The 70380-nt window shown below is 44.4% G+C and overlaps 8 protein-coding genes across 9 annotated transcripts in view; 1 reads left to right on the top strand and 7 right to left on the bottom strand.

The window, feature by feature from the left end:
• The window catches only part of LOC103985831 (zinc finger CCCH domain-containing protein 24), a 7915-nt gene extending 1010 nt beyond the window's left edge, over positions 1-6905 (bottom strand). Inside the window, exons 1-13 of one of the 2 annotated variants that reach the window (XM_009403681.3) lie at positions 6301-6905; positions 5449-5541; positions 5027-5359; positions 4824-4896; positions 3013-3145; positions 2784-2937; positions 2585-2668; positions 2151-2273; positions 1862-2032; positions 1649-1783; positions 468-563; positions 236-329; positions 1-154 (exon numbers count right to left, since the gene is read on the bottom strand). The exon at positions 1-154 is cut by the window's left edge and continues 217 nt beyond it. In XM_009403681.3, the coding sequence (XP_009401956.2) occupies positions 1-154; positions 236-329; positions 468-563; positions 1649-1783; positions 1862-2032; positions 2151-2273; positions 2585-2668; positions 2784-2937; positions 3013-3145; positions 4824-4896; positions 5027-5359; positions 5449-5541; positions 6301-6840 (2183 nt within the window). In that variant the 5' untranslated portion in view covers positions 6841-6905. The remainder of the gene's footprint in view (positions 155-235; positions 330-467; positions 564-1648; positions 1784-1861; positions 2033-2150; positions 2274-2584; positions 2669-2783; positions 2938-3012; positions 3146-4823; positions 4897-5026; positions 5360-5448; positions 5542-6300) is intronic. The other variant, XM_009403682.3, reaches the window with a different exon arrangement.
• A 993-nt stretch (positions 6906-7898) lies between these two features.
• Positions 7899-10318, top strand: LOC135612717 (patatin-like protein 6). The gene is made up of 2 exons (XM_065109323.1): positions 7899-9750; positions 9845-10318. The coding sequence occupies exons 1-2, from the start codon at positions 8608-8610 to the stop codon at positions 10127-10129; spliced, it is 1428 nt and encodes a 475-aa protein (XP_064965395.1). The 5' UTR covers positions 7899-8607; the 3' UTR covers positions 10130-10318.
• Positions 10319-11290: 972 nt separating this feature from the next.
• On the bottom strand, positions 11291-12595 carry LOC103985834 (pentatricopeptide repeat-containing protein At4g38150). Its single transcript, XM_009403685.3, has one exon. It carries the CDS (start codon positions 12551-12553, stop codon positions 11585-11587), a length of 969 nt encoding a protein of 322 aa, XP_009401960.2. The 5' UTR covers positions 12554-12595; the 3' UTR covers positions 11291-11584.
• An 897-nt stretch (positions 12596-13492) lies between these two features.
• LOC135611569 (arogenate dehydratase/prephenate dehydratase 2, chloroplastic-like) lies at positions 13493-14713 on the bottom strand. The gene has a single exon (XM_065107204.1). The coding sequence runs from the start codon at positions 14711-14713 to the stop codon at positions 13493-13495; it is 1221 nt and encodes a 406-aa protein (XP_064963276.1).
• Positions 14714-20115: 5402 nt separating this feature from the next.
• LOC135611568 (uncharacterized) lies at positions 20116-21779 on the bottom strand. Its single transcript, XM_065107203.1, has 2 exons — positions 21244-21779; positions 20116-20977 (listed from the first exon to the last, which is right to left on the bottom strand). The coding sequence occupies exons 1-2, from the start codon at positions 21777-21779 to the stop codon at positions 20116-20118; spliced, it is 1398 nt and encodes a 465-aa protein (XP_064963275.1).
• A 189-nt stretch (positions 21780-21968) lies between these two features.
• Positions 21969-23048, bottom strand: LOC135611567 (uncharacterized). The gene has a single exon (XM_065107202.1). The coding sequence runs from the start codon at positions 23046-23048 to the stop codon at positions 21969-21971; it is 1080 nt and encodes a 359-aa protein (XP_064963274.1).
• A 2656-nt stretch (positions 23049-25704) lies between these two features.
• Positions 25705-30912, bottom strand: LOC135612715 (uncharacterized). The gene is made up of 5 exons (XM_065109321.1): positions 30704-30912; positions 28369-28639; positions 27013-27249; positions 26682-26899; positions 25705-26272 (listed from the first exon to the last, which is right to left on the bottom strand). Exons 2-5 carry the CDS (start codon positions 28615-28617, stop codon positions 26005-26007), a joined length of 972 nt encoding a protein of 323 aa, XP_064965393.1. The 5' UTR covers positions 28618-28639; positions 30704-30912; the 3' UTR covers positions 25705-26004.
• A 24511-nt stretch (positions 30913-55423) lies between these two features.
• Positions 55424-58456, bottom strand: LOC135611786 (cation/H(+) antiporter 19-like). The gene is made up of 3 exons (XM_065107416.1): positions 58259-58456; positions 56849-57847; positions 55424-56740 (listed from the first exon to the last, which is right to left on the bottom strand). Exons 1-3 carry the CDS (start codon positions 58454-58456, stop codon positions 55505-55507), a joined length of 2433 nt encoding a protein of 810 aa, XP_064963488.1. The 3' UTR covers positions 55424-55504.
• Positions 58457-70380: the final 11924 nt, after the last annotated feature.

The raw sequence follows: 70380 nt of genomic DNA, 5'->3' as shown, positions 1-70380 counted from the left end.
GAATCACTAGTCAAATTTTCTTCACTGGAGCCTTCTAGATTTGCTTCAGACTTGACTCCTCCATCATAATTCTCTACTGATACCCCTACGGGTTCCAAGGTTTTATTAGGACCATTTTCTGGACATGATAGCATCTCCTCCTTGCTTGCTTTAGCTGAAAGAACAATCAGGAGAGTACTCATATCAAACTCAATAATAGCTCAGTTGACCATGTCATTCATCACATCATAATTGCCTGTATGACTCATGCTCGAGACTTCAGAAATGATACCATGCTGCTTTGGAACATCAAGATATTCCTTGAGTAAGGCCCCCACAACGTCTTCTGCCTGGCAACCAACTTTTGGATCAAGAATGAGATAACAGGTTTATAAAAGTCACGTTACAAGTTAAAAGCAATTAGCCCATGACCATAACTCATAGATATCTTAAATAGGTATACAGTCATTAAAAGCTAGTAAACACACCTTCCCACAGACAAACCTGCAATTCTTTATGTCATTAATCATTGCATTTCTTTGTGCATCAGAAACTGCAGATGCATTCATTTCAATGCCAACGACCTGGGAAATTTCAGATCAGGCAACAAACATATATCAATTAGTATGATGACCTTGCAATCATATAAATGTTATATATCAATAATAAGCAGCATCTTTGTATGTAAAATATGTTCGCCCAAACACATTTCATGAATCATCTCTTTCAACTTAGAAACAAAGACAGTTTTCTGCCATCACGCTAGCAGTTTTAAGCATTTGCAAACAAAAAGACACAAGGTACTGTCAACCAAGATATGCAATTTCGAATAATACCGTCCGGTACGGGCGGTACATATCAGTCCGTTAGTTGACCGATACACGGACCGTCCGTTACCGAACAAAACGATATATATATACATATATATATAAACGAGGCGACGTCGCTCCACGTGGGAGAAGGAAAAGGCGACATCGCCAAGGCGATACGACGTTTTCCTTTTATAAAAAATATAATATATATATATATATATATATATATATATCGAGCGGTGTACCGCTCAGTATATAATAATAGTACCGTATCAAACGAACGTCGAAACTCTGGTACGGTACGATATTTCAATCCTTGCTGTAAACAATGTGAATCACCCATCATCAAATGACTAAAAGACAATGTGAATCAACCAATATTGTATAGCCACTTTCACAATTGAATTATATAATTAGGAAACCATGCAACTTGATGCTAATTGTACTTCAATTAAGTCTAATGGAATAAAAGAGTTGTACTTGTCCATGAAAAAACAATGCCAGATTACGAAACCAAGATTGTTCAATAATGTCTAAAAGAATGAAGGAGATACCAGCAAGCAACTAAAATCTGTAAGTTGGAAACATACTCAGGTAACAAACGAGAATCCCATAGGCAGAAATGTTGAGAAGAATATGACAAGAATACCATAGATCAAACAAATGTGAGTATAAATGATAAATCTCCCTAATAATATGACAAGAAACCAGGAAGACAGTATCACATGATAAGAAAAATGCACATACACTATTATTAGGCCTTTGCAACCTTAAAAGTTCAGAAAACATTTTTTTTTTAAGTGCAGAAAACTTATACATAAATATGTGAACATCATATTCAAATGTTGAAGAAATACCATGCCAACACGGTGAGCTAAGGTCAGGCCAATTGTTCCTGTCCCACAACATATATCAAAAAGTAATGTTTCTGGATTAAGATCTGCCCAATTTCCAGCAAGTGAGTACAGCCTCTCTGCGGCAAGAGTGTTAACCTGTATCCTAGTGAGTGATAAACCAACTTGGTTATGTTAAACAAAACGAATGTATAGGTAAATGACACTAGATCTAACTTGGAAAAATGCTGTTGGAGATATAGAGAAGCGGAGATTGCTTATATAATCATGAATTCTTGCTTCGGTTGCACATTTATTTTCTGAGCAAAGCTGCTGTTCCGCTACTGGTACCATTAATGGAATCAAAGGACAATCAGCTGGAGCAGCATTTGATATCCCTTTGTGATCCTGCACACATGATTCAAGAAGTATGAACATTGAACATAAGAAAGCAGCACATGGTGATCGAATACTTTTCAAAGAGAATTAATGAGCACCTAAGCATGTTCAATGCTAGAAAACAAACCTGCACGACAATTACTGTTAGAGGAAGTGGAGGTTGACAAGCAGCTGCTCCATGCGCAAGACACTGGACCATCTTCTGGAATTCATTTTTCATTATTTCTGCATCAACATCAGATGAGCAAACCTGCAGTATCCAATGTAAAGGGAGCATCAACACAGACTTGACAGAGGCACATTGAGTAACAAAAAAAGTATTTAAATGTGTGCATGGTGCAACATTAAGTGACCAAGAAGCACTTCCAAAGAAAGGAACCAATGCATTATACAGCTTAATACTATCCTTAGTTATCCAATATGATGTAAAGTTGACTATCAATTATTTTGTAGGATGAATAAAGAGGTGCATATGCATGCATATGTGTGCATGTAGCCCAAAGCACAATCAATTTTTCCCCTTAATTCTAAACTTATGCCCTTTTATCTTACAGTACAAACCTGAATGATTAGCATAACCTCCACAACAAAATTTTCTGCATTCTCTGTAGAAGATGTTTGGCTGGTTTTCCTTCCTTCTCGAACCTAATTAAGTGTGCTCATTGGTTAAAATCTTCAGTTCTTTTTGGAACTATACACTTCTGGATTCTAGAAAGACAAAGAGAAAAATATATAATATTGACAAGAGAAGGTTATATACTGTAAACTGACGCCAAAACCCTTTGTTCTCAAGCCTGTTCCATATAGGCAACACTGAGGACTGTAGGAACTCCTGAAAAATTAAAGCATATTCAGAGGATATCCTAGACACATTTGGGCAGTTGATAGGTTCCTCAATTGCTGTTATACCCTCCCTGAGACCTCATAAAAAAGCAACAGTCATAAGCTGTACAGTAAAATATTATACACACAAGCAGGTGCTTACTGACCTGAAATTTCCAACCATAAAGCCAACAGTTGGTTTACCCTTCAAAGAAACACCAACTGAGAACTCACATTTGTTCCGATACCCATTGGCTAGTGGTGACTCTAATATACCTTCAAATTTGCAAGGAAGACCACCTACACAATGTAAATTGCAGACGGTATGTTGAAATGTGTGAAAAAGGGTACTCAAAGCTTATTTTGAATCTGATGCAAATGCCACATAATAAGGAGCATTAGCAGAATAACATTTGAATTAAATCATTAATTTTTAATACAGGCTTCCAATGACTTTCCATAGTTCAGTGTGCCCATATAAATGGCAATAAGATCCTGTGATGAAAGACTGACCAGTTGAAATTAAATGTAACCATGCATTCCCTCTCTCAAGAAGTCAAAATTCAAGTTGCAGTTCGTATCTCATATCATACCCAACTTCAAACGGTCCAAAGTTACCATGGTCTCATCGATGGTAATGGTTAAGGTCTAGTCTGAAACAGATTCATTTAGACCAATCTATGCAACCAAACAAATGTTACAGATCATCATGCCCAACAACTAAAATCCTAACAATAATGTAAGCTCAATGGACTGAGCAAATGATAGGAGTAGGTATGACCTTAATCATTTCACCTAAGTGTGTATCATACCACGAGGGTAACAGTACCCAGAACTAGGGCATATCCTGGTCTACAATGTAGACATATGACATTGCTATGTGCATCAAAAAATCACCTCCTGACACAACACATCAGAACTAGGCAATGATAAGCAAAAGCACAGTGGACCTTCATTTTATACCAGGCCCCAAAATATTTTGTGTCTTCATTTATTCTCTTCACACCATTTCTCTCTTCTCCTTTCCCAAGTCTTTCTCCTCAAAATAAGGCCTCTCCTTCCATTAAACCAACGTGGAACTGAGATTGAGGGAGAAAAAAATTCTACAGAGCTTGGTGACTCGCCTAAAGTTGATATTTTCCTTAAACTCCTCATTCAAAAGCCCAACCATTTTGGGACTTTTCATGTTTCACCCAATTTAAAATTCACTAGCATATTAAACATGATCAAATGCAATATTTGGTCATTCAACTCGTTGGCTTTGTTGTTTCACTCAATTTCAAGATTACTAGCATATTGAACAGCTAATTGGCATATTTGGACATACATCATCCCCAAGGTTAGCTCTAGAGACAAACCATGACTGGACACCCTTTCCCAAGAACTTGTCTGGTGGTACTGGACACAGCCACAAACAGAAACACAATTGTCAGTTAACCTCATGGTACCAGACCCAGCTCAGACCAGTATGGGTTGATACTGGTCAGCACAAACATAAAATGATAATACTGCATTAACTAGTGTAACGGTCCCAGCTCAGACCAGTATGTCCCAAATACTGTCCCCGGGTGATAAAAAACTTGGCCTCAACTGCCACCAACATAAATTGGTCATGCCAAAACATGTAAAGATTGTGCATTACAGATACGAAACTTCCACAAGGCTGTACTACCGGTGGTACTATCAATACATAAGTTTCCTGCAAAATTGGCAGCTTCTTCCAAATCAGGGTCAGAAAACTAGGCCAATCATGGAAATAGAACACTTCAAAGTCAAACAGTGTGTTCCATGTCATAAGGATTCTCAATCCAAGTATAATGTCCTAAGACATTAGTTTTACATTCCAAGTAATAGAAAGAAAAAGGAACTAGAATACTTCTTTGGTAAAAAGTCAGTTCCCAACAAATGCAATATTTCAAAATGATTAGAATATTCATTTTGTGAAGAGAATCAATAACAGTGAGACGAGAAACTTTACCAATATCCCTAGATTTAGTTATCCACTCTGGCAATGCAACAGATGCAGGACAAGCCTTTCGTGCATTACGAGTCTACAAAGGAAAGTGCCAACAAGTTAACAAGACATTCAAGCAATAATGGATCAAGAAACAACACATGTTATAAATTGTAGAAAGTTTAATGGCAAAGACGATTCAATTACTTCTGAAATATTCATCTTACAAGTCTTTTTAGTGTCTGCATAAGTGTCTTCTTCTTCTTCTCCAACTGATCGCCATAGGGCAAATCAGCAAGAGGAGCAACAACATCACGAGCAGTTCTTGTTGTCTTTGAAACTAGCCCTTCAAAACCAGAAGTGTCTTTTTCAACTGCATCATCATCCTCAATTAAGCTTGTTGATGTCGAGGTATTGGGATCATCTGTGCATTGTTCACTATCAACAAGCTGCCCTTTAGTTTGATTAGAAGTTGGAATTTCAGATTTCTTTTCGTGAGACCGACGAATGGCATCTACGACTTTTATTTGTTTCCCACTAGTTGAATTCGCATTTAGTACCTATCAGTTTATATAGCATTAACAAAAATACAGAAGAGCTCAGAAACTCTAATAGGAAATAATAATATTTCAAAAATTGGATGAACTACCTCAATTGCGCTTTTGAGCTGTTGGCTATCCTCAAAGCACACAAAACCTACAGTCATTCCTTTCTTCTTTTTTGCTGTTTTGTACAGAATTCCCTGAAATACAAATATAATAAGAAGTTACTAAGACTTGCTAAGCAAGCTAATTCAACTAACATTATGAGAACAGAGGAGCAGCAATGGCCAACAGATATGAAATGAGGATATGGAAGGAGAAGATTGCAACAGGCATATTGAATTTGAATGATTCAATTAAAGAGACTCACCATACTAACATCAGAAAAAAAATTCAAGGAAAATAAACTTCAGATAATTATGATGCCTAAACATTACATCACAGTGTTTCAGACTAAACCTTGCGTCAAAATTGTTGTAACATCAGACCTAACATCAAAAAAACAAAAAGTTGATGGTAAAATTGTCGATCTAGTCCTCTAGGTTCCTGAAGATTGTAAACTAGTAGAAACCACATCTAATGCTTCAACAAGGGCTCAAGTAAACAAATGTCAAAAGAGAGGAAGGGAGACAAGTCACCTTGTCCTCTAAATAGTTTTAGCTTCAATGCGCAATGAGTGTTGCAACCACTAAAATCGAGAAAATATGTTTGTTATAGGCAAGTAGTGTATTTCTTTAACTTGGGATAAAAACTTGGTATTATGTTCTAAAATCATATCCTTTCCTTCTTTTTTGTCACATTATTATTTATACGCAGACTGAAACAAAAGAAATGTTCCCAATCCTGAACAAAGTTTTCCAAGTGTCATGTTTGTTCCTGCACTGTAGAACTTACTGATTGCATCAAGAGAGCAACTTTCTTAACGTAGACGGGATTCCTCGAAGTAGATTCTATTTTACCTGACCATCGAGGAAGCTCTTCAGGTTGTCCGATGCCCACTTTCTCGGGAGGCCAATGAGGCATTTATCGAGCGAAGTAACATCGACTGTTGGGTCTTCGGCCTCCGAAGATTCGGCCTTTGCATCATCTCCATTATTAGAGGCCCTAAGGAGCTTCTTGGCCCTCTCGGAGGTGGGATCCCACGTGTTATCGGGACGAATGCGGAGCTCCACCTCGCCGTGAGCGTAGCGGCAAGCGTCTCCATGGCTACAGCCCGCCTTACCGGGCTGCCGCCGGTAGAACGAGCACAGGCTCGTCTTCCACAACAGGTCCCTTCTCGTTTTCCCGTCTCCTGCATCCGAAACCTTTGTTTCTTCCACTCCTTCAACTTCTTTCTCCTCCTCCTCCTCCTCCCTCTTCCGCTTCGCGGAAGAAGAGTCGACGCCATCTCCGACGTCCAAAGCATCATCTCCGGCGGAGACGACGACCGCGGTCGACTCGCGGTTCGCTACTTCGTTCTCTTCACTGGGCTGCGGCGCCGTCATCTCCATGGCCGCCATCGGGTTGGGGTTTTGAGGGCGCGGCGCGGCGCGCACAGAAAACCCAATAGGAACCACCACAAGAGAAGCCTTCCCCTTCCTTTCCGCCTTTACGTGCGCTAATTTGGGCCCCTAACATCATTCCGGCTATGGGTAATTCGATTATTCTTTGGGCCGGGCTATAGTTGTAACGTGGATATGCTACGATGCATGATATAAACTGTGGCTCCAATTAAATTAAAAATAGATTAAATAATCAGTGCATTAAACCAAAGGAGTTTAGAAAAAATAATAATAATTGGACTTTCCAACTCGATATGTCTTATATCGGCATAATTCTCGACATGCTCATTGAATAGGAACACACACACACACTGTCACCTCGACAAAGTCAAAGCCAATACCAATTTCATATCCCTATGATGGATAACACTGTTAAGATCTTTACCGATTAGATTAATTAAAACCTTCCAACTTGATATGTTTTACTTTACCTCAGCATAATTCCCCAACTCCTTCCATGTATCTATCTGCCGTGGCAGCACTCAGAATGCCCCGACATATGAGGTATGCTTAAGTGAAGGGGTCAATTTCATATTCATCTTTGAACCTTAATTCTATATTGGCCGACCACCTTTCGTTCAATTATTTCAGAAAGGTCCTGAATCGACGTGTAAGACTCTGTCACACATTTCCATTTGATCTCGACCACTTGCCAAGTTCCTAACATCACCCGTCGTCTAAGCAACAGGGACCTGTCATGAACCCTAAATCTCATGGCCATCACCATCACATCTTTCCTTGCACACTATTTGATTGATTGCGGAGGACGTCTGTGGTACGTCCACGAAAGCCAATCATTTATGACTAGGTGCCCAGTTCCTACCAAGACAAAACCTCAAGCAACAATTCGCTGTCATCAACCTAAGATTCACTGCCTACTCGAGCTCAAGAACATTCAAAGCTCCCAGGTACCGTTGGAAAGGGACTCGAATCTTGCAGTCACGGTAATAATTGTGCTTTTATGATCTAAACGGTGATGGTTCGTCTGAGGTGGAACTCATGATGGATTCATAGCACAGATTTTAAGGCAAGGTGGAGGGCTGTAGAATCCATGCAGTAGGGGATTGATGACTGTGATTCATCGGTTCGACGCGTCGTCACGTTGTAACTTCGTGTCGTCGGCGCCTGTGTTTAATCTTTCTCATGTCCTTTCTGCTTTCCCGCTTGGGGACGATGACATGATAATGGAACGAGGAGCACGGACAGGAGATCGCGACCCAGCAACTGTTACTGCGCCATTAAATGCTAGCAGCTACATAAACTCGGGGGAGGAACAGGAGAAGAGAGACATCCTGAGCTGAGATTAGACGCCAAAAGATGTAGAGAGAGAGAGAGAGAGAGAGAGAGAGAGGTTGCCGTATGTTTGTCTCCAATGGCAGGATGTTTTGTCTAGAGAGAGAGAGAGAGAGAGAAGCGGAGGAGACCAAGACATGCTCTGAATCTGTCTGCAGTGTGGTAAAAAGAGCAGCGGCTGTGGTATCATCATGATGGAGTCGTCCCTCACTTTCCATCGGAGCTCCGATCTTTCACGTTCGAGTCGTGTTTGAAGAAAGAGAAAGCAAGAAGTAGTGACAGAGAACGCAACGGAGAGAATTATCAGTCCATTCGATCCGCTAATAAGCTTCCTGTTCGGTTGTCTTTGAGTCTACCATTCCTTTGTACTGAGAAGAAGAAAGAGAGGAGCCTGCCAGAGGCGGAGAGAGGGTGGCGTGCGTGGCGGCGGAGATGCTGGTGCCGTTGCAACTGACTAAGAGGAACGAGGAGGAGATAGCAATGGCGGTGGCGGCGGCGGAGGAGGAGGAGGAGAAGCTCGGCTTCGACACCGACAAGCTAAGCCACGAAATCTTCTCTATTCTGGAAAGCAAGTTCCTTTTTGGCTGCGACGACACCAAACTCTGGGTCCCTGCGGCTCCTCCTTTGGCCCCCTCCTCCGCCGTCTTGCCAGTGGCGGCTGCGGCGGATTCCGTCAAGAGCCAGAGGGGCAAGGTCTGCGTGCTCTGCATTGATGGCGGCGGTGGCTGCGGGATGCGCGGTATCCTCCCCGGGAAGGTCCTCGCGTACCTCGAGCACGCCCTTAAGTCCAAGTCTGGGGACCCCAACGCGCGGATCTCCGACTACTTCGACGTTGCCGCCGGCACCGGCGTCGGGGGCGTCCTGGCCTCCATGATCTTCGCCACCCGCGACGGCTCCCTCCCTCTCTTCCGCGCCGACGACACCTGGCGCTTCTTCGTGGACCGCGGGGAGCGCCTTTTTCGAAAGGCGTCGCCTTCGCCCTCCTCCTCGGGGTTCCTCCGCTGCCTCTTTCCAGGCGGCGGAGGGTCAACGACGGCGGCAATGGAGAGGGCGATGAAGGAAGTGTTCGGCGAGGGCCTCACTCTGCGGGACACGGTGAAGCCCGTGCTAATCCCGTGCTACGACCTGCGGAGCTCTGCCCCGTTCGTGTTCTCGCGCGCCGACGCCTTGGAGAGCGAGAGCTTCGACTTCCGTCTGTGGGAGGTGTGCCGGGCCACGTGGGCCGAGCTTGGGCGGTTCGAGCCGGCGGAGATCAGCTCGGTGGACGGAGCCACCTCCTGCGTCGCCGTCGACGGCGGGCTGGCGATGAGCAACCCGGCGGTGGCGGCCATCACCCACGTCCTCCACAACAAGCGGGAGTTCCCCTTCGTCCGCGGGGTGGAGGACCTCATGGTTCTCTCCCTCGGCTGCGGGGAGGTGGCGGTGACGGAGCATCTGAAGCTGAGCCGGTGGGGGCCCAAGCAAGGGGCCCGTCCCATCGCGCGGATAGCCGCCGACGGCGCGGCCGACCTCGTGGACCACGCCGTCGCGCTCGCCTTCGGCCAGTGTCGGAGCTCCAACTACGTGCGAGTCCAGGTACGTGCCTCTGGGTTGCAGTCCCTTCCATTGCCCGTCTGCTGTTGTGATGGTCGTCCATGGATTGATCTGTTAAGGTTTCGTGTAATGGCAGGCTAATGGTTGGAACACGGGAAGGTGCAGCGTGGATGTGGACCACGACGCGAGCCTAGGGAACGTGAAGGTGCTGTTGGAGGCAGCGGAGGAGATGCTGAGGCAGAAGAATGTTGAGTCGGTGTTATTTGGCGGGAAGAGGATTACCGAGCAGACGAACATGGAGAAGCTTGATTGGCTTGCAGGGGAGCTCGTGGTGGAGCACCAGAGGAGGAATTGCCGAATAGCTCCCACTGTTGCATTCAAGCAAGCAGTCACCAAGTCTTCCATGTCTCAGGCCATTTAGCAAAGCATTGTTCATCTACTCTCCCTCGCCACATTTGCTGGATTTTGCTCTTTATATTGAAGGCATTCATCTTCTACTAATCTTCACAACTCCCATACTAAAGCACTGTTCTGCGAATTGCAAGTTGTGTAATTGTTCATATTATTGGTTCTCAACAACATCTAATATTCTTACAGCATTTAATTTTAATCCTCTACTATGTCAAAATAATATTCCTGGGTCAACTATATGGAGGTCTATTCTTGGTTGATACCTATCAGAATGTGTGTGCTCCTCATTCTTTCATCAGGTGTTCAGATGGCAAGCACTTCCTACTCACATTGCTCAGTTTAAGTTTGTACTAATTTGGTCAATAAAGATGCAAACAGATGAATCACAGAAATGTTTGGTTCAGTGTCCCATTACCTCTCTCCATGAGGGTATACTTCTTCCTTCACTTGGCAAGCAGCTGGTAGTGGGAACAGTTCAAACAAGCATTAGTTGTAAAAGATGATGATGAAGAAGAAGAAGAAGACAACACACATTTGATATCACTGCATGATATCGTATACGACAACTAAACTAATATTTATGAGGGATGACAAACTAAGACATCATATATGAAAATTAAATTAATAATGGATCACCAATAACCATATAAATGCCTGGTTTTTTTGGATGCAACAACTGCAATTAAATAGATTTACCAAAAAAGAACAACCATTTGGAATCAGAAAAATGGAACCTTAATTGTGTTTAGCTAAACAAACAGCAACTGCTGGAAGGCATGTTGAAGGAAGCATCAGTGGATTGACAGAAAACAATCCATTGTTTCCACCATTAAGCAAAAAAGTTAACAAGAAAAAAATATTTCTACAACAGCTGTGAAAATTTTCCCGATATAATATTAGCACAAGAAAGAAATATTTGGATGATTTCTCAACACATCCATCTTTTTCCTTGCTGCATCCAACTTGTAAACCAGCCTTCAAGAAAACCTAATTTTGTACAAACTCATTTCTTGTTGAAATTTCCAACACATCAACCTTCTGTATTAGCCTTTTTCTGGAAGATCAGACTGCAAAGCGTTTAGTCTGTAATATACTGTTTGCAAGGAAACACTAGACTTTCAATAATGAGTAGGCAAGATTGCAGAGATAAAGAAACAAACAGGGGAAGGCAGAAGAATGGAAGCTTCAACAATATAGCATGCTTCCAAGCTAAACACTTCAAAACTTGATATCCTCTGGTAGAAACATAAGTCAACAACCAGTCTAATGTTCACATTCTGACATCACATGGAAACACAACATAGAACATAGTGATGGAAATGGAAGGAACTATGCCCAAATGTCTACTCACCGACCTTAGGGAAGGAAGCACATAGTTGCAGATTATCAACTCAGTACAATCCCCAGATATGTTTGCACATGTAGTTCATAGCAAAAGTCGCAACTTTGATGTATTAGTCCACAATCACTTGCCGAAGAGCAGGTTCATGATGCCTCTATATACCTGGCCGCGCTTGCCGACGGTCTCCCTGACTGCATTCTCCTCGGGCATGAAGCCCTTCTCTGTCATCTCCTCCAGCAGGGCCCTGGCGTCGTCTTCCCTCTGCTCCCGAAGGTAGGCCTCGAAGACCGCAATGTAGGTGCCAGCGTTGGGGCGCATGCCCCTCCCCATCATCTCTAAAAGGTATTTACGAGACTCCGGGAGCCTCCCATCTTTGGCAAGGCCCTTGATGAGGACGGCGAAGGTGTAGGCATTCGGGGACACGCCGGAGGCGAGCATGCGCTCGTAGGTGCGGATGGCCTCCTTCGCGTGGCCGCCGGCGTTGGCGTAGGCCTCGAGGACGGCGGTGTGGGCGACGACGTCGGGCATGGTGCCCTTGTCCTTGATGATGGTGAGGAGCTGCAGGGCCTCGTGAATGAGGCCGTCCTTGGACAGGGCGTCGAACATCTTGATGGCGTGGTTGGTGAGGCCCTCGGTGCGCATCCGGTGGAAGATCTCCTGTAGGTCGGATGGATCGCGGGGCTCCTCCACCACAGGCTTCTTGTTGAAAGGGTCGTAGGGAGGGGGCAGCCGGCTCTTGTCGATCTCCTTCGCCTTCGTCTTTATCTGATCGCCGCCGTCCTCCTCGTCGTCGGACCAGTCGAAGGAGGCGGTGCTGTTGGTGTTCTTGGAGCTGGAGGACGCCGAGAAGCTGCGAACGGAAGCAAAGAGGAGGGGACGCCCTGACGAGAAGCGGGGGATGACGACGCAGGGAGGAATGGCCACATTGCGTCGGTACGTGTGCAAGGGAAGGGAGAAGGTGGAGGTGAGCTTGAATCCGGGGGAGTGCAAGCGACTAGAACCAAGGATGCAGAGAAAAAGGCGCTCGAAGGAGAAGGAAGACGAGGAGAGGAAGGATCGATGGACAGCAGCAGAGGCCATTGCCATGGACATGGAGCGGGGATGCGACTGGAAGAGGGCAAAGGGGATGAGGAGGGTTTAATTGGCGGTCTGGGGTCAGATCACATTCGAGCTGGGCCATAGATTGAGGCAGATTGGGCCTGACGCGGGCTCGGTGCTCAAACGCTGATTTGGAATCGGAGTATGATGGTCTCGGACGGTATTGAATTCGGATGCCACCTTTGGACCCGGATCCGATCCGATAGTAGGTAGAAAATTAAGCTCAAATGCAACCCAATCTTTCTTCCGATTGATGACATGGACACGTTTGACCACCTGCTTTTTGGTTCTACGTTGAATAATATCTCAACCACCTTCAATTGCGATAGGTGAGATATTATTGAAATTGCTGAACACGTAAACCTAACATCATCATGTCTTCATCCTAATGTCACTCAACCTTCCCTCTGCAAAATCCACGATGTGTTTGGACATATATATATATATATATATATATATATATATATCGATTTATTGATATTTAAATATATCTCTTCATTTTTTGATTCTCCTCCCTTCCCATAACAAAGAATGTTGCTCTTCATACCCAATTACCATTACAAATTGCCAAATAAAATAATCCGACCACATCTACCACGTCATTAAAAAATCTTAATAAAAAATAATTTAGAGGATATTTCTTTTAACTATAAGAGTTTAGAAATTCTAAGCTACAAATCCACCGGTCATATCTTTCTATCTCTTCTCTCTGCCTCTTACATTCCACTTAGAAACGATTTTTCAATATTAGGTGACAGTTGACTTAGGAGCGGAAGTGTCAGATTTCAGTCATTGACTTTTGTACAAGAAAATCCATATCATATATATATAGAAAATATCTTGAAATGGGTATAAATGTTATTTTGAACTATGGAGGGGCATATAAAATATTTGACAGTTTCCGAAGGGCATACATGGAATTGTAGTTACAGATCAATTAATTCCAGGGTGGCACGTGCTGACGTAGCTACCGAGCACGCGCACGAAGCCGGCGATCTCCGTCATTTGTGCGAGAGCGGCCTCGACGGCGGGGTCCGATGCGCTCCCTACCAAGTCCAAGACGAAGACGTAGTCGAGGTACGTCGCCGTCCCCAGCCCGTCCCCGCCCCTCTCCACCACCCGGAGAGGCTTCGCGCGGTTCGGCCGGTGGTCGACGCGCAACACCTTGACGCCTCGGCTCTCGAAGATCCACATCGCTCGGAACAGGTCCGACGCCCCGTCCTCCAGAGCGAAGGCCACGGTGGTCTTTTGCTCCGACCTGCGTCCTCTGGTGGAGGATGACGACGACAGGCCCTGGGCGTGGGACGGTAGCCCGAGCTGGAGGAAGCGGTTGAAATTGCCGCCCAGGTGTTGGTCCTGGAAATCGGGCTCCAGGACCCACAGGCCGAACTCCCGGGCGGCCATCTTGCTCCCGATGACCGCGGTGTCCGCGACCCGGTTCTCCGCCACGAACTGGGCGGCTTCCGCGGCGCTGCAGACCTCGTCGACCTCCAGGTCGAGGGCCTCCAGGCTCCGGCGGCAGTGGGACAGGGCCTGCGGGTGGCTGATGACCCGGCGGAGGCCGGATCTGGGCGCGCCCGGGAGGGAGAGCAAGCAATGGTTCACGGGGAGGACGAGCTCGCCCAGGATGCGGACGCCCGGGTGGCGGAGGAGGAGGTCGAGGTTGCGATCGATGGGCCCGTCGAGGGAGTTCTCGGCGGGCACCACGGCCCGGTCCGCCGAGTGGTCCTCGAGGACGGCGAAGGCGTCCTCCATGTGGGCACAGGGGAAGGCCTCGCAGGCCGAGGAGGGGAAGGCCCGGGCGGCGGCCTCCTGGCAGTAGGAACCGCGGGAGCCCTGGTAGGCCACGCGGACCGGGCGGCCGGATGAGCCACCGTCGGCAGGCGGACGATCCCCCCCGGCGGTCTGTTGCCGGAAGAGGCGCTCGAGGTTGGCAACTGCGATGTCGTGGCCCAAGCGCGAGGCCATCTCCTCGGCCGTTCCCAAAGGCGAGGGGCTCTTACGAGGACGAGAGGTGTAGACCTCTCTGCTCCTATCATGCTCTACCTTCTGATTGGCAGCAGCTCTGATATCGATACGCCCACCAAAGCGTCCTCTGTTCTTGCTGGTAATGTTAGCAGCAGAAGCCGCCGGAGGAGGAAGCCTGAGCGCCATACGCAGAAGAGAGGCTTCAGGACTGCCGCCTTCTCCTTCCTCTGAGGAAGGAAGATGGAGGGAGGCCTACAGAACCGATGTACCGATCTCCCTGGCTGAACCGAGGGCAGGTGGCCTTCCATTATAAGCACGTTGTCCTTGCGGGCGGTGGTAGGTCGAGAAAGAGGGTGAGGCGGAGCGTGTGAGGAGTTGGTAGGTGGCGGAGCACGTGCGACGTGCAAGTCACCCCCTTCGTTCTCGTTCCTCCGTTGGAATTCCTGTGGAGTATGGCTGGATTCGGTCCGGTGATGAGAGGAATCTGTGGTAGCTTCACTGTCCGCCCACCCACCCACTGCGGCATTGGCTCGTGCAGTCGTAACCGCAGTCGTGACCCGAATGGGGGGATGGACCACGAACCTCGGGAGACCGACCGTGTGAACGCTGCTGCGTTTTGGGTGCGGACGTGGAAGAGGTCGTGAGTTGCGTCGTGGGACAATTTGGACCATCGGCAGGTATCCGTACGCGACTGACATAGGCAGGTATTTAGAGACTTTTTTTTATTGGTTTCCACAAATTCCATTTACTTGGCCTTCGGGCGACGTGGCTCGGTTCGGATCCGGATGACGAGGGATCTCATCGGGACTGCGGAGGTTGTCGGCTCGGGTCGGTTCGGTCGTGGAGGTGGGTCATCGTTTCCTTATGAAGGGGGCTCCTCGCCAATGCGTTCGGAGAGGGTCGCCTCGTCTTCGTCCCTGCACACAGGTCGGGTCGAGCATCTCGACCCGACCCCTCCGATGATTAAGTTAGTCCGTCATTTTTCCCCTCCCCCAGTTCTCAGAACGTAAGGATATTTATAGGGGAGTTTTGTGTCACCTGACGTGCCTGCTCGCAGGGGGCAGGATCGTACCTTCTGATGACATCTGACATTGCTGTTGGCGTGGCGTGAGGAATCGAGCCTGAGCGATCGTTAATGGGCCTCGATTGGCGTTTTGGCCAGGCGCTGTCAGCCCGACAAAGACGTGGGGCGTCAGCCGATGTCACGCGAGTCTTATCGTAATTATCATCCTCATTATACTCTCCCCCCAAAGGAAGCTATGCGTCGGTTGCTGAAAAAGGGGGGTCTGAGGCATGGCTTCGGTTTTAAAGAACTATCTCCGTCGGGCGAAGGCCGGTTCGTCGCTCAGGGCGTGGGAAGCGTGAAGCTTGACAATTGAGGAAGGTCAGATGAGCCGTAGCGGCGCTGGGTAGTGAGTGGCTGAGGAACCTCGAAGAATGACTCGTAGGTCGAATTGGGGTCGGCCGTAGGGGTGGTAGTCCCCTCGGGCAAGCAGGCCGCGTAGGCGCGGTCTCGGGCGACATGAGGCCGAGGAGCACGACATAGGCGGCTGCGATTGAGGAGTTGGACTCGGGTGAGCAGGCCGCGCAGGCGCGTTCTCGGGCGACATGAGGCCGAGGAGCACGACGCAGGCGGCTGCAACCGAGGAGTTGGACTCGGGTGAGCAGGCCGCGCAAGCGCGGTTTCGGGCGACATAAGGATGAGGAGCACGACGCAGGCGGCTGCGCCTGAGGAGCTGGACTCGGGTGAGCAGGCCGCGCAGGCGCGTTCTCGGGCGACATGAGGCTGAGGAGCTCGACGCAGGCGGTTGCGACCGAGGAGCTGGACTCGGGTGAGCAGGCCATGTAGGCGCGGCCTCGGGCGACACACGGCCGAGGAGCTACTTTGATTGGATCTGTTAGGATCTGTTACGCTGTGCTGTGGGACGCGCGGGTGGCCAGGTAGCCTTTGGTCTATTCGGAAGTCCAAGGGACGAACCTTTTCGTGAATCGCCAGTTTTCGAGAAGATCGGCGCCTCAAGCCTGTTGTTTGCCACACGTAGCGCGCCTGTTGGTTACCCTGCCAAGCTGCATTTATGGCGGAATGACGTTGTGTCATCCCGATGCGACATGCCTGAGTAGAGGAAGGGCCGCTTTTTGGCGGGATTTTGTCTATAAGTATTATGCGGCCAGCCCCTCGAAGGTCTCCTCACTCGTTTCTATTCTGCCACTTTGGACTCCATCGTTTCATTTGCGTCGATCGTTCTTCTTCTCCTACTAAAGGTCAATAAGGATGGTGTCTTCCTCCTCTTCCTCTTCTTTGGCTAAAGTCGAGCCAATGGCGGTCGCGTCGAATCCTAACTCGTCATCCGACGAAAAGGTGGCTCGGGCCCTTGACGCTCTGATGTGGCCACACGACCTCGACTCCACCATGAGTGAGTCGTCGCTCAGTCGCCTCCGGGACCTCTACGGCATCCCGGAGGAATTTGTCCTTCTTGCTCTTGAGCCCGACCAACGGGCATATGATCCGATTCCCAAGGGTTTCGCCCTCACCCTTGATGCTTTTGAGGCCGGGCTACGCCTCCCCTTGCACCCCATCATAACCTCATGCATCTCATGGTGGCGTATCTCCGCATCCCAGATGGTTCCCAACTCTTGGCGCTATCTGGTGGCGTTCCTGGGGGAGTGCCACTACGCTAACATCACCCCGACTCGATCCCTCTTCCTTTCTTGCTTTCGACTTTCCAAGGGGTCGGGGGGCTACTATCTGTCCGCCCGAGCGGGCTTCCGAGTGAGCTGGTCTCCTTTCAGTAATAAGGGATGGAAGGGGCGCTTCTTTTTCGTCAGCCGCTCGGAGGACTGGGGGTTCGGGCTTCGATGGGCGGCGCGCGTGATAGACAACACCGCCCCAAGTTTGGACGATGAGGAGCGCCGAGAGCTTCGGAGGCTTAAAGAAATCCTTTCAGCCTCAAGAGCCATCCGGAGTATGTCCGAGCAGTGGTTGGTCGAGGCGGGTCTTAACCCGATGCCTCGAGGTATGCCCTAAGGGGTAGTTTTAGGGTTTCTCTTAGGGATTAACTAGTCAGCTGACCAATGTTAGTGCTTTTGCGCAGAGTTGGTGGTTCTCCGAGCCCTTCGTGGGGGTAAGATCTCGACGACCCCATCCACTCATTCGTCGGCCGAGGCGAAGGCTGGCTCGAGAGAGGCCTCAGTGGATGTTGAGGCCGGTCGTCCTCGAAAGAAGGCGAAGACCTCCTCGGCAAAAGCCTTTGGGGAAGTTGCGACTCAGCCAGCAGGGGCCGTCGCCACACCGGCCGGCCGCGCCGAGAAAAGCCTCGAGCGAGGTGAAGCCGGCTCGAGTAGGGAGGCGGCGGGGAAGGCCCCTCGAGAGCCCTCCATCCGCGAGCTTTGCCGCCTTCAAGCCAGGGGGGAGGACGAGCCCTACCAGGCGCGGGCGATAGGCGACCTTCCTCAGGGCGAGCCCTCCGACCCGCTGACAACCCACTGGGAAGGCCTTTCCCGAGGCAGCCGGGTGTGGGCCGACGGGGATTCCGCGGTCGGGTTTGTCAGCGGAGGGCTCCATCCCGACATAGCTCGGGACCTGTACACTCTGCCCTCCGAGGTCCTTCTTGTCAGGTCTACCAAGTCGCTGCTGTGGGTAAGTGTCATTCCGCTGGTTCGGTTGTGTGTGTTCGGATAGCTCTTGTCTTAACTCGTTTGTCTGCAGGGCACTCATTATGCCGCGACGCTGATGGACCACGTTCGCGATGCGGGGCGGATCATCGACATCCTGAGTGACCGCAATGCCGACCTCCAAAAGCAGATGGAGGAGGTCCGCGCCGGGCGGCTCCTAAGGCGGTCGCGGCAGCCGAGCAGCGCGCCTCGGATTTGGATGCGGAGGCAACGCGCCTCCGGTCCGAGCTCAAGGCATATGAGGAGTGGAATAAGGAGCTTCAGATGCATCTGAAGGCGTCTGTGGCTGAAGCTCGTTCGGCAAGGGGGGAGTCGGTCGAGCTGATCCGTCGGTTAGAGGAGTCGCGTGCTGAAGCGCGGGGGGCTGCCGAGGCCCTTGCCGTCGAGATCCGTCAGAGGCCGGAGAAGGACAAGAAACTGATCGAGGACTACAAAGATTCCTCGGGCTTTCAGCTTGGCCTTGTTCGGACTAGGCGGGTTTCGTACGAATACGGGTACCGGATCGCCCTCGCCCGCTTTAAGGCGTGCCACCCCAGCCTGGAGGTCACGGAGGATCCTTTCGACTCTTTCCTCGAGGACATGGGCGTCGACATGCCGGACGAAGTCCCATTTGATGACAGCCCCGACGCTCCAGAGGAATAAAAGTAGACTTTTCTGTATATATTTTTTCCCATTTTTTCCTTTCGACTCCTTCCTCGAGGACATGGCTGTTGTTTTACTAGCTTTTGTTTAATATAACTCTAGCTTTTGTTAAGTCCCAGTTATTATGGAAAAAACCTTTTGAGATTTTATGAGTTCCAAGTCTTTGGCAAAGCGTGGCCCTGCATCGTCGCGAGTTGGTACGTACCGACCCTAACAACTTCGATCACCCGATAAGGGCCTTCCCAATTGGGAGCTAACTTCCCACGTGCTTGGGTCGGGTCGCTAACCTCGGCCCTGTGTAAGACCAAGTCACCCAGCTTAATTGGTCGAGGCCGCACCCTGCGGTTATAGATTCTAGCGACGACCCTTTTATAGGAGAGGTCTTTTAGGTGCACATTAGCGCGCCGCTCCTCGAGTAGATCGAGATCGGCTTGCAGTCCCTAGGCCGATACCCGTTCGTCGTAGCTTGCTGTCCTCGGGGTAGGGAAAACCATCTCGGGGGGCAAGACAGCCTCGGTCCCAAACGAGAGGCTGTAAGGGGATTGTCCAGTTGCGGTCTTCAGGGTGGTCCGTAAGGACCACAGGATACTGGGGAGCTCATCCACCCAAGCTGATTGGGCCGCTGACACTCTCCTCTTAAGTCTGCTTAGAATAGATCAGTTAGTGACTTCGGCCAACCCGTTCGTCTGGGGATGGGCCATAGAGCTGAACCTCAGCTGAATCCCATAGTTCGCACAGAACTCCTGGAATCGAGCACTAGTGAACTGGGATCCGTTGTCCGTGATGATGACTTCGGGCAAGCCAAACCGAGTCATGATGTTTTTCCAGATGAATTTCTCCACTTGCTGTTCCGTGATTGTTGCTAGCGGCTCGGCTTCTGCCCATTTGGTGAAGTAATCCACGCCCACGACGATGTATCGTCGTTGCCCTGAGGCCGGTGGGAAGGGGCCGAGGAGGTCCAATCCCCATTGCGCGAACGGCCACGCACAGTCGATGGGGGACAAGGGGATCGCCGGCAGCCGGGGCATCCGGGCGTGCCTCTGGCAGGGCCTACACCACTGCACGTAGATTCTCGCGTCTCGGGACATGGTGGGCCAGTAGTATCCCTAACGAAGGATTTTGTAGGCCAAGGTCCGACCAGCAATATGCTCCTTGCAGATCCCCTCGTGGACCTCGGCCAGGACCGCCTGCGCTTCGTCAGGCTCGAGGCATCGCAGCAGGGGCTGTGAGAAGGATCGCTTGTAGAGCCGTCCGTTCACCTCGGAATACCATGCTTACGTTCGGCGAATGCGCCGCGCTACGGCCTCGTCGTTGCGAAGAATCCCGTTGCGTTTGAAGAGCAACATCTCTTGTACCCACATGGCGCGCGCCTCGGTAGGAGTTATAGCTGAAACCGAGATGGCGCGGGATGGGAGCTCTTTAACCTTGATGTGGTTTTCGTGGTCTGGTCCTGAGGCCATCTTTGCCAACTCATCGGCTCGTTCATTTTGGCTCCTCGGCACCTTAGATATCGTGAAGTGGGAGAAGTTGGAGGCTAGGCTTTTTACCTCCGCTAAGTACTTTGCCATGGTCGGTTCCCTGGCTTCGTATCCACCATTGAGTTGCTCGGCGACGAGCTGCGAGTCAGTGAAGACGTGGATGGCGTCCACCTGCATTTCAAGGGCCAGTTTGAGTCCTGCCAGGAGTGCCTCGTACTCGGCTTCATTTTTGGTTGCCCGGAACCCGAAGCGGAAGGAGCATTCGAACGAGCGTCCGTCGGGTGCCGAGAGTACCAACCTTGCGCCCGCGTTGATGGAGGTAGCCGAGCCATCCACGTGCAGGTCCCACGCCTCCTCTGTTTGCTCGGAGCTTCCATTCCCGTCTTCAACTAGTTCCGTGACGAAGTCGGCCATGGACTGGGCTTTGATAGCAGTTCTCGGTACATAATGTATGTCGAATTCTCCGAGTTCTACCGACCACTTGAGGAGCCGTCCTGCAACATCAAACTTAGACAGAACTTGCTGGAGCGACTGATCAATGATTACCTCAATCGGGTGAGCTTGGAAGTAGGGGCGTAGTTTCCGATATGCAAGCACGAGCGCCAAAGCAAGCTTCTCGATTGGCGGATACCGCTCCTCGGGCCCGTTCAGGACATGGCTGATGTAATAGACCAGTAGTTGTTCCCCAGAAGCCTCTTTGGTTGGGAGGCAGTTAAGTAAATGCTAAGCTTTTCTTCGAGAGTAACCGAGGCAAGACGGTGGAGGTTGGCCAAGTGCCGCTTGACTTGTCCAAAAGCCTCTTCACATTGTGCCGTCCACCGGAAGTCCTTGGGGTTCTTCAATGCCCGGAAGAAGGGAAGGCAACGATCTCCAGACCGAGATAGAAACCGAGATAAGGCAGCAAGCCGTCCGTTTAGTCGCTACAAGTCCTTGATTGTTCGAGGGGCCTGCATGTTGATGACCGCTTGAACCTTTTCCGGATTCACGTCAATTCCTCTTTCATGCACAATAAATCCGAGGAACCTTCCCGAATTGACGCCGAAAACACACTTCGCCGGGTTTAGTCGCAGGCCATACCTCCGGAGTGTGGAGAATGTCTCGGCCAAGTCGGTCAGGTGGTCTGCCACCATGCGACTTTTCACGATCATATCGTCGACATAGACTTCGACGTTTTGCCCGATTTGTGCGTCGAACATTTTGTTCACAGCCCTCTGATAGGTGGCGCCTACGTTTTTAAGCCCAAACGACATGGCTTTGTAGAAATATACCCCTAGATCGGTGATGAAAGCCGTGTGCTCTTGGTCCTCGGGCGCCATTCTGATCTGGTTGTAACCGGAGAAGGCATCATATAACGACAGACGGGCATGCCCGGCAGTTGCGTCGACCAGCTGATCGATCCTTGGGAGGGGATAGCAGTCTCTCGAGCATGCACGATTGAGACTCGAATAGTCAACGCACATCCTCCAGCTCCCATTAGATTTCTTTACCAGCACTACATTAGACAGCCATCGCGGGTACTTGACTTCCTCGATGAAGCCAGCCGCTAAGAGTCGCTCCACCTCTTTGCGGACGGCGAGTTGCCTGTCGAGGGCTTGACGTCGTGGCTTCTGTTTTACTAGCCGGGCATCAGGCGAGATATTCAGGTGATGCTAGGTGGTCTCTGGGTCGACGCCGGTCATGTCGGATGGCGACCAGGCGAAGACATCGGCGTTCTCTTGCAAGAAACCGACGAGCTGTTCCCGTTCTTGCCCGGGGAGTTTCGACCCGACCTGGACCGTTCGATCCGGGCGATCCTCGATCAACGGTACGTTGCAAATGGGCGCCGTCGGCTCCGGATGTGGTGTCGACCGCTTCTTTTCTCTCGGGTCCTCTAGAGGTTGGTCGGTCTTCGCCCTTTTGTGCAGCGAAACCGCCATCAGGTAGCATCGTCTAGACTCTTGGGGGCTTCCCCAAACTTCCCCTGTCCCAGCGTGGGTAGGAAACTTCACCGTCTGATGATAGGTGGAGACTACAGCTCTGATTTTGTTGAGGGTGGGGCGGCCAAGGATGGCGTTGTAAGCAGTATGAAGATCTACCACCAAGAAGGTGGACATCACCGTCTTTGTTCTGGGCGGCGCTCCCAAGGTCAGGGGCAAGGTAACAGTCCCCAATGGTGAGACCGAATCGCTGGTGAATCCCGTGAGCGCTGAGCAGATAGGCTTTAGAGATTCTTTGGTTAACCCCAACTTCAGGAAGGCATCCAGATAGAGCATGTCGGCTGAGCTCCCGGTGTCGATCATGATTCTCCTTACCTGGGCGTTAGCGATTCGAGCCATTATCACAAGCGCGTCGTCATGCTCTGGTCGCTTGACGTCCTCGGGAGGGAATGCGACCTTGGGGTCGAGGCCGCGTTGGGGAGCGTCAGTCCTGGCGGAACGGGCATATGCCTTCCTCCCGGACGTGCTGGTTCCCCCAACCGCCGGCCCTCCAACGATGACATCGATGCGGCACTTCGCGGGGCCCTCCGGGCGAGGCGAGGGCTCCCTGTTCCGTCGGATGTACCGATTGAGGTGACCCCCGTGAACAAGCTCTTCGATCTGCCATTTTAGTTCGCGGCAGTCTTCGGTGTCGTGCCCGCTTTGCTCGTGAAAGCGATAATGCTTGGACTGGTTGGCGAGCTCTCGTGGGTTTTTCATCGGGACGGGAGCCCTGAGTAACCCTCTCTCCTTTATCTGGAGAAATATCTCCATTCGGGACGTGCCCAGGGGGGGAAGAGGAGGCCTCGGAGCGGGGGGGTTGGATCGGTCCAGCCTGCGCCTAGTCATGGCAGGTTACTGCCTGGGAGCCGACTCTGGTCTGACCCTCGTGCGCTCTTCTTTCTTTCCAGCCATCCAAGCCTCAGCCGCGACGAACTGGTTCACCCGCTGAAGCATCTCAGGTAGCGCGGTGGGGGGTCTCTCAACGAGGGACCAGAAGAATCGGGAAGGTCGCAGTCCCGCCATGAACGCCTGCATCAACAGAGAGGGGTGAGCATCAGATAATCCTCAGATCCGCGTTGCAAAACGGTTCACAAAGTGGGAGAGGGACTCATCCTTCCTCTGGTGTAGTCCGAGAAGCAAGGCAACGGATGGTTTCGACCGAGTGCTGGCCAAGAACTTGAGCTCGAAGTCTCTGGCGAGCTGGTCGAATGAGGTGACCGTCCCGGTCCTCAGGCCGCTGTACCACGCGCTGGCTAGTCCTCTCAGAGTTGTGGGGAACGCCCTACACATCAGAGCGTCAGAGGTTCCATACAGTGCCATTTGGGTGTGGAAGGCGGCGACATGGTCCGCTGGGTCGGTGGAGCCATCGTATGTGTCCAGAGAGGGGAGATGAAAGTTCTGTGGGACTGTCTGATCCCGTATTTCAGGGACGAATGGGGATCCCTGATGTACGTCCTCCCCGAGCTCTCCTCTTGACCTGCGGACCTCCTTCTGCACCTCGTCAAGCCGTTGATTGATGAGGAGCAACTGGGCTCGTAGGGAGTCCGTCGAGGCCAACGGAAGGGCCTCGGGTTGCGCATGGTCGCTCCGGTCCGCCGTCGCTTGATCCCCGAGTGGGGACACCTGGACCCGAGGCGAAGCGGGAAGCTCTAGGGGTTGCGCATGAGCCTGAACGGGCGGCTCCTGCTGTCGCACCGGTTCGGCGGCCGGCGGGTGCAGCGTTCGTGAGACGAGTGGAATGATGGACCGCATCATACCGGTCAGAACTTGGACCTGATGGGTGAGGTCGAGAAAGGCCTCAGACGAGACGGGCGACGGCTCGGCGGAGGGGGCGTCGGGCGGCAACAAACCCCGGTCGTTGAAGATCCGCCAATAGCACTCTGAAGTTGTGGCGGGGTGTTCGTTACGGAGACCCGTCCGCGGGGAATGTTCCCTCGGAGCCCCGATTGGGTGAGACCCCTCGACTGCGAGTTCGATCGAGTCGGTCTGGCGATCCCTCGACATGGGAACCCTCCTTCTAGCGCCAAAATATTGGTGTAAACAACTTTAAGCCGTGGCCTCGGGGTCGACGCGGCTCGGTTCGGGTCCGGATGACGAGGGATCTCTCAGGGGGGGGTTCCTCGGGACTGCGGAGGTTGTCGGCTCGGGTCGGTTCGGTCGTGGAAGTGGGTCGACGTTTCCTACTGGAGGGGGCTCCTCGCCAATGCGTTTGGAGAGGGTCGCCTTGTCTTCGTCCCTACACACAGGTCGGGTCGAGATGCTCGACCCGACCCCTCTGATGATTAAGTTAGTCCGTCGTTTTTCCCCTCCCCCAGTGCTCAAAACGTAAGGATATTTATAGGGGAGTTTTGTGTCACCTGACGTGCCTGCTCGCAGGGGGCAGGATCGTACCTTCTGATGATGTCTGACATTGCTGTTGGCGTGGCGTGAGGAATCGAGCCTGATCGGTCGTTAATGGGCCTCGGTTGGCGTTCTGGCCCGTGTTGGCTAGGCGCTGTCAGCCCGACAGAGACGTGGGGTGTTAGCCGATGTCACGCGAGTCTTATTGTAATTATCATCCTCATCACTTATATTAATAAAAAAAAGAGGAGATGTGCTTATTGAGGCTTAGGTTGGGATTCTTAGGAAGATGGTGATCCAATATTTAATTCACAGAATTCCTTGTGTGATTGCTTACCTTTAATCTATTTTTTAATTAAAAAAAGACATGCTCTTTAAGTATTGAGAACCTAATTTTGTTTCCAAACTCAACGTTATAGATTTTTAAGGCATATTTCCAACATCAAGGAAGATTCGATGAATGATTCGTTTATGTACTTAGCATCCACTCCTATTATATAGAAAAGAATAAGGGGATGTATTAAAGAGATATTTCGCTTACCAAAATTGAGTTAGTCTAATATGGATTTTTATGCCTATCCTGTTATAAATTTGGATAAGTTACTAATAAGACTTTGAGATGGATGAGTTTACTATATTTTTTTTCTACTCAAGTCTCTCACCATATCTCATATTAAAATTACATCTCGTTCTAATATTAATTGAAGTATATCTATACAGTCCCTATGAGTTTGTTCAAAAAATTTTCTAATTTTAAAATAGGATTAAATTGGGGTATTAAAGTTTTTCCCACTTTTTCTTGTGTAGATATCTATATAAGATAATACGTTTTAGATGAAAATTGGAGGAGGACTAATTGATAGTCTCATATTACTTACTACCTATTTTTAAAAAATAGGTGACATATATTGGCTTGATAGATAATAAGTTTAACCTTTTTGGATTGAACTCATGATCAATCTCATATATGTTAACCCTTATTAGTCATCACATCACATCACATCACATCAACCAACAATAGTTAGATCATTGCCAGAGGATGTGTAAAATTGTTAATGACCGATCCATAATACTTAAAAAGGCTAAATTAGAGATAATATAATACATTCATCAAGTTATTATAAAGCAAGTCAAGTCTTTTTCCACATCTAAAATGGGACTAAACTAAGAGTGTTTTTGCTCAATTAAGAAGCAACACATGTAACTAATGTAATCCCTTTCCAACAAGGAAAAATAAAAAAAAATACATATGTACAGAAGCTGAAAATAAAGGAAAAAATATTAAGGAGACTGTGTAACTTTCTTCTTTTACAACTCCACTGTTGAAGGGTGTCATCTTGTTTGTCAAAGGATCAGGTTAGAGATTGTGTTTGTATTCTTTCATATATTATACATCATTGATCCGCCAAGAATGTACTATTGATCTTTCTTGTGGGAGCTTTGCAAGTTCAACCGAACTGCCATTCCGGTTGATGCCCCCACTGCTGTTGCTTTCTGCCTTTCTAAGATCACTCAAAGCTCGTCTCGCATAAACTGTAAAGGCAATTGTAATAGCGATGGCGACAACGAACGATACAATGTTGTAAATAATCTCCACTGGTGTCATGGTATACTTTCTGTATTTCACATCTGCCAAAGTCCGTATTAATCGCCCACTGCACCAAAATATAAGCAGAAAAAGAAGGTTTAGAAATCATAATATATCTTCCAAGAGGTCATGGATCTTCTTGGAAGGATAAAAGAAGATTTCCAGGTAAAAGAAAAAAACACAACATCGAGATGGACTGTCGTACAAATCAGCTAGGGCTGACCAAGGGTAAGTATTGGGCATCAGATCCTTTACCTTTTCAATGCAAAACGCAAAACACATTTGAGTTTTAAAACATAAAAAAGTGGACTGAAATTATTTTCTCTTATACATCATAAAGATTTGGCATGATTCCTATTTGTATGTTAATTCAGCAACATAGTTATATATTTAGAGGCATCATAATGATTGGTCATGGCTCCTAATTGTTGATTCAGCAACATAGTTATATATTTAGAAATGGGTAGATTACTAACCTATAGATGTAGATGAAAGCTTCAGGTATCATTCCAGCGATCGAACCGCTAATATAAGGTCCAAATTTTATACTTGTCACCACTACTGCATAGTTGAAGATTGTGTATGGAAATGGTGAAATCCTAAAGAGTGCAACGACCCGAAATTGATGAAACCAGCTTCCCTCCGCAGCCAGCCTAAGTATAGCAGTCTGCTGAGGCCATCTATTCAACCATCCCTGTGAACATTGATCATAAAAAAAAACAGAAAAGAGAAAACACAGAAAAATTGAGGTTCAGTGAGGGTTGATCTCCGTGAATAAAGCGGACATAAGGAATCGAGAGGTCTTACATGTATCCGCTCACGAAATAGCAAGCCAATAAAATAAGGCAACAACATGCCTATGGTAGTTCCTACCATGATTATAACAAATCCAAGACCATACCCAAAAATCATTCCTGCCAGCCACATCGATGGTCCAGAAGGAAGTAAAACAACTGGGAACAAAGCCAAGGATGCAACGAGTACCAGAGCAAGAACAGGCCGACCAAAAGCAGTTGCTTCCCACTCCATAATTGGAAGGAGAACCTACAGAGTAATTCAATGGAATCATTAACATGTCAAAATGAATGATCAGTATAAATATATTTTCCAGCTTCTAAGAAACCGAAGCCATGTACATAATGCAATATATCACATTGGATGACATAAGGTCATACGTAAGTCAAAGCTCATCCCCATAATAGTAACCTCTGAATTCTTTTTAGAGGCAAAACTCATGTAGTTTTGTACATGAGTTGAGATAATAAGAGTTTTAGATCTAACCTAAGAATCTAAATGCATGAATTAGTAGGTCCAGTGGGAAAAGACTACCAATGCAACGATGCAAGAATATATTATGAGGTAGAGTTAACACCGTTTGGCTCTAACAAGTTACGAATCTGTGCGGAAGAGATTATCTTCCTCAATAATCTCACATCAGAGAGCTATGATGGGATGGTATACAAAGCTCTATGCACCTCCAAATGGCAATTTTTGGGTACTCTTATTTGTAGGCAAGCTCATGTGATGATATTTTTTGGGTTGTAAATTAGCAAAAGTAAGGCAGTTCAAGCAATAAACATATTTTAGTGCAAGAATATGACATATGATGCAGCACAACTCATAGGTTTCAGCATGGAGGGTCAACAACCAACCAATTTGTAAATAAAACATGTGGAACCAATCAATTTAATAGTTCAGATATGGAAGATAAAATAATACATTAAGAAATAAAGACATACCAAGCATGTTTGGAATAAACTTTTCAAGACCTAGTCTAAGGTTGGGATACATTCATGTGCAAGGATTGTCATATCATGGCACAGGCGTGTATCAATATCTTTTGGACATGATGCAAAAGATATTGATACACCTGGAATGTTGTCCTACCCATACGTTGGCACCTGGCATGATGTATGCCAATACCTTTTTGCCAATGGCACCTTTGATTCTTGCTGAGACATGCCTGAGTGGCACAACTATTCTCGCTGATAAATGTGTATCTCTCATTGCAGATTGTGTAACATTTCCTGCTGAAAAATCGTGACATATGTAACCTAAAAAAATATCTAACCATAACTATTGGCAAGAACGGAATAGCTAGACTAGAACATATAGCAGAACAGAGTATTCTAACTGAATATAATTGAAGAAGGCAAATGGTACCTTCTCAAAAGCAAACGGGATTCCCCATTTGACAAAGACGAAAATAAGTAGCAGTAGAAGAAAGCAGCAAAAAAAAAATTTCATCCACCAGATGCAGGAATTTGATTTAGCTTTCTCAACTGCCTGTTGAGAATCAAAATTGGCCATTCTTGTCTCACTTGGCAACATTAATCTTGCATACTCATCTTCCATTGTTCGTAGCTCAGAGGTCTCAATGTTCTTTACTGACATCTCAGATGCACTTGACATCTTTTGTGAAATTCCACACAACCTGTTAGACAAGGGACAAGCATTAGAATAAAGGCCAATGGAAAACAAAAAAAATCAAAATCAAAACCAGTATTGACCTAAATTAATTGAGACACACACAAGATCATTCAAAGAATGACTTGGATACAGATTACACAACTACAATGACAAATATATGGGCCACATATTTACAAGTGTGGGTACTTTTCACATATTTTTACATATGTATTGACCTTTGCGCCAGTGCAGGAAATATGCTTTTATTATTTTAGGGAGCTTCACTAAACAATACACAGATATATATGTTTGTATGGTCACACAATGCAATTAGATCTCAGCTAGTTAAAATAAGATTACGGCAGGTTAATTTTAGCCCACATGTGTTGTCCCATTATGCCAAAAGTTAATTCTAGCAAAACTAAAGGGCCAAGGAAACAGGGACATGAACAACCACCAAAAATCAAATTGGCAATAGGCATGAAGAATGCTAGTTACTAGACAGAAGGCCACGAGCTATAGAATGAAGAATTTGAGTATGTTCATGGAGAAATGATCATATGCCAAGAAAGAATCCCACTGTTCTGCAAACTTAGTGTTATCTGATTTGATCTTTGAGAAGATGATAACTTCTAGCTCGAGCTTTGTATCGCTTCGCAAATGGGATCAAAAGAATAATCAATAGCTTAAGCATGTTACACTAGATAAATCTACAAGCTATCCATCTTAAGAAGGCATTATAAAGGACTTTTCATTTAAAATGTTCATTAGTCAGCTTTTGATTGGTGTACAATTAGTCTACACATATCTAAAAGCAATCTCAGGATAGAAAGATCAGATATTTTGACAAATCAATTTGTCAGGTTAGTATCAGTAATACCGTGATTTAAAACTGGCAGATTTTCCATGCTTCCGTACTCTTCTTCACTTGCTGTATCACTCTAGTTAACCTCATACAAAATCCACCATTGTTCCAGGTCATGCTCTTCTTTATTTTGTCTTGTGTTTTAACTTTTCTCCAAAGTTCCCAACATTTTATCCAACTTGAAATCTTCCACCAAACAGAAAATGACTACTTTTTCTAGTCTAGATCATATCCACGATTATGTTCCAACTTGCATGCAAAGGATCACTGCCTAGGTCATCTCACGATATATAGATGTTTTTACTTCTAAACTGCAAGAAGTTAAAGGGTTCCAATTTTATTCCTGCATAATCTTTTATGCACTAAACTGTGCCAACTAGGATCAAAACTCATAAGCGTGTGACATGCAGTGAATGTTGGATATCCAACGGAATCTATTGCCTCGTAATCAGTATGCACCTCTAACCCAATACTGGGAGTCTGCAATCCTCCGACATCACTCCATAAATAAGTTCAACAAATCTAAAAGCTACAAACTTAAATTTCTGAACTTTGGCTTCACTCGATGTTGTCAATAGCAAGAGCGCTTAGGCCTATAGATTAAGAGTCCACATGGGTACGATATCTGTGTTGCTGTCAGAAATCTGTCTTGAGAGCTTCAATGTCTAATGACCATATACAGAAAAGGAAAAGAAATTCCATGTTACTCGACGACTTGTGCCTGATTGCTTTTCAGATGCATCGGTACACATTCCTATCTAACTCCGACCAGAGTTGCTGATACGACGCTTTAATTCTCTCCGACCAAAGACTCTATGTTGAGATATCAGGGTAACTAGCAACTTCCGGTATCGGAAATTAGCTCGTCATGCAACCAACAACTTGGGACCGGACCGCCCAGGAATCCATGCCATAGTATTATGACTGAAGGACACAGAACAGAGATATGGGCGTCATTCTTTGCCTCTTCGATCGGTTTTCACAAAGGCAGCTCCTTTAATCCAGATTAAGCGAAGGAAAAATCAAGTATTTTGCTGGATCGGAACGAATTTTGGTGCTTGCAACTAAAGCTTCCATGTTTAGGTCACATCAAGAAGAAAACGATGCAACTCGTACAATCACATCAAGAAGACAGACACAGCGAAAAGAGTAAATTCTTGATGGAAACATGGAGGAATTCCGAGGCAAAAAGAAGAGGAAGAAAAAGAATGAAAAATCTCTTACCTTGTGAGGACTCTTAAGGTAGGGAAGGGGGGTTGAGACCTCGAGCAGATGAGACGTCGAGAGTAAAGGGGGAAGGAGAAGACGGAGGGACAGGGAGAGAAAAGGAGCGGCTCGTTCTGGGGTTGTCTCGGTGTTTGTTCTGGGGCAAAGGGTGCCAACAAGAGTAAAGGATTCGATGCAGAGGAAGCTCCTCCCACAAGGCGACGACCAGCCGCGGCCTTTTGGTAGCTCGCTCAAACGCGCGAGGAAAGCGAACACGATCGCCGTTCCCGTGCAAGGTATCGGGGGTGACGTCTGCCTCTCACAGGCGACATGGGTCCCGTCGCTTGCGGTCTTGTGACGAGAACACGTCAACCGTGTCATTTCTCGTGGGTGGTTCACCCTGCATCGTTTCCGATTTGAGTCAAAACGCGCTGGTTGCCTAGTCCGCACGGTTTGTCAGCGGCAGCAGAAGACGCGGATTCAAATTTCTAGAAGACGGCCGCGGAGCCACCGAGCACGAGAAGTCTCTTTCCCAGTGGTCCGCCGGACGGGCCCACGTGAGCACCGAAAAGGAACGTGTATGTACATGGAAATATAGTAAATTTGATTTGATAAAATTTATTTAATCTAATTTTTTTAGTATATTATTTGATTAAAAAATTATTTCGATAGGTATAATAAAAAAATAAAAAATTTATTTAAAATGATACGGACATATGTTTTATAGATAATGTAATAGTAAAAAGAGAAGGTGGAATGACTAATATTAAATGAGAAGAGACGGTCTAACGAGAAGGTGAAATAAGTAATGTTAATGGAATGAGAAGATGAAATGACTAATATTTATGGAATGAGAAATGATTAAATTTTTTAATAAAAACTATGAAAAAGATTAAGTATTTTAATTTTAATTAAATATATATATTTTTGTTGATCCCAAGAGCGACATAATATCTATATAGCTAATCATAAATAATTAAAATTTATGATTTTATTATTATTATTATTATTATTATTATTATTATATTTGATAATTTTTTGTTGATCCCAAGAACGACATAATATCTATGTAGCCAATCGTAAATAATTAGAATTAATGATTTTATTATTATTCTTATATTTGACAAAAAAAAAAGATTATTGAGTATCTAAAACTTAAAGAGAATTCTTTTTCAAAAGTAAAAAAATATTTATATTATATGTTTCTTACCTTATTTGGATTGTTCGGTAAAACTTAAGTTAGTGTCGTTTCAGGCATCATAAGCCTATAATTATTATTTACAAACTTCACAATGAAAAAAAATCACTTTATATAATATAGAAATATTTTCCCTAGATGCACATTTTTGATAGACATTAACTTATGTGTCAAGTTTTGATTGATCGAAAATAATGATAATACAATTTATCTTTTATTATGCTCCTAGATAAGGTTTTCGCCCATCTCATAGCATAATGTTTGTTTAGAACTTAGATCATTGTTTTATGTATTGAAAAAAAATTAAGTAGAGTTTTATTTGCTTTTCAAGTTGTGGGTGAACTCATCGTATCTAAACAAAAGAGACACTTTGATCTCATCAAGCATTTTAGATACACTCATCATTCGGTCAACTCATCTTGACCGAATGCATCACAAATAAAAGAGATGTTCAGTCCATTATATACTACAGATTTTTTTTTTTTTTTTTTTAATCTTGAATGGATGTATCATGCCCAAAGGAGACACTTGATTGCATCAAGTATTTTAAATATTTACATATAAATGAGATATTTTAAGATGTGTCGGACACCTCATATGTATATGTATACGTATGTATTAGGTTGCGTTGTTGCACTTCGAGTGTATTTTTCTCCAAGTCCGATGCATCGGATGACATGAGCTCTAGAAAGCTTACGTGTATTTGGCGTGTGATGGTTGCAACTCACTTCACGCATCAGGAAGACCAAAACCTGGTTGGTCAGTCAAAATTAATCCCACCAAAGTTTGTTGGTCAAAATTGGCCCGATCTAACTTGGTCAAGCAGATGGACTAGACCAAAGTTGGTCAGACAATTTTTCCCAACATGGTTCTACAATATTTTCACTTTTGTATTGTAATATTTTTGCATGTTGGATCTTGGTGTTGAGAGAAGGGTGCTGCCTAATGGAGTGAGGTCGAGTTGGTATAAACTAGAGATATATTATAGTCGATATGATTTAGCTAACACGTTAGCATCACATATAGTTGATATGTCATCATTCATCATTTTAGATACCAATAACGTTTGCTATTCAATAATAATCTTATGGATGCACCATCAATTGACATATGTCAAGGTTGGATTTATGTAAATAGCATGACTAATTGATAAACTGTCTAATACCTGTTAGAAGTAGTTAACAATCTCCTCCCGCAATTATAGTTATTTCAGTAGAAACCTTTTATGCTCTACTTCAACAAATGCAAGTTTTAATGGGGATAATCCAAACCATCGCTTCGTACCTTCTCAACATACCCAATTAGCTTATCTAATTTTACCTATATTTGTGCCTCTTATTTTTACCCTTACCCCATCACCTATATCCGTTTTGAGCCAAATAATCGAGTCATATCCAACGTAGACCCAAGCACCCTATAAGTCACCTATGTCATTAGTAGCTTAAACCCAATCCTATTACAAAAACTAGAATTCGTGAATGAGGTCAGTCGATCAATCGAGCAAGCTTTTGATCGAGATTAGAGACCACATGCATAAAATGAACTAGCAATTGGTTAACATTCATAGAGAAATAAAACAAGAAAATTATCAAAAATATATTTATTTTCTCGATTTATTTTCATGAAAGATATAAACAAAAAGTCAGTTCCTCATGACTTTAGGCTTCTAATGTTGGACGTTTACGAAGGAAAGATTGACCCTTCAAAATATATAGTAGCATTCACTTCACATATGACTCTTTATAGAACTATAGACCCCCTTAGATGTTGGATATTTTTGACTAAGCCTAAGAGTTAATCTCATCCTTCAGACAATTAGATAGAGAGTTTGAGCTTAGTTTCATCAGCTATAGGCTCCTTAAGAAACCCACTACTTCTCTCTTAGCTATACGATACGAAGAGAAAGAATCTTTGGAAAGTTATACTAGGAGGTTTAACGATGAAGTTTGACAAGTTGCAAACCCAACCCCTTTTGTCCTCATCAATGTATTTATCGATAATCTCGAACCCTTTAGGTTTTCTATAAAGTTATTACTTAGCCTCCAACAATTTTTTCAAAATTATTATAAGAAGCCAACCACTATATTATTGTCAAGTCAATAATCATTAGCAAAAAAAAAGGAAAAACTAAGAAGATAATAAAAGAAGAGAAACTCCAAATCTAAGTTTGACAAAAAAAACTAAGGAATGATAAACCAAGAGGAGATCAACCCCCTTCTAGATGGGAGTTCATGCCACTCAATATTTCTTATACGGAATGATTTATATAGATTCGGGAGAAGGGACTCCTGTAGATACTTCGACCCTTGAGAGCTCTGTCGATAAGGAGGGATTTGACCAAATACAATCACTTTCATTAGGACCATGGACATAACATAAAAAATTACTATGCTCTAAAGGAATGACAAACCAAGAGGAGATCGACCCCCTTCTCGATGGACTATTCAATACTTCTCGCACTGAAGGATTCATGCAGATTCAGGAGAAGGGACTCTGGAAGACACTTCAACCCTTGAGAGGTTTGCCGATAAGGAGGGTTATGACTAGATACTATCACTTTCATTAGGACCATAAATATACCATCAAAAATTGCTATGCTTTGAAGGAGAAAATCAAAGATTTGGTTTGAATGGGACACCTTAATAAATTCCTTTATAGAATTCAAGAATCCTTATCGAGACCTTGAGACCTACTTAAGAGACAAGTGGACGTGATCATCGGTGGACCAGTGGCTAGGGGTAGTAGCTCATTTACTCGAAAGATGTATGCAAATGAGTCATAATTTAAAAAGTTCCACCCGAATGAAGATCAACCCATTGTATTTAAAGAAGAAAAGACCAACCACTTAGCCCTGGAGCACGATGATGCATTGGTGGTATCCCTTAGGATCACAAATGTATCAGTCAAAAGAATTTTGATCAATATAGGAAGCTCTACAAATGTATTATACTATGATACCTTTTAGAAAATTGACTTGTTGGCAAATGATCTTCAGTCCATCTCCTTCACCCTTATCGGCTTCACAAGAGAGTCAGTTACCTTGATAGAGTTATTGATATCTATATAACCTTCAAGGCTAATAATTGCACAGAAATGTGAAAACCAAGTTCCTGATCATCAACATTCCCTCGGCTTATAATTCTATCATCAAGTGAACTACTCTCAATCGAACACGGGGTATAGTGTCAACCTATTACATGACCCTCAAGTTCCTGGCCAGTTTAAAAGTAGGGGAGATTAAGAGTGACCCTAAGAAATCTGGATGATGCTACCTAACATCTGTCACCCTTTCGAAGAAGTTAAAGTTATTTGTTCAACAAATGGATCTGTGAGATCCCTCACCATTGACTTGACACCAGGTGGCAATGGAGTCATTGGAAGAAATTCCCCTAAACCCGAAATAGCCAAATTGCATAGCAAAAATAGGGTCAACCTTGACCCAAGAAAAGAAGAGAGAACTCATTAACTTCAACTCTGAAGTGTTTGTATGGTTAGCTAACGATATGCCCAGGATAGACCCTTATGTAGCATAGCATCGACTTAACATAAACCCAAAATACAAAGCTATCTGTCAAAAGCCTCGAAGATTCACTCTTGATTGCCAATGTAGTCATCATTAAAAAGAGTAATAGATAATGGAGAATGTGCATCAACTGCACTAATCTCAATCAAGTTTACCCAAAAGATAATTTTTCTCTTTCGACACATTAACTAGCTTATTGATCCACCTCCGGACATGAGCTGTTAACTTTATAGATGAATTCTCTAGGTACAATCAGATTAAAATGGCACTAAAGGATGATGAGCACATGACTTTCATCACTAAAGAAGGTTTATATTACTACAAGGTCATGCCATTCGGATTTAAAAATATAGAAGTAATATATCAATCGATAGTTAATAAAATGTTCTAATAATAAGTTGGGAGGAACATAGAGGTTTATGTGAATGACATATTGGTAAAGAGCCACACTATTAACATACACTTAGCTGACCTTGAGGAAACATTAACCATCATTAAAAAATTTTAGATGCAGCTAAATTCGACCAAGTGTACATTTGGTGTAAGTTTAGAAAAGTTTGAGCTTTGTGATACATCAATAGGGAATATATGGAAACCTAGAGAAGGTCCAGTTCATTATCAATATAAAGCCTATGAATTTCGTGAAGGAATTTTAACTAACAGGTCATATCAGCATGCTTAGTCAATTCCTATCTTAGACAAATGATCGATGTCCATCATTTTTCAAAATCCTAAAACATTCGAGGGACTTCCAATGGATTGAGCAGTGTTAAGAAGTGTTTGATACACTTAAGGGATACTTGATAGCTCCTCCCCAACTTTCCAACCCTCTGGTAGTCATAGGTGCCCTGCAAGCTAATCACGATGGCACATGTGACATGATATGCACTCTTTTTTTACTTATTATATTATTTAATATTTTATCACTTTATATTACTTATTATATATATATATATATATATATATATATATATATATATATATATATATATATATATATATATATATATATATATATATATATATATATATAGTGATGTCTATGAATTTGTGTAATGAGAATCAGATCGTGATAAGATCACAATAATAAGACCAATTCACCTTAAACACATCCTAAATAATTCGAATCATAGGTTACTCGAGAGGGACATTGAGATAACCAACAGACTGGTGTATGATATACCCGTCCATATGATGAAGGCAGTTGATCTTATAGCTGCTCGTGTGGGGACAACTATGAATATAGTGCATGTGCTCATTGGAGAATGAGTTCACTGATTGATTCACTCATGGAATGTTGAATGATTGATGATGCTTCATTGTCAGATATCAATTTCATCATCCCAGTCATATATCTAGTCCTTAGACTTGAGATACCAAGGATGTCCTGTATGAGTACTCCACTCTTTGATACTAGACTTATAGGTTTGAAAGTTTCAAATCTAACACAACTAGTCAACGAGAGTGGTAGCCAACCTTACGAGGACTATTAAGTATCGATAAAAAATCATCCTTTCTTGATGTCATGAGAGGAATATCTTATATGTACTTGCTCAAGCAAATCCCTAGCCAGGGTCATTCAAATTGAGAGAGAAAGAGTTCTCTAGGTAAATCTGATTAGAGTGAGTCTCGAGTAGAAACCATATGGGCCTGATAGGACCATGTCTCGAGTGAGTCTCTAAGATATTAGATGGATGAGGAACTATATATATATAATAATTGAGGATAGACAGGACCAATGGATTGGATTCCCCTACATCATCCGGGGACTATGGCATAGTGGCCTAGTACGTCTATAGTTGATGAGTTGAGTGAATTATTATGGAGATGATAATTCACTGAGCTAGAAGGAGTTTTGATGTGTATGACTCACAGTCAGCTCGATATTGGGTCTAGAGCGTCACACACATATAGTAGGCGTTGCGACGAGTAGAGATTCAAATTTAAGATATCTATTGGAGCCCCTATCTTATTAGATATCCAATAAGCCCATGAATGATTGGATCCTATGGATGAGATCCAATAAAAGCCAATGAGAGATTATTGGTAGAGACCCACTAATCTAAGAAACTTGGGTAGTTGGATAAATATCTAATATCTAATACGACGAGATCTATTAGGGTTAAGTTGATAGGGGAGGCTCTATAAATAGGAGGGAACCAAAGGGCCATGGGTTAGGTTTTTTAGCTGCCATCTCCTATTCTCCTTTTCCCCTCTCCTCCTCAGCCATCAACCCCTATTTGTGGCATGTGGACAATAAAAAGGGGCAACCCCTTCTTGATTACGTGGTGTGCGCGACGAGGAGATTTGGGTAGTGATTTGAGGAGCATATTCGCAGCCTCTACTGTGTGGATCACCATTAGAGAGGAGGATAATTGATATCCTTTATCCTCTCCCACAGATTTATAAGAATTCAGGGATATACAATCTCCCTAGGTAACATAATTTTTCTTATATGTGTAGTTTTTTTGATTTCGTGATTTTTTGTGCATCAATCTTTACATGATGATGAAACCTTCTTTTTTACGAGAAATTATAGAACTATATTTTTTGTTCTTCTACTGCGCATGTGATCTCGCCATAGATTTTTCTACACCCTCACCTTGAGAGGAATTATACTTATACCTATTCATAACCCCAATGGCCATAAGCTCAATTCTAATTTGAGAAAAGTAACAAATCCAAAGCCCTATGTATTATACTAGTCATACACTTAAGGATGCAAAAACTCAATATCCAAATTTTAAAAGCTAACTTATAAGTTGATCTTGGTAGTCAAAAATTTTTGACCCCTACTTCTAGGCTCATATCATTATCATGATAAATCAACCAATATGTTAGATCCTTTCTATGCCCGATACCACAAGAAGGCTCCGTAAGTGGACAATTAAACTTATTAAAATTGACATAACTTATAAGTCGGGTATTGTTATTAAGGCACATGCTATCGTCGACTTTGTGAAGAAATGACATTTACTAAGGAGATATCCAAAGATGTAAAATGTTGCACATTGCATGTAGATGGGTCAACTATATAGACTAGTGGAAAGATGAGTCTTGTCCTAATAAGTCCGGAAGAGAAAGCATATGAGCATGCATTTTGTTTTAACTTTCATATTACTAATAATAAGATAGAATATGCAGCTCTTTTATTAGGACTAAAGCTAGTTAAAGGCATTGAATTTTAACTAGCTACTAGCCAAATCAATAGCACATATGAGGCTTGTGACTTTACTATGATATTATATCTTATGAAGGTAAAATCGATAATAATCAATATCTGAATGTTCAACAATAAGTAAATTCCATGAAAAGACAACATGACAATTGATAAATCATCGATATCATCGACTAGTGAGTCGGTATAGTTAGTCCACTATCAAAGGTGCAGGCTCATTTAGGTGCCTCTTCCTGGCTGACATGAGAGACTTGGTGAGGTGAGACTACATAGGCTACCCGGTCAAAAGCTATTATGTCGGTGTTGACCTGGTTCGGGATGACCAAGTAGGTGGATTGGGATCTACTTGGCTGCAAGGTCTCTCCTTAGAGGTTGGGTCATCCGGGTGTCTTTGGGCGACCGACGTCTGGGTTGCCTAGCGCAGCCCCTTCAATGCTTAAGTCAATGAAAGAGAGAAGATAGCAGTGTAAGCTATATATCTGAGTTAGTGTGTAAAGAGCCCCCTTCTAGCATGTGCTCGAGGGTAGTTTTTATACCTCTTCAGTGATCTATAGTCTGTAGGTTATTAGCATCCGTTGATATTTTAGGCTCGTCTATTCTGGGGCAACTATTCTGACCCAGCACTATGGGGGCTATCCCCCCACTTTTGAGTGTCACTTCGTGCAATTTTGAGTGATGTAGATTCTGTTTTACATCGTTTTTGAGCCGAACAATGTCACTTTGGGATATAGTCATTTTTTAGACGGGCTATATATGCGTGACTCCGATTGGAGTGGCATCATCTATGATCTGAGGTGGCTGCCAACTGGATGGTACTCAAATATTCTCTATTAGCAACAAACACTCTTTTTTTACCACACCTCAAAAAACATCCTCTACCATCCAAAGAAATCACCATGATGGTTTTAAAAAACTAGGGTCCTTCCCAACGCGCCAACTGAGGTAAGAAAAATATGTAGGCAATAAGTATGATATTGCATACTGGATGGGATGCTTTATAAATGATCCATATAACATATGTTGTTGCGTTGTCTCCACCTCACCAAAGTTGCCCATATATTGTTCGAAATATATGATGATACCTACGAGGAGTATTTTGGTGCATAAACTCTGGCATTTAAAATATTATAACAAAGTTATTATTGGTCAGCCCTCAAACTTAATGCCAAGAAGTACATCCAATGCTGTAACAGGTGCTAGTGTAATTCCCAAGTCTAAAGACTACATGTAATAGAGTTAATCCCTATCAATATGGCTTAGCCTTCGCACGATAGAGATTAGATATTCTCAAGCCTTTCCCACTAGTTGTAGGACATAGAAAATACCTGATGGATGGGGTGGATTACTTTATTAGATAGGCCAAGGTCGAGCCATTAGCATTAATCATAGAAAGGTAGATTGAACAATTTATTTAGAAGAACATCATATCTTGGTTTGGAGTGTTGCAAGTACTAGTCATGAGCAATGAAACATAATTCAACAATACTAAGTTTAAAGAATTCTATAATTTCTTTACAATTTACTTAAGGTTCAGCTCAATAGCCTATATGCAACCTTACGATTGAGTAAAAATAACTAACCAAGACAAATTAGATGACATAAAAGAAAGAGTCTTAGGAGCTAGGGGAACATATATGGATGAACTCTCAAGTATGTTATGGAGGTGTTGAATTATACCAAAGGTTTCTACTAGGGTTACATATATGGATGAACTTTTGCTTAGCTTATAAAACAAAAGTAGTACTTCTAATCGAGATGGCATTAGTGATTGTTTGAACTTAGCACTTTATCGAGGAAGAATTAAAGGTGGGGCTCAGAGTAAATTTATTGATGAAGTCAATCCCCAAGCACACTTTAAGAGCAAAGCATACAAAAAGGTGATTGCTAAAACTTTGAATACTAAAGTTCATCCTTATTGACTGAAGATGATGACTTATTTTAAGAATCAAAATCATTGACTTGGGAAGGATCATATCGAATTTGGGAAGGAAATCTAACCACAAACTTACCAACTCCAAACTTTCAATGGTTCAGTTATTCCCAGGACTTAAGCACATTTTAAATCTTAGGAAATATTACCCTTGACATTATATTCCATAGCATAATTACAATATAATTTGTAACCATATGGGATTACAAAATCTAAAGATATAATTCTCATAGACTATAATAAAACTTATTTGAAAATATTACACCATCCTTGGGAGTCCTTACATGTTAAAATAGATCTGAGAGAAAGAGAGAGAGAGAGAGAGAGAGAGAGAAAGAAAGGGAACAACAAACAATAAAAATAAAAGAGGAATGATTCACCCGATCATTTTTTAGAATCTCTACAATCTTATTAGGATCAAGAACGATACTAAGAGGAGGAGGAGAAGGGGGGTTGTGGGGGTGAATTAGTGCAGCGGATAAAATCACGTTGATTTGGAAATCTTGTTTGATGAAAACGTATCAACAAAGTGAGTTTAACTTTGAAAGCTTATAGAAGAGTACAATGAGAAAGTAAAGCAAGTAAGATAGTTTGCAGTAAAGGTAAATTACACAAATAGAAATGCAAACTGAGTTTTATAGTGGTTCGATCATCGTGATCTATATCCACTCCCGATTTCTCTTCTGTCGAGGCCACTGGCATCCACTAGTGGTCTTCCTTCAATATGCAAAGTCTAACCTCCTTATTACAACTATATTATCCTTTTGACAAGTTCAGGAGAGAACCTTCACACCCCCACTATCTCCTCTCTTAAACTTTACTAACACTTAGAATTTGAGAAGAGTTATCACACGATTACAACAGTATTTTATTCTTTTTTTACTTTTAATTCTTATATATGTTAACAAGGGATGAGAGGGGTATTTATAGGCCTCAACTGGATTCAAACTTGGAGCTTAAAAGTACCTCATCCCTGGTTTTTGGGGTATTGGCAGTACCACTGCCTACAGCACTGACATTGGGCAATACTACCGCTTGGGAGACTGTATTTGGGTGATACCACCGTCTAGATTGGCGGTACCATAGCCTAATAGTCTCGGAGACTGAGTTTGGGCGATACCACCGCCCAAACTAGCGATACCACCACCTGACATAGTCTCGGAGACTATGCCACCGATGATTCCATTTGTTTAGTTATTGTTTAGGCCTTTAACTTAGCCCAACACAACTCAAACTTGGGCTCAATTGGCCCTCTAATTGAGTTGGCCCAATTTCAACCCAATTACGCCTAAAACCTACTTCAATCTAGATAATTATTACAAAGCTTGAATCAAATGTTATCCGGCATGTCATTGGTTCATCGATGCTTCATCCGATTCTTCGACGCATCATCCTCTCTTGTGGCCTATTGATCAATCGACTAGTTGACATCTGCAACTCCGATTTTCTTGGTGTAATTTTCGCTCTTCTTGGCCTGATGCCCGAACCCATGGCCTGAAATCTTCTGTCGATACGTCGACCGATCCTCCGATTCGACATCTAATCTTCTGACATGTTTCACTTTGGCCTAACATGATTCTTCCTACTTTAATTGTCTCTCCTTGATCGAAACTTTCTACGTCACTCAAAACGCAGATCAGATCATAAACACATCAATTGGTTTCATCATCAAAATTTGAGATTCAACAAATCTCATATGGGATCGGACCGAGGAGGAAGAGGATTAGTGACAGGGCCAGATCTTCTAGAAGCACCTCCCCAGCTTCTAGAGGTGACCCTTCTATGGCTCTTTCTGCCATCAAGGTCATCTCTACCTCGTCAATAGCTTTAATTGCTCCTCCCTCTGCATAGGTTGTCATCTCGCTTCGTTCATCAATACCAATTGAGCTAGCCATGACAACCTTCTACTTGGTCAGATAGATGATGGTGGAATCTATGGGAAGAGGTAGAGAGATGTGGTCATGCTTAGCTTGGGAGATAGCCAGTTCATAACCATAGGCAAAGGAGTGATGTCCTAGCCTAGTTAATTTCATTTTAAATTCTTGATAGGCTTTGTATTTGGCCAGCCCGCTCTCCTTTATGCTCTCTAACTACTGAAATAGCTCATCGTTATGATGGTAGGTTCCTCATACATCTTCAAGGCTAACTCCTAGGTCTGAAGTAAGTTGGTGTCAACTTCGTCTTCGACTTCAACTTCTAGGGCTCTTTGGTAGGTCTTTTCCCTATCAATCCTTGCAACCTCTATTGACTTCTCTAGTGATCAGCCTCCCTTAAATTTATTATCACCTTCTCTTTCACTGTAGCCATTGCACCGTCTAGCTCGTTGACCTAAGCTTGAAGTTGGGTGGCCTCCTATGTTGCTATTGTAGCCCCCTCTAACTTGACCTAGGCTTATATCAGATCTACCTTTTCTTCTATTGTGACCTCTTGGTGACCACATCGTCCCACTCCCTCTTTAGAACTTCAACCTTCTAAAGAAGATGACTGACAATTATCAAGGAGTCCGGGACTTGATCCAAAATTATAGTCATGAGATGTTGATTCTATTATTATAAAGTAAAGCCCCATGTGTTAAGAGACTTAAAAGATAAAACCCTCAAAACAAAGAAAGAGATAGTAGATGTTTACCATAACTAGATGTACATATGCAAGTGTTAGATAAGAGATCCTCGATGGATCTAAAGTACATGCCCTTGACCAGAGAGGGGTGCATTAAACATTAATTCCAAGTGATGGCCTCACTTTGAACCACCCATGGTTAATGAAACCGGGGAGGTTCTAGTTTAGGAAGCAAATCTTTCCTTCGCTTATTGGCCTTCCCATTGCTAATTCATAATGATAGGATCTTCGTCAAATAAGCAAAATCCCTACTATTGATGAAAGTAACGAGCTATGCTGGGTAGTCGACGGTCCCACCCTTGAAGCATTAGAGTGATGAGTGATAGTGGGTTGTGGCTATTATTGTTGTGATGCCTCTGAGTCAAGGGTCTGGGCCCACTCTTCTTCCAACCTCTCCCTTGGACGACGAGAGTTGGATCCCCTCAAAGGCCCATTAGTAAGGATGCCTCCTCATGATGCCTCCTCAAGCTAGGAGGAGGTGGAGGCATAGGTAGTGTTAGAGGGCACTTCTGCTTGGCATAGGGTCCAGATGACTCCCTTCCTTCAATAATTAATCAATAGTGATTCCTACTGACCTCCAATTCCTATTAAGCCTAAGTTGGCTCGAATCAAGAGGTAATGCTCTTTGTTTGCCTTCCTCAACCTCTTCGATGATTATACTCGAGAATACTCCTCTAAATATCTATATTTGCATAAGAAAAATCAAGTGTTAAACAATTCATGTGAGTTCTTAAGCAATAACAATTCCAATTCCTTACCTTGAGGAGCTGGGCTTAGGTCTACATTAACAAGCTACTACTCACTCATCTATAGGATGAGGATGGACTCAAATAGGACCACAGATAGTCTTTTAAATTACCATACTTTTGTCAAGTGTAACCTTGAGTAGTAGTGGAAAACTTTTGATTAAACCAATTTAAATTGATTAGCGAATCATATCTCAAAAGAATAAAAAAAAGAAAAACCTCCTCTTCCCTTTACAAGAGGTCAGAGCACACTTAACCCAACAACTAGGTGGTCAGGTGAGAGAAAGTATGTTGACTCTGTATAGACTATAGTTGACAAATAGAAGATTTAACAATAGAGAGATATGTGTCTCCACCAACTCCTTGACAAAAGTCACAAGAAAGCATTAGGAATTTAGCGCCATATGAGAGGATGAAAATTTTTAATAGTTAAAAGTCTCAACAAAAAACAAAAAATAGATGAAGGGGGAAGCAAAGTTCCACCTCTCATCCATGTGAGTTCAAAACATGTGACATGATACATAAGGTTGGTAACCTAACGAGTAGGCACTAACTTGAACTCAATCAGAATGTGATAGACCTCTCAAAAAATATCCAAATTAGATGCCTTCAATATCAAGTCTAAGTCGAAGGACTCTACACTATGTGGCGAAGCCCCATCGCATGATGGATTTTGTTGGGGGGGTAGCCTCTATCGGAGTGGCCAACTTGGCTCCTTCTGAGGCTAAAGCTTTCACTATCAACACCAAGGGAGGTGACAAGGATGATGTCCTATCTAAGTCTGAGTGTTGAAGGAGGTAGTTGAGGAAGATATCATAGACCTTTAAGCTGGATTACTAGGATGCCTTGAGAGTTCATTTGTAGAGTCTTTGATTACAAAGTGTAGGTGAGAAATCTCTAAAGCAACTGATGTGTATTTATAGGAGGTAAAGATAATGTTTACCATGACTAGATGTACATCTGCAAGTGAATTAGTGCTTTCATAAAACTTATGTCAATTCGGAAATTTCGTTCAATAAAGTCGTGTCGGAAAGATGTTTAACTTAAAAATGTATGAAAGCATAATGAGTATAGTGAGAGTAAGAAATTAATTTGCAATGTAAATGAAAAGCATAAAATAAAATGTAAACAAGATTTTATAGTGGTTCGGTCATCTCGACTTACATCAACTCCCGATTCCTCTTTACTCGAGACCATCGACTTTCACTACCGATCTTCTTTCTAATGGACAAAAATCAATTACCCTTACAACTCTTTCTCCTTTTCATAGACTCAAGAGAGAACCTTTATACCTCACTCATCCCTTAGAAACATTTTAACTCTACGAAAAAGAGACTCACTAACTTTAGAGAGATTACAACATATTTTTTCTCAAGTATATTTTTTCCCTTTTCTACTTAATTTTGTGCACTTCCAAGCAGAAATAACTAGGGTATTTATAGACCCCAAATGACTTTAAAAATAAAGTCCAAAAAGGTCTCATCCCGGGATTCCCAAGTCCTGACGGTACCACCGTTTGCATTGGACGAAACTATCGCTTGTAGCATTGACACTGGACAGTACCATCGCTTGACAGCCTCCGAGACCGAGCTCTTGGAGATTGAACCTCTAGCGGTTCTATCACCTGGTCTGGTGGTACTACTGCCTAACCTAACTTTTGGGTCACTGAATGAGCCTCCCAATAGGCTCAAATCAATCCCAAGTCAAGCCCAATGAGCTCCTAATTGAGTTGGTTTAATTACATTCAATACTAACTTAATTATAACATAAACTAATTCAATCAAGACATAATTGATTATAAGCATGAATCACATATTGTCTGGCATGTTATTGGTTCATCTGGTGCTTCCTCCGATCCTTCGGCACTTCGTCTGACCCTTCGACGCTTTGTCCGACCTTTCGGTACATCATCTTTTTCTTCGGCATATTATCCAATCGGCATGTTGACCTCCGCAACATCTGATCTTCTTGGTGTAATTTTCAATCCTTCTAGCCCGATGCCCGAACTTATGGCACGAAGCCTTCTGCCAATAGGTCGATTAGTCCTCTAACCCGACATCCAATCTTCTGACATGTTCCATTCCGGCCCAACCTCTGATTCCACTACTTTAATCAATTTATTTTTCCCCTATTAAAGCTAATCCTACGTCACTTAAATACATATTAGATCATAACTCATCAATTAATTTCATCATCAAAATCCAAAATTCAACACTTAAAAAATAAACTATATTAAAAGATACAGTTGATACGAGAGAGTGAACATTTTGAAAGATCGATTAAGTTGGAGTAATGCAACTTTGACATATATTTATCCGCTTTTGAATGATTAAGCTTTACAGGATAATGGAAAGTAAAATAAAAAAGATTATCCATCTTTGTGATACTTCTTAGTGTTTTTTTTTTTTTTTTTTTTTTTTTCTGATATAAGGAATTCAAGGCTTCTTGGCTATTAACTAAAGGAACCGTGATAAGTTCAAGCTATTGTTAAAGGCATGAGTGAGTATATAGGGATCATGATCGGCCACTTGATGAGTCCTATCGTTGAATTTCAAAATATAACTGGATAAAGACTCATCCTCACTTTACCGAATGGTTAATAAGGCTAGTGTGGTTTTCTTTAGATGTTGAACCCAAATAAGGTAGAGTTTAAATTCTTTCATCAGTTACTTGAAGGGTACAATCGAGGCAAAGGTGGGAGGACTATTCCTAGATATTTCTTTAGAGAGTAGCTAGGAAAACCTAAGATGTTTATAGGTCATTTGTTGCCCTACATGTGGCAATATGCCTTATGAGATCAACACTTCCATCGAGGGTCTCAAGTTTTGATAAGCTAAACTTGGAAGGGATAAGATTCTCTTCAATTTATTGAGAGATTACGGTCTTGAGTTCGACGAGTTACTTAGAGGTCCTTGTAGATAAGATTCTCTTCAATTTCTTTTGTAACTAATAAGCAATCAGACTAGTGATATTGTACACTATACCAATTGTGGGAGAAAAATGATGATGATCTACATTATCTTGGCCAAAGCCTGTGCCTATTGGTTGAGGCCAAGAAAAGCATTGAGTTGTATAATAACTTAAGTTAAACTCCTTATTGGGAGAGTGGACTAGTTTTTTCGAAATCGTAATTGAGAACGTTGGTCCAAAGGACCAACCCAAATGCTTATGTGGAGATAAAGGTAGAGAGGCCTTGGTCCAAAGCCAATAGTTGAAGCAATTTTCAAGAGAGGATTTCTTCACCGAGATGTTCTTGTGAGACTTCTTGTGCTTAATTTTTTCATGACAGGACTCTCCTCTTAGTGCTAAATTAATATGGGTAGATTTGATTATCAATTTGAGTTAATAAATTTGATTCGACCTGATTAAGGGTAAATTATATTTATATCTCATATCTCACTTTATATAAAAGATCTTGTCCAAGATTTGTCCAATAAAACCTCTCTAATGGTCTTTATTGTGCATTTGTAGGCATTAAAAGTCTGCGAGTATTGTTTAATAAATTCTTAGTGAAAGTGTACAACGAATGTTTGGCATTGTAATGGCAAGTTCTGATTGGTCCAATATAATGGCAAAGTAAGGTAGCATACGGCGTAGATGGAGCTATGTCGCAGATAATGCAAGCTTATGTGGATATCCATCGCGCTCTCATTGGGCGGCGCAGGGCCAAAACATTGGGGCTGTGCTGATCATTATCTAAAGTCTGCATGATGTGATCACTGCGTACTGTTCGGGGTTGACGTAATCCAAAGAATCTGTCTCATGAAACGATGTGTACATCTCATCGTTGGCCATCAGCGATGTGTAGTATATCTACAACTACGTTGCTGTGGATCGATGATCACACGGTGGTTGTACACCCAAGTGGATCACTTTCCGCCTTCGATTTCCTGAGAATTATAATATAACAAAAAATAGAAGTACATCCAAATATGGCCTATATAACTTAATTGAATGTGATTTTATCCTCTCGATGTAAGATTTTGTTCAAGTCAACTGAATCCACTTCAGATTGAGTTATCAATGCATCGATGTACAGTACTATTCACCCTAATTTTCTGTTGGGTCGAGACCATATACGAGCTTGGATCGGATGATTTGAAACTGAACTCAAATCTAATGTATAGAAAAAAAAAAACAAAAATAGACGTGTATGGTAAGGGCAGCGAGGGTGTGCCTGCGGCGAGAAAGAAACAGTGAGAGAAAAAGGTAAGGTTTCTAGATTTTTGATAAATGATTAAGCGGTTAAATTCTATCAGTTTTTGACTTAAATTTTATATAAAGAGTTTTTATAATAAACCCTACAATCTTAATAATATCAATATACAATTTATCCTCTTTAAGATATTTTTTTATTGTACTTATTTTGTGAGATCTAAAATTTTTCTTTTATGAAATCCATTTGTGGTGATGATTATATGTTCTGGTTGAGTCAAGATCCATATTTTTAATGTTATTATGTTCATATGATTATTCTAGAGAAGATTTATTATAAATTTATTATCATTATTGGTGATAATGGAAGTTTGAAATGGACTACGGTCCCGTGATTTTTCCAGCATTGAGTTTTCCACATAAAAATTTTAGTATCTCATTTTATGATTGATTTATTGTTCTATTGTTCATGTTGCTCTGGTTAGTATTTGCTTTTGATAACAAGTTGATATTTTGATAAGGAACCCATTTTGATACACAAAGAGGGAAAATAACTATTCTACTATAATAATGAAAGAGTCAGATGATATGATTAAAATGAACTCATCAAATTATTTCACTTAGAGGCATAAGATGAAAGATTTATTATATTGTAAAGATTTGTATAAGCCCATCAAAGTTAAAGACAAACCTTCTACCATGGAAGTTATTGCCTATATTAGAAGATGAATTGATATAAATTTACATGAGCATATTTTTTATGAAACCAAAGTTGATGTTGTTTGGCAAAGGTTAGAAAATCTCTTTGTGAAAAAGATAGTGGAAAATAGAATTTCTCTTCTCAGAAGGCCTATCAATTTGAAGTATAAAGTCTGTGATAATATTATTGAGCATATAAGCCTATTTTAGAGTCTTACAAATAAGCCGGTTGTTATGAAAATGAATATAGATGATGAGATGCAAGAATTATCACTTCTTTGTTCTTTACCAAAAAGTTGAGAAATGTATATGGTGATAATTTGTAACTCCATGCCAAATGAGACTTTAACTATAGATATGGTTAAAAATAATTTACTAAATAAAGATATCAGAAAGAAAGAACAAAGAGAATCTTCTTTTGGTGCATTTGTTACTGAAAAATAAAAAAGACGTGGAAGAAGTGATCCACATAGTTATAGAGGAAGATCTAAGTCTAGAAGAGATATCAAATGTTTCCACTGCAACAGGCTAGGTCACATGAAGAAAGAGTGTATGTTTTGAAATCGAGAACAAAAAAAAAAGAAGAAAAATGTGAAAAAGACCAATACAGTCGTTGTTGAAGGTGATATCATTATTGTTTGTGATGATAGTTGTGTAAGTCTTACAACTTAGGATAATAACTGGATAATTGACTCTAGTGTTTTATTTCATATTACTTCTCATGATGATATCTTCAAATCTTATACTACTGGTGATTTTGGTAATATGTCAGAATGAAAAATAGTGGTACATTTAAGATTATGAGTATTGGAGATATTTGCTTGAAGACCAGTATTAGGAGCAAATTAATACTCAAAGATGTCAGACATATTTCAGATATTCATCTTAACTTGATATCTATAGGCAAATTTGATGACGAGGGATTTACACACTATTTTGATGAAAACAAATGGAAACTCACTAAAGGTTCTCTAATTGTGACGAGAGGAAAGAAGTTCAACTTTTTCTATGTCATAAAAACTAAGCTACACAAAGGAGAGATTAATGTAATTAGAATGGTGAAAGTATAGATCTTTGTCACAAGAGACTTGGTCATATCAGTGAGAAGCGACTTCAAACTCTTATTGGAAAATAGTTCTTACCAAAGTTGCAAGGTATATCTCTTAAATTTTGTGATCATTACTTAGTTGAAAAAACACATAGAGTTACCTTTCATATATATCCATCATATAGAAAATCAAATGTTATTGATTTGATTCACACTGATGTTTGTACTATGCAAACCAGAACTCTTGAAGGTACTCTTTATTTTGTTACTTTCATTTATGATCATTCTAGAAAAGTTTGGACTTTTGTTTTGAAATCTAAGAATCAAGTACTCAATATTTTTAAAGAGTTTTATGTCAGTGTTAAAAGAGAAACTAGCAGAAAGTTAAAATGTATTCGAGCAAATAATGGTGGCGAGTACAAGGGTCATTTTGAGAATTATTATAGGTTCTATGATATCAGGCTTAAGAAAATAGTTTCTAAAACTCTCTAGTAAAACGGAATGGTCGAAAGAATGAACAAAACCATTGAAGAAAGTATCAAGTGTAAGCTTTCTCATGTCAAATTATCTAAGTCATTTTAGGTGAGGCTATGGGAACTACAATTGATTTGATAAATCTTTCTCCATCAGTTCCTGTAAAAGGTGATGTTCCAGATAAAGTATGGAAAGGAAAAAATATATTTTATAATCACTTAAGAGTCTTTGGGTACAAAGTATTTGTTTATTTTCTTAAAGATGAGATCCAGTGAATAAGAAGATTATTAGAAGTAGAGATATTATATTTCTTGAAGACCAATTGTTTGATGATAGTGATAATATTGAGAAGCCAAAAATCTCTGTTTATATTCCTTGGAGTTTGGGTCCAATTCCTTCACTTGTAGTTCATGATGATCATGGGGGAGGTGAATAAGAAGGTTATGGTGAGAATATTGATGATGATGCTTCTATAGTTGATTATGTTGAACTAATTGAACAAGTCCCTCCACATGTCATTGAGATTTCATTGAGAATATTCACAAGAGAACGATAATCATCTACTAGATATCCTCCACTGAGTATGTCATGCTTACTGATGGGGGAGAGCCAGAAACTTACTAAGAAGCTATTTTACATGAGCATAAGAATGAGTGGGTTAAATCTATGTAAGAAGAAATGAGATCCTTACTTGAGAGTCACACCTATGACTTAGTAAAGTTGCTTAAAGAGAAAAAAAACTCTCAAGGATAAATGGGTTTACAAATTGAAGACTGAAAATAATAGCTTACAACAAACATATAAGACACGACTAGTTGTAAAAAGATTCAATCAGACAAAAGGTATTGACTATGAAAAAATATTATCTCCCATGGTGAAAATATCCTCTATCCGAGATGTTCTTGGTTTGACTACCCGCTTGAATTTAGAAGTTGAGCAACTTAATGTGAAAACAGTATTTCTTCATGGTGACTTAGAAGAAGAAATTTACATAGAGCAACCAAAAGGTTTCAAAGTCAAGGGAAAAGAAAATCTAGTGTGCAAGCTTAGAAAAAGCTTATATAGACTTAAACAAGCACTCAGACAGTGGTATAAGAAGTTTGATTCATTTATGATGAGCCAATGGTACAATAGAACCATATTTGATCATTGTATGTCTACGAAGAAGTTTTCAGATGATGATTTCATCATTCTCCTACTATATATTGATGATATGTTGATTGTTGTTCATGATACTGGTAAAATTGAGAAGCTTAAAAGAGAACTAAGTAAGTCTTTTGCCATGAAAGACTTAGGATCAACAAAACAAATACTTGACATAAAGATTCTTCGTGATAGAAAAAATGAAAGATTTGACTATCTTGAGAGACCTACATTGAAAATGTTCTTGAAAGATTCAACATGAGTAACGCCAAAGTAGTTCATTCTCCGCTTGTAGGTCATTTTAAGCTTAGTTTGAAATAATATCCTATAAATGATAAAGAAAAAAAAGAAATATCTAAAGTGTCTTACTTATGTGCAGTAGGTAGTTTTATATATGCTATGGTTTGTACTAGGCTAGATATAACTCATGTAGTTGGAGTTATCAGTCGATTTCTCTTTAATCCCGGTAAGGAACATTGGGCAGTAGTAAAATGGATATTAAGATATATAAAAGGTACTTTCAGGTTGTGTTTATGTTTTTGCAATTGTGAACCTATTCTAGAATGGTACACAAATGATACTGATTCTAAGAAGTCCACTTCGGGATTCTTGATGACATTTGTAGAGGGAGCAATCTCTTGGCAATCTAAATTACAGAATTGTATTGCTCTATCAACCATAGAAGCATAATATATAGCAATTACTGAAACCTACAAGGAAGCTTTGTAGATGAAAAAGTTTCTATAGGAATTGTACTTGAAACAAGAAGGATATACTGTTTACTGTGATAGTCAGAGTGTCATTCACCTCTCCAAGAATTCAACATATCATTCTAGATCTAAGTATATTAATGTTAGATATCATTCATGATATGCTTGAGATAAAAGAATTACACTTAGAAAAGGTACATAACAATGAGAATAGATAAGATATATTGACAAAATCTTTGCCTAAAAAGAAGCTTGAAGTATGTAGGTGAAGAGTGACTTAGTACAATCTACCATATGAGCTGTAGGGAGAGAATTCTTGCTTCTAGCCCATATATGGGCTTGGACCGGATGATTTAGACGTTGAACCAAAATTTGATGTATTAAAAAAAAGAAAAAAGGGAAACAAAAGCAAACGTGTATAGTGAGGGCAACGAGCACGTGCATAAGGAGCTGAGAAAGAAATATAGAGAAAGAAAGTTAAGATTTTGGTAAATGATTAAGCGATTAAATTTTATTACTTTTGACCCAAATTTTATATGAAGAATCATTGCAATAAGCTTTACAATTTTAACGGTACCGATCTACAGTTTATCCTCTCTAATGTGCTTTCCTATTATATCTATTTTGTGATACCTAAAATTTTTCTGTTATCAAATCCACATATGGTTATTATATATTATGATTGAATCAAGATCTATATTCTTGATGTTATTATGATCATTTGATTATTCTATAAAAGATTTATTGTAAACCTATTATCATTATTGGTGATAGTAGAAGTTTAAAGTTGATTACGATTCCTTGGTTTTTATTGCATTAAGTTTTTCTGATGAAAATTTTAGTATCTCATTTTTTGATTGATTTATTATTCTATTATTTATGGTATTCTAGTTGATATTTATTTTTGATAATAAATTAATATTTAATAAAAAAATTATTTTGATAGAAAAAAATTATTTCACTATAATAATTTTTCGAACCCTTACCACCAGCTTATGTTCGCCATGTGTGGATATCAGTAAGAAGATAAAATGATGACCAAGCACTAACCAGCAAGACGAGGATTTCTGACCAAGCACTAACCTGCACGACGAGGATTTCTCCTACTCCGTCATGATTAAGGTCAATGCCGGGAACACAGATCTCCAGGGATATCATGTGGGTTTGACTTCCTTGTCACTACCATGTTTCCTTGGAAAAGACCACTGAGTAAATGGTCAACTTCATATAGTTTTTGCCGTCCTCTCAGTGAATTGTTTTTATGCAATGCGATCCAATTTAATGAATGCTGACATGCACACAGTCATCTTGAGCTGAATGTGGGGTTTGTTCTGAAAATTTTCTTTGTCCTCGGTATCGACGAGGATATGGTATTCAAAATCTGATATAAGCATAAATATATGATCGGAAATCTTAATATCATTAGGGCGATACTTTAACATCATATGATGGATATTTCTGATGTTATATGATTGACATTTTAGCATCACATCATATAATTGACAACTCAATATGAGATCAAATCAATCGAAAGTCATGGTATCTCAGATTCAATATATCATGATCACGATTACGTTTGAGGAGGTACAATGGTATCAATCATGAAAATAATAATCCTAAAAACTCACTATAAAAAGTCCTCAGTTATATCGTAAGAGCATCTCTTTATCTCGCCGAATACAACATAAAGCGTAAATCAATCCTTGGAATCTATGAAGTTGAACAGTTTTGTACAGTTTGATATTACCATATTTGGACAAGTTCGGTGTCAATGAAATCAATATGGACTAGTGCAAAAGGAGAAGAATCTTAGTTTTGAGTGGTTCGATATTACCATAGTCGGTCAAGTTCGATGTTAGTGAAATCAATCTAGAACGGTTGCGAAAGACGAAGAATCTTAATTTTGAGTTAGAATTAGCTTTCATGAACAACCAATAACTAATTTACAAATTGTATAATTGAAATCAACTAAAAACTAAAGCTGAGACATGTGCCTAATTAACTTTGCTATTGTGTATAACACCTTTTTTTATTTTTTATTTTTACAAAAGATAAATGGCAAAAGTCAGATATGATTATCATAGGTGATAAGGGATCATTTGGTCGATCGGTCATTGGTACGGTCGATAGGCTCATGAGGAATTATCTATTTTGGGCGATAGATTCAAAATCGTATTAGTACGGTTTTATCCTTTCAAAACATGTGAGCTCTAAAAAGCACCTTTGAGGGTACAAAAGATTTGGCGGATTTATAAGCCTTTGGTTCTCATACTCCTTAACCAATGTAGGACTAAATGGTTTTATCAGTACTTCTTCTCGTAGAGGAGCCAAGGTGCATGGATTGTAAGCGAGTTTGCTCGACCGAGGTGTAGGCCTCGGGCCCTCCTTCTAGCGTCAAAATGATAGTGATCGTTTACACCGTGGCTGAGGGGTCAGCATAGCTTGGTTCGGTCCCGGGTGCACAAGATCATCTATGTCGGTACTCGGGCAACAGGAGTCATCGTCCGGCGGGGTCGACCTTGGCCTTTGGCTTCAAAATCTGGAGACTCCCTTTGGCTGACCACCTTCCTCTTTATCGTCTGTCCCTACACACAGGTCGGGGTCGGGAAGGGGACTCTCGACTTCGACCCCTATGAATATTTTGTTAGAATTGGGTGGAAAATGAGCCAAGAACCAATCTCTTGTCGTCGACCCCGCGATGGGTTTTTATCCCTCCGCCCGGGAACCAATCGTACCTGTCATATTTATGGTTGCCAACCTATCGAACAATGGGCTTACTCCTAGAGCAAATGTTGGGCATCCTCAGTGCCATGGCATTGAACGATAGTGTCATAGTCGGTGCCGTCCCGACCTTTACGGGATGGTGTTATACTCGGTCGGCGTCGTCCCGATCTTTGCGGGACGACACTGTACTTGGTCGGCACCATCCCGACTTTTGCAAGATGACACTGTACTCGGGTGGCGACGTCCCGACTTTTGTGGGACGACATGATACTCGGTCGGTGCCATCCCGATCTTTACGAAACGACGTTGTTCGAGGGGTGTGGTCTGTTATATTGACCTTGATGCTGATGTGATTGTGAACAGTGGTTGGAGGACAAGTTACCAAAATATACCATATCAATAGGATTTTGCACGATAAACTGTTAAAATTTTTATTAATTAAATTAATCACTATATTTGAAAATATATCAAATAAAATTTTAAATTTTTAACCTTTGATAAGAGAGTTTGATACTACTTGTTATTACATAAGCCTACAATACATTTATTCTTTCCCTACAAAAGTCCTACGCTGCTCACTTGATATCTGAGTTCCACGTAAGGGAATGCATGCCCTGCAAACCCTGCAGACGAGAAGAAAGCATATTGTTCGCTCCCAACTCGTAGGTGAGTCTAATGACGAGAGAGGTCAGTTGTGGGTGTATCGGGCTCGTCATAGATCTCCGTCCCGTCGTCCTCCGGGTCGGGTGGGTCTGCCGTCGGATCGTGCTGCTTGATCACCAACACCGACGTTGTCGTCGAGAACTCGGACGATGCCAGATAGCTTCCCACGGGCCCCAACTCGGGGCTGTCGGCCTTCTCAGAGAGGACCATGATAGGAGGCGCCTGACCCACCAGGAAGAGATTACACCGCCCGATTGACTTGATGGCGGCGATGATCTCTACCCTGCTTCCCATCACCTTGTCGTCGTACCTGATGGATTCGTTGGACGCTAACACCTTGTCCCGGAACTCGGTGATGCAGGCATCGTCGGCGGAGATCTCGTTGGCATCTACGATTATGGTCACGCTTCCTCCTCCGCCGCGGCTCCTCTCGAGAAACCAGTTGCCTGTTTGAGGAGGAATGAACCGTACCACGATGAGCTGGATTCCTGGGTGCTCCGCCATGCGAGCCGAGTAGGCGAGGGCCTCCCGGTCATCCCTTCCGCCGAAGAAGAGGGTCGCCACCGTATAGGACACTTCGCTGGCCACAACCTGCGCCGTGCCACCTAGTCCGCGGTCCACGAGGACGCCGACGGAGCACGGGGCACGGCGGAGGACGCGCCGGTTGATGAGATGATAGGCGTGGCCTGTCGACTCCATGGAGCCATCGATCTGCTGGAGCTTGTGGAAAGGAAGGAGGATGAATGCAGCTCGCTTCTGATCGGCGCTGGTTATGATGTCCTCGTGCATGGTTTCGAGGTCGGAAATGGCGATCATCGGGCGGACGGAGACGTTGCTGAGCTGCTGGTAGGCCTGGAAGGCGATCACGAGATGGTCTGCGCCGTTATCGGAGTCCCCCTTCCTGTTCCAGAAGGGAAGGCCATTCAGGCGGGCCTTGTGGACCATGAAGATGGCGGAGGACCGCTCCGACAGCTCCATGAGGTGCATGGCGTAGACAGTGATGCCGCGTCGCCGGATGCCACGAGAGGACTCGATCAGGTTGATCATGGTGGGGATGTTCCGGCTGCCGTGGAAGCAGGCCAGCACGCGGAGTTCGCTGTCGGTGTCATTGCGCTGAATGGTGCGGTGCTTGTAGGGCGCGGACCGCCGCGCGGGCTTGTATATGGCCATCACTATGGGCGTAGTGAGGAAGGTGGTGACGAGAGCCATGAGCACCAGGATGGCGAACGTTTCGTCGTTGAGCACCTGTCGATCGTTCATGCAGTACAGTCACGTAAACGCCTCGAAACGACAAGAGAACTGCCACGGTAACCCATTTCGTAGAAAGAGCGGAGAAAGAAACCCATTTCGTACCTTGCGGTCCTTGCCGATGTTGAGAACAATGAGCTCGACGAGCCCTTTGGTGTTCATGAGGAAGCCCAGCGCGATGGCCTCCCGTGCCGGGACCTTGACAAGAAGCGAGACGATGACGGTGCCACAGATCTTGCCGAGGCACGCTGTGCAAATGACGAGGCCAAGGAGAGCCCAGGACTCACCGCCGCTGATGGTGGCCACGTTCGTCTTGAGGCCACTGGAGACGAAGTAGAGCGGGAGGAAGAGCCCCGAGATGAGGTCCTCGATCTTCTCGATGACGACCCCGGCGAAGGGCCCGTCCTTGGGCACGACGACGCCAACGATGAAAGCGCCGAAAAGTGCGTGGATGCCAATGGTATCGGTGACGAAGCCTGCGGCGAGGACGGTAGCGAGGGTGGCGCAGATGAACATCTCATTGACGGGCTCGCCCTCCGGGGAGCGGCGGGCCATCCAGTCGAGGACGGGGCGGACGAATATGGCAACGAAGGCGACGAAGCCGACGCCGCTGAGGAGGACCCAGAGGGAGACAAGGGGGGAGCCGGAGCCAGAAAGGGCGATGGCAAGGGCGAGGAGGATCCAGGCGGCGATGTCGTTAACGGCGGCGGCAGACATGGCCATCCGGCCGAGGTCGGTGGTGAGGAGCTTAAGCTCCGCGAGGATGCGGGCGAGGACGGGGAAGGCGGTGATGGAGAGGGCGACGCCCATGAAGACGAGGAAGGGGGCCTCGGGGACGCCCTTGGCGACGGTGTGGCGGAGGACGACGGAGGTGCCGATGCCCATGACGAAGGGAAGGGAGATGCCGGCGATGGCGATGGCCAGGGCGCGCTGTCCCGTGCGGCGGATGGCGCGGAGGTCAAGCTCCATCCCCACCAGGAAGAGGAAGAAGATGAGCCCGACGCTGGCGAGCGTGTCGAGCACCGTCAAGCTCTGCTTCGGGAACACCGTTTTGAGGAACCGCTCGCTGCGGCCTATCGCCGACGGGCCCAGCAAAACACCTCCCTGCAACAGACAGCAGACGACAAATCTAATCATCAGTACTTCATTAGATTAACACTAGATTAGTGCATGCAGCAGCAGCAGTTGCAGAAGTAGCAGCATAGTAGACTATTGTCGTCTCAAATAAACACCGGTCAAAGCGTTCCATGACGAAGAAAGAAGGTTCAGGAGGAGGTCTCAACGGTGGATTGCTTCTGGGCGAGTGGAGGCCTCGCTCTCGACCACGCGGCTCGGGCCATAAAATGGGCTCGCCACGCGTCTTAGTTCTCGGCCGAAGATGCCGATCGCGGTAAAACGAAGCTCACATACCAAGGTCAAGTTTCAAGGTCGTAAAGCCTACGTAAAGATTAGAGCAGCAGTAAAGGAGAAAGGGCATGATAGAAAGAGCAGCAGGGGATTGGTTCGAGCACATACGATGATCTCGGCGACAACACGCGGCTGACGGAGAGGGTGGAGGACGAAGGCCAGGAACCTGGTGAGGGCGATCACCAGGCAGATCTGGAGGATGGCGAGCGGCAGCGCGGAGTCCAGCGGGTTGTCGCCCTGCCACGACCCGTTCGACGTGGCCCCCATCGGCTCCGGACACGTCGTCCCGGCCACCACCATAGCCATCTCTCCCTCTCGCTCTTTCTCCTTGCCTCTCTCGCGCTACCTGTTGTCAAGTCACAATCAGAAGAACAGCGCCATGCAATTAAAGCAGAAGACTCTACGGTGAAACACTTCTCTACATGCCCATCTATTACTCTGTTCTTCAAATGCAACATGCGGGGAGAGAGAGAGAGAGAGAGAGAGAGAGAGAGAGAGAGAGAGAGGTGGAGACTGAACAGAGACGGGGAGAGATCCGAGGAAGGATTTCGTGAATGATAGACTCGTATAACCTCTCTTTCTCTTTCTCTATATATGGCGAGATAGAGAGTGCGGTGGTGAGTCTTTGTTGGAGAGAGCTCAGAAAGGAAGGGCCGGCACGATGCAGGGCACACCAGGATTAGTATATGCGCAAAACCAAAGCCAAAGCTGAAGTAGAGCGGGGTGGAGAAAAGGGAGTGCGAAGGCGAGGGTGCGGCGTCGAGTCATGATGGGCTTCTCCTCCTGCCTCGCCCTATAAATGCACCACGGACGCCATGGCAGCCACGAACGTTACTCTTTTCTTCCGGGACAACACCTTTTCTTCTCGGCACTAACGCTGCTCTTTTCTAAAGCTTAAAAAAAAAAAAAATCGGTAATAAAAATACTAAAAAAATAAAAATAAAACGTTCAATAACCCAATTTATATGATATCAATTATAAAATCTTTATTTATTCTGACATGTGATTTCTTTTATTTATCTTTCTTATAAATTTAAAAAAACTCTCTCAAACTTCTCTAGAAACTTTAAAAATCACTTTTAGGAGTACTCAGGTATCTTTGTCTTTAAGTCTCATTAAAACCTTGAGAGACTCGGTATATATAGGATTTAATTAAAACTCTATTAATTAATTTAATTATAATTAAAAATCTTTAAAATGCTTATCTATCCTAACTAATAATACCATTTCTTCCATCCACTAACGTCCTGCAACGCAAGATAAGATGTTGACAGTCGAAGCATAAATGTCACCTTACCTTACTCCTCACTTGAGGCGTGCATGCAAGTAGGGCCAAGCCGTGCCAGTTCCAGAGATCAATGATGCAACAAGCTTGAAGAAGGTGCACCAGGGGTCTTCTCTCCCACTATCAGAGGACACTGTTCACTTTCTTGGATAGAAGCCACATTTGTTGGATTGGGGTGAGTCATGGGGACACTGTGATAGATACTCGATGTTAGAGAATGCTGCATTCATACAAGCACTATGTTTACGGAACAACTTTTGGGTTTTCGGTGGAGTCAAGTCAGCAACTTCCGAACATATTAATACAGACAATTTACCTAAAATCCGGGATGATATAAGGTCACAATTTTATAGAGTTTTTTTTTATAATAATTCTTTAAAGATTCAATAATTCAGTAATCAATTCACTCATAGGATATTTAATAGATTCAATAATTCTTTAAAGATTCACAACATTTCAATCCAAATAATATATCTATAAAATAATCTCAATAAATTACACAATTCAAAAGGTGCTCGTTTCACTAGGCTGTGAAAAATTAAGAGACAATCATACGAGTAAATCATAGCTTAATAAATATTATAAATCTAACAAAATTTATCATAAATAAATATTTTACTTAAAACTCGAATTCTTTATGCTCATACAATTCATAAAAAAATTAAATTTTATATGCATTTCAAAATCATGATTTGTTAATATAAAATGCTTAAATACCAAATTATTCACCATGCTTATCGAGTTTTGTTATGACAAAAGTGACATGGCAGATTTGTTGGCACTACATGCTTACACCTACCGTTCTGGGACCAACACCTCATTGCCACATGGTCCACCCACCTAACCAACATATAAAAGCTATTTTAGTGACGTTTTACCACTACCTCTGATAAGGCGTATTTTGGGCCCAAGATACGTCACAGTCGATGCTTACGAGACGTTCCATAGCCGTCTGCGTCACAGCTGATGTCACACTCCAAGTCAGAATCTGTACCGAAACGTTGTTCAACATGTCCCGTCTCGAGAGCTCGAGGCGGTGCCATCTGATGTTGCTCTGCATGTCCCGAGACGACAGCCAATCAGAAGTGTCGTCCCATCCCTCGAGGATCACCAGCCACATCGAACCCACGTGCAACCGACCCTTGTACAATAGTATAAAAGCCCATGGCCGACATCCGGCCAGGGGAGAGGAAAAAAATAATTTGAACCCACAACTAACTTACTCGTCAAAGGGGCCAAAGTTGGGAATCACCCGACGAAGGCCTTTTTTGCAGGCAAGCGGCCACCCCCGAGCCACGAGCGCCTCGACCCGGAAATCGCTATCCAGTGAACGAGGGCGAGCTGTCAACTAGCCCGGGAACAGAGAGACGCAACTCGACATAGACGGCGCTCGGACCGAGAAACACTAACCAACACCCCGTCGTGAAGGCCCGACCTGCCTCGGCGTCCAACTCAACCGACAGAGAACTCCCGACATCGACCCGTGGACCAGGCCATACTGACTCACCAGCCACGGCACATTTGTTCAACATTTTGGCGATAGAAGGAGGGCTATGTCACAGGAGCATCTCGTAGGAGCTCTCCTTGAGGGAGAACCATTGACCAGTCTCCCCCCCGTCAAGCCCGAGAATCAGTCCCTCCCCACCCTCAGAGATGGGGGGATCCCGGCCTCGACGCCAGATCACTACCGGCGCCTATTCAATGACCCGGGGTTGTTGCCCCCCGGACTTACCATAGGATCCTCGGCCTTAACACCCGAGGCGTTCCTTAGCCTGACCAAGTAAGTGCAAGCAATGGCGGGCATAATGCAGACACTCGTTCCACTCATTCCTCAGATTGTGCGCCTAGCGGCTCCCTCGACTGACCGGACCTAGTAGAGGCCGAGCGGGGAGCAGGTCGGGACGGGAGAAGCCCGAGAGCAAACGACAGACCCGAGAGGACTGCCCAAGTAGAGCATACCCGCACCCTACTGAATCACACCACCCCACTTCGAGCCTGACACCATATTGTTTGACTCGGCGGATGGCTCGCTCAAGGCCCAGCTATCCCGGGTCAACCAATGCTTGGACGAGTTCCGGCGCGAGTTTCGGAAATCGTGGAGCGAGTCCAACGACGGTGGCTCAAGCGGATCCCCTTTTACTCAGGAAGTATAGGACAAGCCGGTACCCCTCAACTTCAGGCTGCCGGCATTAGAGACATACGACAGCAGTTCCGATCCCGTGGAGCATGTCTCCACATTTCAGGCTCAAATGGCCCTCTATGGCACCTCCGATACATTGATGTGCCGAGCATTTCTGACCACCCTCAGGGGACCGGCACGAGCGTGGTTCAACCGGCTGCGCCAATCCTCAGTCTCGTCCTTCGACCAGCTCACCAAGGAATTCGAGCAAAACTTCCTCACCAGCGTGCGACCTAGGCCCTCCATGGCCACCCTGCTCGCATTATCTCAGCGCGAAGACGAGTCGCTCTCCCAGTTCGTGGCATGTTTCACCATTGAAATCTAGGGATTCTTGGATGCTCACCCCTCTTTAATCATGCAGGCGTTTTTGATGGGCTTGAAGCCTTTGAGGTTCTTCTGGTCGCTGATCGAGAAGTCACCAGTAACCATCTCCGAAATGCTCCAGCGCGCTAACCAGTACATCGCCGCCGAAGCACTGGTGGCGGGGAAGCGCATGGACGGCAAGAGGCCAAGGGCGGAACAATTCTGGGGAATGACCTCAGTAGCCCTGGCGCAACCCCGCCGGAGGCTCGATCGATAGGAGCTACTACTCCCGAGGCCCCCGCCTATCCCCCCGAACACGTCTCGTACCGAGATCTTTCTCCAAATCAGGGAGAAGGGTCTCTTGCGACAACCCCATCCTATGAGAATCACTCACAAAGATCGATCCAAATATTGCATGTTCCACCGGGACTACGACCATGACACGGAGGACTATCACGACCTCCATAATCTGCTAGTCATAGGTGCCTAGCAAGCCAATCACGTGAGTGATGACACGTGTGACTTGATATAAAATCTTTTTGCTTATTATATTTTGGCATATATCACTTTATAACTATTGCATATATGCATATATATATATATATATATATATATATATATATATATATATATATATATATATTGTGATGTCCTTGGATTTGTGCAATGGGAATCGGATCGTGATGAGATCACGAAAATGAGATTGATTCACCTTTAAACACATATCCTAAATAATCCCGGTCATAGGTTACTCGAGAGGGACATCGTGATAACCGGATAGACTGGTGTGTTGTATACCCGTCCATATGATGGATGCAGCGGGTCTCATAACTGCTCGTGTAGGGACACTAGGGATACAGTACAGGTGCTCATTGGAGAATGAGTTCACTGATTCATCCGCTTACGGAATGCTGGATGGTTGATGATGCCTTATTGTCAGACAGCGATTCCGTAGTCCTAGTGGTATATCTGGTCCTTAGACTTGAGACACCAAGGATGTCCTGTATGAGTGCTCCACTCTTTGATACCAAACTTATATATTTGGCTGTCCTAGATCTAGTACAGCTGGTCATTGAGAGTGGTAGTCGACCTTACGAGGGCTATTGAGTGTCGATAGAGGATCATCCACTCTCGGCGTTATGAGAGGAATATCCTATGTGTTCTTGCTCAGACAAATCCTCGGCCAGGGTCATTCGGGTTGAGAGAGAAACAGTTCTCCAGGAGAATCCGATTAGAGCGAGACTCGAGTAGAAACCGTATGGGTCTGACAGCACCATGCTCGATATACGGTCTTTAGGATATTAGATGGATAAGGGACTATAGGTACACGGTAATTGAGGATAGACAGGTCCAATGGATTGGATTCCCCTATATCGTCTGGGGACTACGGCGTAGTGGCCTAGTACGTCCGTAGTCGATGAGTCAAGTGAATTATTACAGAGATAATAATTCATTGAGTTAGAAAGAGTTCTGATAGGTATGACTCACGGCCAGCTCGATATTGGGCCTAGAGGGTCACACACATATGGTAGGTATTGCGATGAGTAGAGGTTCAGATATGAGATATTCGACGGAGCCCTTGTCTTATTGGATATCTAATAAGCCCCTGAATTATTAGATCCCATGGACGAGATCCAATAAGAGCCCATGAGAGATTATTGGATAGAGATCCACTAATCTAAAAGGCTTGGGTTATTGGATGCAGATCCAATACCTACTAGGCGAGGATCCATTAGGGTTTGACAGGGGACCTCTATAAATAGGAGGGATTCAGAGCCTCATAGGCTAGAGCCTTTGCTTGCCTCTCCTATTCTCCTTCCCCTCTCCACCTCAGAGCAGGCCTGGAGTTTTGAGGAGTGTCGTCGCAGCCCTGCTATGTGGATCACCGCTAGAGAGGAGGACGCTTGACCTCCTTCACCCTCTCATAAGGATCTGCAAGGAAACATGGATATACGATCTCCCTAGGTAACACAATCTATTCTATATGCAGTTTTTCAATTTCGCGGATTTTGCGCACCAATCTTCGAACGACGACGAACATCTCTTTGGGAATCGGAGATTTTGTTTTTCTTGTTCTTCCGCTACGCATGTGATGTCGCCCCCAAAGATTTTCCCAACATAATCAAATCGAGGAACTGATCCGAAGAGGTCACCTCGGACGCTATCGCAAGGAACCCTGGGAAGCAACTCTATGCCCCAGGGGACTCGTTGAAAGACAAATCGACGTCATCTTCGGAGGACCGGCAGCCGATGGCAGCAGCTCTACAACGAGAAAGGCCTACGCCCGTAGCACGGTCGAGAAATGTCCCCGGCCCGAGCTCAAGCCTGAAATCACTTTCGGGGCTGGAGAAGTCGAGCGCTCCCATCATGACGATGCTTTGGTGATCTCCATCTGGGTCGCCAACGCTCGAGTCAAAAGGGTGATGGTCAACATCGGGAGTTCCACCGACGTCCTTTACCTCGACGCCTTCAAGAGGTTCGGTTTGACTAAGGAAGACCTCACCCCCATGGTGTCAGTGCTCACTAGGTTCACATGGGATTCCATCTCCCCGCTCGGGACCACCGTCCTCCCTATCACCATCGAGGAAGAGCCGAGAGCAAAGATAATAATGACCACCTTCATGGTAGTTGATCTGCCCTCGGCCTATAATGTCATCCTGGGTTGACCGACGCTCAACAAGTTAAAGGCGGTGGTTTCCACCTACCATAGGGCCATCAAGTTTCTGACCTCGGCATGGATCGGGGAGTCCCGAAGTGACCCGGGAGAGTCAAGGTGATGCTATCTCATGGTGGTCACTCTCTCAGGGAAATCGTGCCCAAGTCAAGTCCCCGACCCCCGTGAGGGACCCATAGCACTGGTGTTGTTGGAGCCTCCCAAGCAACTCACCGAGGTACCCCTGAAAAGGAGTCGACCCGATCTGACTGTCAAGGTCGGGACAACGCTCCCCGAAGCAAATCAGCTCCACCTCATCGACTTCCTGAGTAAAAACGTTGATATCTTCCCATGGTCCCCTGAGGAGATGCCCAGGATTGACCTAGAAGTGGCCCAGCACCGGCTCAACATCGACCCCGAGGCTCGGCTGGTGAGACAAAGACCAAGGAAGTTCGCCCCCGACCGACAGAAGGCAATCAACAACGAGGTCGACCACCTTAAAAAAGCATGATTCATTACCGAGGTTCAATATCCTCGGTGGCTATCGAATGTAGTCCTTGTTAAGAAATTTAATGGAAGCTGGAGGATGTGTGTTGATTACACCGATCACAACCGGGCATGCCCCAAGGACCGTTATTCACTTCCCAGGATAGACCAACTAGTCGATGCCACCGCGGACTATGAACTCCTTACGTTCATGGACGCATTCTCGGGCTACAACTAAATTCAGATGACAACTCAGGATCAAGAGAGCACCACCTTCATCACCAACAGAGGGGCGTATTGCTACAAAGTGATGCCCTTCAGCCTAAAACACATTGGGACGACTTACCAAAGGATGGTCGATAAACTTTTCAAGCACCAGCTCGGGAGGAATATGGAAGCATATGTTGACGACATGATCTTAAAGAGCAAGGCTACAAGCGTGCACTTGACCGACCTGGCAGAAACATTCCAAACGCTTAGACGGTTCAACATGCGTCTGAATCCCGCGAAGTGTGTCTTCGAGGTTAGCTCGGGGAGGTTTCTCGGCTTTATCATTCACTAAAGGGGGTTAGATGCCTACCTAGAAATGCGAGCCGTAACTGAGATGCACTCCCCTCGCTCAATCAAGGAGGTACAGCGACTCGCCGGGAAGTTAGCAACGCTCAGCAGGTTCGTGTCACATTTGGGCGTCAAGTGCCTCCCTTTTTTTTGGGCTCTACGACGGGCCGACAACTTTACATGGACCTTGGAGTGTGAAGAAGCCTTTGAAAAGTTGAAGGCGTGCCTCGCCCGCTTGCCCTGACTCGCCTCGCCCGAGCCGGGCGAAACCCTTTGTCTCTACTTGGCAGCCTCGACGCATGTAGTCAGCTCGATGTTAGTTCAGGAGACACCACCAATGCAGTAACCCAAATATTATGTCAGCCATATCCTCGTCAGGCCCAAGGCACGGTACTCCCCGATCGAGAAGCTAACCCTCGCACTAATGAAGACGACCCAAAAGTTGCGGCCCTATTTCCAAGCCCACACGATCAAAGTAATCACCAACCAGCCGCTACAATAGATCCTTTCCAACTTCGACGCATCAGGTCGGATGCTGCGATGGTCGGTCGAGCTCAGCAAATTCGACATTCAGTACTCCCCCAGGACTGCCATCAAAGCTCAGTTACTAGTTGACTTTATTTCTGAGCTAACTCCTGAAGACCATGCTATAGGGCAAGAGAACAACAAGAGCACGTGGACCCTATACGTGGATGGCTCATCCACTACTAGAGCAGCCAGGGTCGGGCTTATCCTTAAAGGCCCGTAAGGAGAAACCTACGAGAGGTCGCTCCAATTACAATTCTTAGCCACCAACAATGAGGTAGAGTATGACGTGCTACTTCACGGCCTGCGCCTTGCTCTAGAGATGCATGTAGAAAACCTTGAAGTCTTCAGTGACTTCCAGCTACTAACGGGACACATCAATGGGAGCTACGAAGCCCGGGACCCAACGATGGCATTATACCTAATGGAGGCAAAGCGGCTCGCCCACCACTTTAACCACCTCTCAATCGCTAGAATACCTCAGGCACATAACATGCGGGCCGACATGCTAGCTAGATCATCCTCCGCTCGTAGCCTGGCATTGGCTCCTGAGTCCGTAACGGCACCGACGGTGATGACTCATGAGGTCGCCAAAACGGATGTACCATCAAGCTGAATAGAGGAGATCCTTCGTTTCAAGAAGGATGGAAAGGAGCCCGATGACCCGATGGTTGCGAGACAGTTGAGGCGAACCTAGGCCTGGTACTGCATCATTGGCGGAAAGCTGTACGAAAGGGCCTTCACTCAACCTCTCTTACGCTGTCTCACACCATCAAAAGCCGAAACGGTCCTCGCCGATCTCCACAAGGGGATCTATGGGGAGCACATCGGAGGACGAACCTTGGCCTTCAAGACTCTCCGACAAGGGTACTATTGGGCAAACATGCGTCTGGACGCCATGTCATACGTGCAGCAGTGCCAACAATGCCAAAGGCACGCCCGCTGCAACACCAACCAGCGGTGCCTCTTACCTCGATGGATGCGGCCTGACCATTCGCCTAATGGGGACTCGATCTCCTTGGACTGTTCCCTCTAGCATCAAGATAACGACGCTTTCTTATAGTCGAGGTCGACCACTTCACGAAGTGGGTTGAAGCCGAACCCTTGGCCTCCATTACCGAAAAGCAAGTCCAAAGCTTCACATGGAAGAACATCATCACCCAGTTCGAGATCCCAAAGGCTATCATCATCGATAATGGAGCTCAATTCAACAATGCTAAATTCAAGGCCTATTGCTAGTCATACGGGATCCAACTGAGGTTCAACTCAGTTGCGCACCTCCAAACCAACGGCCAGACCGAAGTAATGAATCAGGTGATTTTGGAAGGCCTCAAGAGGAGGATCTCGGGCACGCACAGAGCCTGGGTGGACAGCTCCCCAACGTCTTGTGGGCAATGCGAACGACTCCCAAAATCGCCTCGGGGGAGTCCCCATTTAGCTTGGCGTTCGGGACCGAAGCGGTCCTTCCGCCCGAGATGGTGTTCCCGACCCTGCACACCTCCAACTATGAACAAGAAGGCTCTTAGAAGGGCCTACGAGCAAATTTAGATCTCCTCGAAGAAAGGAGAGCCAAGGCACATTTACATACCTTGGCATACAAGAAGGCAACAGCTCGGATATACAACCGCAAGGTCCATCCATGGCCAATCAAGGTTAGGGATCTCGTCCTCCGAAAAGCAGAGGTGAGCAACCCGACCCGAGCAAGGGGAAAGCTCGCGCCTAACTAGGAAGGTCCCTATTGAGTCTACGACGTGGTCCAAGAGGGGACCTACCGACTCAAGACTATGGAGGGAAGCCCCTTGTTGAGAACGAGGAACGCGGTAAGTCTAAAGAAGTTCTACCAATAAAAGAAGCAAGTCAGGGTGCAGAGAAGACATACGTTGTACAAAGCGTGCACACCCACAATCGAGAAAAACAAGTTAGAATTCCAAAATAAGAGTGATTTTTGATGAAAAAGGAAATACACATGGTGGTCGGGCAATATGGTTCCAAACCCGACCCGACCAAAACAAAGAAAAAAGAAAAAGGGGGAGCGCAGCCCCTAGCTCAGAGGGGGGGTCTCGGGCCCATCATCGAAGGGGACGCTCGTCGGCATGTCGACGTCCTGATGCATCGGGTTATCAGCGAATGGGTCTGACTCGAGCTCCAGGTCTGGGTACTTCACTCGAAAGTGAGTCCAGGCCACCCGGTACTCGTACTCATACGTGGTCCACCCCGACCTCACCAGGCCATGCTCGAACCCGGTAGATTCTTTGTACTTGGCAATCGCCTCCTCGACCTTCTTGGGCAATGCCAGTCGCTCCTCCTTCAGGATCTCTTCAGTGGCCCAGGCTGAAGACCTGGCAGTCTCGACATCGTGGGAGAGGGTCAGTAGCTTGTCATCCAGTGATCAGATGTGTGACCGACTTTCCTCCAGCTCGGTCTTCAAACGGCCCACCTCCTCACCCAAAGCCGAGGCACGCTCTTCGACCGCGGCAACGGCCTCTCGCCCCCCTCCGGCCCTCAGTTCCAGGTTCTTCAAGCGAAGTGTCACGGCCTTAGCTGGAATTGCCTAAGGCATGAGGCACCCTTATGGCAAAGATGCGAACTTAGCTTGCATTGCCTAAGTCGCGAGGCACCCTTGTGGCAAAGAAGCGAACTTAGCTTGCGCTACCTAAGTCGCGCTTCACTCTTGCGATTTGCATCCACAAAGATCAGCCCACTTGCAACCTCTCGCAGGTCCCGAAGGACCTATAAAAAGAGAAAGTTGATTAGTTCGAAGAACGAGCAACGAACAAGTCCCGACGTCTCGCAAAAAGGGGAAGCTTTACAAGCAATTCAGCATGCACCTTGCATGCACAAGAGAAAAGAGGGAGAGAGGGAAAACAAGGACTTTAGAAGGTTGAACGAATAGCTGCAAGTCCACAAACAGCTGCTCACCGGGTGCCGGGCACGACAATAAGTTCTCGTTAAGGTAATGTGTGAACTTGCAAAAGATTATTCAATGCCCGACACTATACCGAAGCCCCATCCAGCCTTGTGCCACCCAGGTGGTTCCAAGGGACTGAGATGGCTGATGTTTTGTGAGCAGAGGCGGACTGTAGAAAACAGCCTGTGGCACACGAAAACAGAGCTGTTTTGGGGCTATTTTGCTCGGTTCGGTGAGCGGTCACTTTGTAGCGCTGCAACTTATTCGAACTTACATTTTTACAAGAAAAATGACTCAAAACCAAGACAAAACATACTTCCAAGTAGTTATACATGTAGATGAGAGCAACGAACAGTTCGTTGAATGGAGTTGTTGCAGGTGCGCGATGACCGTTCGTGACATTCTCCCCCACTTAAACTGTTGACGCCCTTGTCGACACTTATTGGTAGTTGTCGATAATTATTTCTTCATGTCGCAGGGCATCTTCGGGCTCCTAACTGGCTTCAATTCGGGGAAGCTTTCACCACTTCACCAAGTACTCGGTCTGCTCAGCTCCATTAGGTAGCTTTATCTTGAAATCCGCTAAAATGGTTTCAACTCGTTTCTCGTAGGAGACTCTGGTGGGGGGTAGCCGAGTTGGAACACTTCGAGAAGCATCTTGCAGATCTGAGTGATAGGCTTTTAGGTTGTTAGCGTGAAGAACGTTGTGAATTTTGAACCATTTCGGCAGCTGCAACTTGTAGGAGACGTTGCCTACCCTACTGATAATTGGGAAGGGCCTTTCATACTTGCGCACCAATCCTTTGTGGACTTTGTTCCTAAAGAATTGGAGTGATGCTGGTTGGAGCTTAACCAACACCAAATCGCCGACCTTGAACTCTTGCAGTTGCGTTCCCAAGTCTGCCCACTTCTTCATCCTTCTTGTCGCCTTCTCCAAGTAAGCTTGCATAATATCTGCATTTCGGTACCATTCCATTACGAAGTGGTAGTCTGACGGACTACTCCCAATATACCCGATTGCCATGGTGTGAGGAGTTGATGGTTGTTGTCCTGCAATGATCTCGAAGGAGCTCTTGTTGGACGCAGAGCTCCGCTGCAAGTTGTAGGAGAATTGGGCAATGTCTAACAACTTCACCCAATCTCGTTGGTTGGCACTCACGTAGTGCTAAAGATATTGCTCCAGGAGTGAGTTTATCCTCTCGGTTTGCCCATCCGTCTGGGGGAGGAGGCTTGTAGAGAAGTATAACTTGGAGCCCAATAATTTGAATAGCTTGGTCCAGAATCGTCCCATGAACTGAGCATCTCGATCACTGATGATATTGTGCGGGACTCC

This window comes from Musa acuminata, chromosome BXJ2-5 (assembly GCF_036884655.1).
Source record: "Musa acuminata AAA Group cultivar baxijiao chromosome BXJ2-5, Cavendish_Baxijiao_AAA, whole genome shotgun sequence".
In the NCBI taxonomy this organism is placed as follows: domain Eukaryota; kingdom Viridiplantae; phylum Streptophyta; class Magnoliopsida; order Zingiberales; family Musaceae; genus Musa; species Musa acuminata.
The sequence above is the reverse complement of the archived record's forward strand: the minus strand, read 5'-3'. Positions and strand labels throughout refer to the sequence as shown.

Coding starts and splice junctions, on each gene's coding strand:
- LOC135612717 (XM_065109323.1), top strand. CDS start 8,608: ATGCTGGTGCCGTTGCAACTGACTAAGAGGAACGAGGAGGAGATAGCA. Junction 9,751..9,844: donor CCAACTACGTGCGAGTCCAG/GTACGTGCCTCT, acceptor GTGTAATGGCAG/GCTAATGGTTGGAACACGGG.
- LOC103985834 (XM_009403685.3), bottom strand. CDS start 12,553: ATGTCCATGGCAATGGCCTCTGCTGCTGTCCATCGATCCTTCCTCTCC.
- LOC135611569 (XM_065107204.1), bottom strand. CDS start 14,713: ATGGCGCTCAGGCTTCCTCCTCCGGCGGCTTCTGCTGCTAACATTACC.
- LOC135611568 (XM_065107203.1), bottom strand. CDS start 21,779: ATGTGCGTTGACTATTCGAGTCTCAATCGTGCATGCTCGAGAGACTGC. Junction 20,978..21,243: donor CCTCGAACAATCAAGGACTT/GTAGCGACTAAA, acceptor CTATTACATCAG/CCATGTCCTGAACGGGCCCG.
- LOC135611567 (XM_065107202.1), bottom strand. CDS start 23,048: ATGGAGATATTTCTCCAGATAAAGGAGAGAGGGTTACTCAGGGCTCCC.
- LOC135612715 (XM_065109321.1), bottom strand. CDS start 28,617: ATGTCAAGTGCATCTGAGATGTCAGTAAAGAACATTGAGACCTCTGAG. Junction 27,250..28,368: donor TCCCGTTTGCTTTTGAGAAG/GTACCATTTGCC, acceptor ATTACTCTGTAG/GTTCTCCTTCCAATTATGGA. Junction 26,900..27,012: donor TATTTCGTGAGCGGATACAT/GTAAGACCTCTC, acceptor CAATGTTCACAG/GGATGGTTGAATAGATGGCC.
- LOC135611786 (XM_065107416.1), bottom strand. CDS start 58,456: ATGGCTATGGTGGTGGCCGGGACGACGTGTCCGGAGCCGATGGGGGCC. Junction 57,848..58,258: donor GTGTTGTCGCCGAGATCATC/GTATGTGCTCGA, acceptor TGTCTGTTGCAG/GGAGGTGTTTTGCTGGGCCC. Junction 56,741..56,848: donor ACATCGGCAAGGACCGCAAG/GTACGAAATGGG, acceptor AACGATCGACAG/GTGCTCAACGACGAAACGTT.